Source organism: Adiantum capillus-veneris, chromosome 25 (genome assembly GCF_014529385.1).
Source record: "Adiantum capillus-veneris isolate H3 chromosome 25, ASM1452938v2, whole genome shotgun sequence".
NCBI classification, from domain to species: Eukaryota; Viridiplantae; Streptophyta; class Polypodiopsida; order Polypodiales; family Pteridaceae; genus Adiantum; species Adiantum capillus-veneris.
In genome coordinates this window covers 133,027,251-133,099,339 of record NC_140955.1, presented here as the reverse complement: position 1 = coordinate 133,099,339, position 72,089 = coordinate 133,027,251, and the positions used below count along the sequence as shown (strand labels likewise).

General features: G+C 43.2%; 1 protein-coding gene across 3 annotated transcripts; it reads left to right on the top strand.

Moving 5' to 3' along the window:
- The first annotated feature begins 29,706 nt into the window (after positions 1-29,706).
- GSNAP (gamma-soluble NSF attachment protein) lies at positions 29,707-68,280 on the top strand. 3 transcript variants are annotated; one of them, XM_086500464.1, is made up of 9 exons: positions 29,707-29,862; positions 63,174-63,241; positions 63,314-63,398; positions 66,125-66,283; positions 66,372-66,509; positions 66,791-66,869; positions 67,004-67,083; positions 67,174-67,306; positions 67,561-67,789. In XM_086500464.1, exons 1-9 carry the CDS (start codon positions 29,804-29,806, stop codon positions 67,636-67,638), a joined length of 879 nt encoding a protein of 292 aa, XP_086356590.1. In that variant the 5' UTR covers positions 29,707-29,803; the 3' UTR covers positions 67,639-67,789. The 3 variants fall into 3 exon arrangements, with proteins under 3 accessions (XP_086356590.1, XP_086356591.1, XP_086356589.1); XM_086500463.1 differs by lacking the exon at positions 67,561-67,789 and adding an exon at positions 67,816-68,280 and having other exon boundaries at positions 29,708-29,862; XM_086500465.1 differs by lacking the exons at positions 66,372-66,509; positions 67,561-67,789 and adding an exon at positions 67,816-68,280.
- The last annotated feature ends 3,809 nt before the right edge of the window (positions 68,281-72,089 follow it).

The following is a 72,089-nucleotide window of genomic DNA, read 5'->3' as shown; positions in this document are numbered from 1 at the left end:
GGAGAAGGTAGCAGAAGATACTCAAAAGCCAGAAGAGGAAAAGGCAAGTAAATGTGAAAAAGAGACAGATAAAGAAGCAGATGCAAAAAAAGCGCCTACCATGGCACATGAGATGGAACCCGAGCCAGAATAGGAAGGAAGGCTGGCACTTGAAGAGACAGCAAGGGTTGAGACAACACCCTCTACTTCTACTCAACCAGAAATTGTTGAGGCATCAAAGCCTTAGGATGGCCAAGAAGAAGACCGACCATCTACCTCCACACAGGAACCACTAGCAGTTACGACCCAGCAAGAAGCAACACATGAGGTTGCAGGCGCATCTCAGCTAGCACGACAGGAGGAGTGGCAGTCAAATGACGAGGTAATAGTCCAAGTCAATGAATATGCACATTAGATGCAAGAAATGATGGAGAGACTCCGTTCAGCAGCTTTAAACCGCAACACAAAGGCCAAGGAACTTGAAATGGTGATCGACGCTCTCCAAGGAGAGCTAGAAGACAGGATGACTGTCATCACTGATCTCCAAAGGCAGGTGCAAGAGCTAAAGGCAGAAGCGGAACAGCATCAGTTAGCCAGAGATAGGCAACAAAAAGAAATGGAGGAGTTAGGTGATCTACTCACCAAATTATCTAATGCCTACAAAGCAAAAGACGAGCAGCTGACAGAAGTTACGAATGAACTTCTTACCACCTCTCTAACAGCTCAAAAAGTTCAGGTTCAATTAGATGTTGCCAATGCTTCTCTGCAGTATTCTGAACAGAGGATCAATGATCAGGCCATTTTTTTACGGCAAATCAAAGAAAACCCAACCGTGGACTCAATTAAAGGAACTGATGAAATGTACAAGGCACTTGAAAAGAAAAAAAAAGACTTAGAATTGGAATAAAAGCTAGAACAATCACAGCGCAGGGACCTGGCATTGATGCGGGTTCAGAGAGAGGAGGAGCTTCTAAAGGAGATAGCAGAACTCAAGCGGATAAATCAACTCCTCAGAGATGGAAAAACAGACACACAAGAAGAGGCAAGCACTTCGAAGCCGCCACAGATAGACATACCCTCGGTCTCGTTTGCTGATTTTGAGACACAGTCAAGAGCAAAGCCAAGTGGTAATGAAGATTTTCATATTAACATCACGGATGAAGACACAGTGCCAATGGTCCAGCTGTCAAAAGCTGAGGAAGACGCACGGAAGGAGAAGATCACCCTAGAGGTGGATGAGCAATGGAAAGCCACTATGGATCGGGAGTTGAGAGTTTTACACTCTGTCAATGTCACTCAACTCACTCCCAATCAGATTAATGCTCAATGACACCAACAATCCCTGATGTACCCTCTCATCAAAGTAGAACTATTATAGGTGAAAGAAAAGCTATTCAAGGATATGCAAGAAGATGGCGTAGATAAAGACCACCCAAAGTGGACGTTAAGGTGGCTAAACAAATACCTAATTCTGTTCACAAGAGCACCTGCAGCCCTTCAAAGAGATCCAACATTCTGTTCTGTACCCAGAGTAAGGACATGGCAAGCGCATGAAGCACTACAAAATAAGAGGCCAACTTGGCTCAACTTCCCCAGGCTACCAGCTCCAGAGAGAGGCCGAGCGACGGAGGAATACATGGTGAAAACCCTAACGGACACCATGTCTTTCTTCAAGAGTTACCAGATCTCTCTTGTGCCATGTTGTATAAAATCTGAAGAATGTTGCTAACATGTATACAAGTTTTTAATGAGCCTGAGCAAACAGGAGCCCCATGGCTATCATTCTTGGAAGGAAACAAAGGCTTATGCTACGATCTAAGTGGGCAATCTTCAGAAGAGGTCCTTTACAGATTCTATGCCAGATGCATGTTCCTGCCATCAAATAATATAATAGCCTTTGAAGAAGCATTCTACACTGGATTCTTCACCTGGCAAATGAAGATATTTGCACCGGTGATCAGCAACCTAACATCCAGGTTTGTAGGATACTCAGCGGTGGAGCTAAAGAATCAAGTAACAATGCAATTTCTGCAAGTGCCCGACAAAGAACGAAGAATCAGATACCAGAAGGCACTGGACGCACTTAAAGACCGCTTCGCCGGCCGTCAACCCGAAGACTATTTCAGTCCATAAATCTGTGTCAAGGGATGACACAGGCGAGGAGGGGAGGAATGTTAGCAGCAAGCTAACACGGATACCTTTTTTGGAGTTCTCTTTGTAAAACATTTATTATTTTGATAAATCGGGAATATTGTAACTCCTATTTTCTCGGATAAACTTGTAATAATGAGCCGGGGCTACAAGCTTCCAGATTGTATTAGCCAATCATCACCCAGCTTTGGTAGAACTCCAAATTATTAGTTTTGACCACCCAAAAACCTTGGCTAAGGTATAAAAGCCAATTTTTGTAAGTTTTTTATAATTTTTGGATAAGAAATACACAGCGTGAGCTAACGGCGCTCACTTCTCTCCTTCTCGTGCTTCCTGCTCCCTCTCCGGTTGTCACATTGCGATTGCATTTGTTGCATTGCAACCGCGGGTAAGAGCTCTACGCATTAACGTAAGCCATTCACAGTATTTCGTAGCTTTTGGTGTCTTCGACCCGCGGCCTAATTTCATTATAACTAGGAATTTACACTTTTAAATCAAAAACTAAGCATAGGCGGGGTATTGGGGCATCATTGCTAAGCATTTAGATGCATTCTGGGTCAAAAACGACAAGGTCAAAAATCCACTGCTGTTAATAATCGCGATTTTGGAACTTGACCTAAAGTCGGGTTTGAGACCATAGGCATGTGTGTGCTTAGGTCTTATAAACTTGTCCTAGAAGTTTCGTTACATCTGGATGTCATTTGATGCTGTAACGGATGTGATTTGCTTGCCGATGAGCGATTGGCTTTTGGTGATTTCAGTCATTTGAGTGTAGCTTGAGTTAATGCGAGTTGTTAGTTGTTTTCCGAGAGATTGACAACCTCTTGTAGCCTCTATGCACTAGTCGAGTCTGCTTCGTCCCATGGTTTGGAAAATTAATCGTGGTTCTTGCTAATACTACAATTAGATAGGATGGTGAGGTTAGACATGCATCCCACAGGTAGCAGGGGAATTTTAGATTTTCTCTCAATTACCTCAAAAGGTGACTTTCTCGTGGAGGTATGTACAGTATTATTGTAGGCATACTCCACTAGGTAAGTACTTCTCCCATTGGGACCTTTGATCTACTTCTGTTACGTAGGATTTTAGTAGATCAAGAATTGTTAGGTTAGCTATTTCACTTTGGCCATCCGCTTACCGGTTAGGCCTAAGAGAAGTTTAGCCTTGTCCCTAAATTCTCAAAGAGACCCTTCCAAAAATTACTGGTCATTCTAGGATCTCTAACCGGCACTATGGACATTGGAAAGCCATGGTAATTGAAGATTTGTTATATGAAGAGAATTGCCATTTGATGGGCTTTGATAGTCTTTTTGACAGGTATAAAATGAGCTTGTTTGCTAAACCTGTCTACTATCGTCCATATTCCCATGGATAGACTTAGGCAATCCAAAGATAAAATCCATGGATATGCTCTCCCATGGTGAATTAGGGATTGGCAAAGTTTGAAGCAATCCAGATTGCTTCCCTCTATCACACTTTGTTGTTTGGCATACCACACATTTGGAAACATACTCTTGTATGTTTGCTTTCATGGTAGCCAATAGAAATATGTTTCTATCCCTTTTAGGGTAGACTGAATCCCTTCCATTACTTAGGCTTTTAGTAGATCAAGAATTGTTAGGTTAGCTATTTCACTTTGGCCATCCGTTTGCTGATGATAGGCCGAAGAGAAGTTTAGCCTTGTCCCTAAATTCTCAAAGAGACACTTCCAAAAATTATTGGTCATTCTAGGATCTCTATCTGGCACTATGGACATTGTCAAGCCATGGTAATTGAAGATTTTTGATATGAAGAGGGATGGGCTTTGATAGTCTTTTTGACAGGTATAAAATGAACTTGTTTGCTAAACCTGTCTACTATCGTCCATATTCCCATATTCCCATGAATAGACTTAGGCAATCCAAAGATAAAATCCATGGATATGCTCTCCCATGGGGAATTAGGGATTGGCAAAGGTTGAAGAAATCCAGGTTGCTTCCCTCTATCAAACTTCGTCTTTTGGCATACCACACATTTAGAAACATACTCTAGAAATATGTTTCTATCCCTTTTAGGATAGACTAAATCCCTCTATGCCCCGCATAAGGAGGAGCATGAGATTCATACATTACTTTCTCACGCAGTGAGTTAGTAACGCATAGTCTATTGCCATAAAGAAGATAACCATCTTGTAAAGTAAATGGTTCCTCTTTCTTCCCTAGTGCAAGGGCTGAAATCAAATCTCTAAAATCGGAATCAATAGCGTACTCATCTATCATAGAAGATAGATCATTGTGAGTTGCTATGGAAACCGCATTCACTGTCGGCCATCTTGAGAGTGCATCGGCTACTTGATTATGCTTGCTAGCAATGTGAGCAATATGAAAATGAAATTAAGCATTTCTTTGTTAGGTCATGTGTTGGTCCCGCAATTTGTGAGAACTTTTTTATGAAGCGTCTATAGTATGCACACATACCTATAAAGCTTCTTAATTCATGTAGATGCCTTGGATTAGGCCATTCTTTTTTTACCTCTAGTTTTGATGGATCCATTTGGATGCCATCTTGAGAGATAATATGACCTAAATACTGAATCTATTGTAAGAAAAACTCACTTTTCTTTCGATTAATATAGAGTTTAATCTCTCATAAGACTTGAAATATTACCTGGAGATGTTGCTTTTGTTCGTTTAGTGAATTAGAGTAGATGATTATATCATCAAAGAACACTCCAGTTAAGGTTCGGTGAGGTCTGAATAGCTTCTCTATCAAGCGATTAAATGTGGCTGGTGCATTCGTCAAGCCAAAAGGCATGACAATGTATTGCATAGACCAAACGTAGTGCAAAATGCGGTCTTTACTAATGTCTTGATAAAATATCCTTATTTAATGGTAGTCACTTTTTAGGTCAATCCTACAAAGTAGGTCAACCCTTGCATCTTATCAATAGGTCTTCTATCCGTGGAACGGGAAACTTATTCTTAATAGTGATCCTATTTATTGCTCTATAGTTGACACACATACGGTATGTGCCATCTTTCTTTTGCACTAATAGCACGGGTGAACAAAATGGAGATGAGCTAGGCCTAACCATGCCCTTCTCAACTAACTCATGCAGTTGATCTCCTCTTGTTGAGCTTGATAAACTCTATAAAGATGTTTATTCGGCGGTGAACTTCTTGGAAGAAGCTCAATTGCATGGTCGTCATTGCCTCGTTTAGAAGGTAGTTCACAAGGGATGACGTCAATAAAAACATTCTGAAATTCCTTGAGAAAATTGGATAACTCTAATTCCTTGTGATTGTTTATATTTTCTTTTGCTAAAGCATTAGGTTCGTTTTGAGAATATTTAACAAAAATCATGTACACAGAAATAGAGCTCTTTATTGACTTATTGAAAGCTTGTGTATGTACAATGGGTATGGTGTTACCCAACTCCTTAGCATCTATGTACATATCTTTTCCCTTGAACCTAAAGTAGCTGTGCCTTTCGAGGAGTTTAACATTGGCAGCCATACAATCAAACCATGGTGGCCCTAGGATTACATCCTCATGCTTGAGAGGAGAGATAAAGAAGTCCTCTTTGTTCACATAGCTTTGGACATGGAGCCTCAATTTCCCAATTAAGGGAGTGACTGAAGCTTCTTGCCCCTTGAAAGCACCATCGATGGGTAGGACATCTCCCATCACATAGGCTTGGATGCCTAGCTTGGTGACCAACTCTGTGGATATGAAATTGTGAGTAGAACCAAGGTCAAAGAGAATAAAAGTAGCATGTTCTCTTACCTTTCCCCAAGCATGGCATAGAGGAGATCCTTTGTGGTGAGCATCCTCTTCTTGGATTTCGACTGAGGTAGATCTAGGAGGCTCATTTTTTGTATTCTTGTGGCGGCAAGCATAATAGGCATGCCCTTGATCCTGAAACAGTGGTTATCTTTACAATAACTCTCAAGCTCTTCAGGAGAGAGAGTTTATTTTTGCCTTTATAAACTCCCTTCTACTTAGCTTTGTTGTTGTTGGCATTGCCTTTAGGAGATTTTTGGATAGCGTCCTTCCCCTTAGGCTCATTGTTACGGTCCTTGTTCTCCGTGGTCTTAAGATTTCTCTTAGCCCCTTGTTGGAAATTGATTCATGAAGCCACCATGGTATGGTGTATGACCGCAGATATGGTGAGTGGCCTTTGGGAGTTGACATGCTCCGTCATATTTTCAGATAGACCCGCACAAAATTCTTGTTTTTCCTCTCCAAAATCCATCTTTTTGAAGACAATAGCTTTGAGATGTAAGTCCCAAAACTTGTCTACATAGTTGTGAATAGATTTGTAGGGAGAGAGATTCAAGCTTTGCCATTTGGTGAGTACTTTGTCTTTGGCATCGGTAGCCAAAAATTTCTTCATGATGGAAGATCTTATAGCTTTCCATGTTCGTGGAGCTTCACCGTTTGCTCGTAGGCTAGACCACCATTGCCTGGCAGACTTTTGAAAATGCATAGCCACATGGTGTAGCTTAGAGGACTCCGTGAAGCCCTCATCTCCAAACACCGCATTGAATTGTTGAATGAAGGCCAAGACTTTGTCTGTAGCACCAAAGGTGCCATTGTAGGTAAGGAAAGATGTCATGGCAAGGGTAGCACTAGGCGGCCACAGCCTTCGCAACATGCCGGACACACATGCAGTAAAGGGGTCTATATATGGAAGAGGGCTAAGGGCCTATATATAGGATGGTGGGGAGGTTATTCGCATGTCTGTCTACCCTGCAGTCTCACATTGGTATAAGAGCCAAGAGAGGGGAGAGCTATGGAGGAGGGAGGAAGGCAAGGTGTTGCATGTTCCTCATGCATAATCTTTGACTCCAGCTCTTTACATAGCAATGCAATTTTTGCCTCATTGCAGCTTGCATAAAGACCAGCCAGAATATCCCAAGCCTGTTTTGCAGATTTTGTTAAATGAATGTGAGGAGTAATGGTGCGCTTCACAAACAAAGCAATCAACACATGAGCCTGCACATCCTTTACATCCCAACGAGCTTGTTCTATTGTAGGCAAAACAACTCTAATAGCAGCAATCCTTGCAGCAAGACCTGCAACATCCTCAATATCGCCTACATCCTCAGAACCAGGATGTACATCAATGCCCTGCACAATATTCCAGACGCCCTTTGACATAAGAACATGTTGCATCATGTAAGCCCACATAGGGTAATTGTCCCCATCCAATCTGTCCTCAGCAGCAAACATCTTGAACACATATGTGTTGTTATGAGCCATGGTAAATGTTGCACCTGATGTGAAAACTGCTCGAAAAGAGAAGAAACAAAGCAAGAACAACACGTGCTATATAGCACAAACTGTAAAAGACTGTAAAGGACCTGTTATGCAAAAAACGGCACTGACGAAAATTCTGAACAAAATGACGAGAATGTGAGCAGACGTGTGTTTGAGCTACTGGTAACAAAGCCCGGGAGGACGCGACCTACTTTGATACCAATTGTTGGAATTAGGGTTGTAGGAAAACACACACAGATTGGAGAAGACAAAGGAAGCTCAAGGTACACAACAATTACTTAGTGTGCAATGAAAAGATAGATAGCCCTAGAGTAATGGGCGTATATACAATGCAAGGAAAAAAACCATCCTAAAGAGAAAAAAAATGCCCCGACGGTCCTAGTGTATTCACACACATCACTACCACATGTATACGGTAACAATGTCAAAAACAATCTTTAATGCACTCAAAACAACAGATTTAGCATATTAGCATGTAGTCATAAATTAGAGTAGAAGGAGAATAGATAAAGATGTACTGGAAGGAGAGGCACATATATTTGCTCTTTGAATTCTATAAATAAAATATACCTCCAGTGACATATATAGATACAAAGTTTGGCATATACATCAAATGCAAACATTGTTTTCACAACTCTATAATTCCCATCTAAGAGCAAAATGAAAGTTATCCTTTGATCTCACAAGACCTTTACCTTTTTCATATAAATCGGCTTGAATTCAACTCAAGTATATCCGTACTCACCCGTTGCCATGAAAAACTACATGTGGAGTACTTATTTTTTGTTCTCTCTTATGGTGTTAAAGGTATTTGAGGCTTAGAATTAAAGAGAATCCCAACAAGGTATCTTAAAATAAACTAGTAGTAAGAATACGAACAACAAAGTTTTACTACACAACAAAATTAGCCATAGTGTGTTTTCAAAGAACCATACAAAAATTTAAGTGTAAGATAGGGATAATCTAATTGTTTAAATTACAACTCTTATAAGCATAAAAAGGGGGGTCATAATTACCATATACTACTTATAAGGTGGATCCTCCAAAAGTGTATCTCACTTTATTGTTCCATATCAGCTCATAACAGATGCTTTTCCTTCAATACATGCTTTCCCTTCAATACATTTGAAGGTGAAAAACAAGTTTTGAGAGGAGTCATGTCCTCATGTAGTATAAGTAAAGCTCACACTTGAACCATCATAGCATTCATTAAAAAATGGCTTCAAATATCTATGTCCAATGTTACATGTACTCTCCCCTTGTGGAGTAAATACTTGTCTTCAGTGGAGAAAGCCTTCCATCGATTTGATTCATCTCAATAAAGAAGAACCATGTGTGGAGGTACAAGAAGCACTACCAATATTGGTTCGTGGGTGCATTGTTTGTAAAAGCCTTTATGGAGGAAGAAGAAGTATCTTTTAGGACCTGCACTTGAGCTACAAAGGGGCTTCCAGTTTCTTGAATACTTGCTTTTATGTAGTTATTGTAGTTTATCCTTGTTCTTTATTGGCTTCAAGATTCTACTCATTGAGTACATTATGGTGCTCCTTTGTGGGATCCAACGATGTTTGTGGCTTTGTAGGTGGCATAATGGTTTTTGGTGCTTGTTGTTCACAAAACAGTGTGCAAAGTAAAACCTAGTGTTCATGGCAGTGAGATATCAAGCAATTGTTTATATATGCTTTTCATTAAGCTTGGTCAATGCTCAAATACCAACACTACTAGATACAAACACAACCATATAAATTGTTTTGAATGGCTATGGTGTCGCAACCCAACATACATCCTACATACTAAAAATTGACTCTTAAAGAAACAAAATACATCCTTGACTTATCCATTCAAAACTCAGGATTCAAAATAACAAAACAATCTTAAGAAGTCATAAAAGATTGATAGCACAATTATAAACACTAGTGTGTGACCCACGCATTGCTGTGGCCAAGAAAGCATGGCCATTGGGTCACACACATACACATATTAGTAGGTGCATGTGTGCACAAGTAAAAAGGGTGTACTTTAGTCCCTCTAATCACTCCAAAAAGATGGCAATTCCCTCTCTTTTTCTTATTAGAACTCGAGATCAAGACTCGTCAATAGTTGATATATGTTTGGATTGTTCTTTTGACAATAAAAATTATCTTCTTCTTCCTCCCTCCCTCCCTTCCACCCTCTCTCTCTCACCCTCTCACCCTCTCTCTCTCTCTCTCTCTCTCTCTCTCCCTCCAAACCTTAAATGATAAAGACTCGTAGAGTAGATCTTTTATATCAGGTCGGATTCTTCTTATGACAATAAAAATTCTTTCTTTTTCCTCCTTCCCCCCCCTCTCTCTCTCTCTCTCTCTCTCTCTCTCTCTCACACACACACACACACACACACACACACACACACACGCATGTTCACACATATACATACATACACACAAAGTTTTGAATTTTAGACTTGTTGGCTAGATGTTTGGGATCTCTCTCAGTGAATAAGAAGAGGAAACTTTAATAATCTTTGCCATGTGGTAGATTGGTTATCATAGTTCCCTCTTAAATATCAGGTTTTAAGTTCAAGACTTGTCAGATAGAGATTTGAGGTCTCTTGATGTGTTCCTTTGACATTAAAACTTCTCTCTCTCTCTCTCTCTCTCTCTCTCTCTCTCTCTCTCTCTTTTCAAGTAATGGCCAAGTGAATCTTTGAAGTCTATTGAAATACTTGTTTTGGTGGGTTGGAACTCTCTCTCTCTCTCTCTCTCTCTCTCTTCGCTAAATTTGCAAATTTTTTGCTAGATTCCAAGCTTGCCTTAAAGAAAATCGACAAAATTTTGCAAGTTTTAGTGTAAGTACCATCAATTTTTTAAATCTTGACCTAAAATTCAAAAGAGTTTTATTATGTCCTTATTTATTTATTTTTGCAAAACTCATAATATGTGACTGTGTTAAATAAACAGCAGAAAATCACATATATACATCAAGCTCAAGTTGAGCCTTGAGTGTGTCCTTATTTGTTTTAAAATTTCTTAGATTTGAAGATGTATTTTTGGCAAGCCCTATTCTCTCTCTTTCTCTCTCTCTCTCTCTCTCTCTCTCTCACACACACACACACACACAGCACGCTCATGTTGTCCCACATTAGGTGTAGGTAGTGCCAATTTGACTTCAAGACCATCCGACTCTAGCCCTTTGCGCAAAGCTACAATGTGCAATGTGCACATTCTCGAGGCTAGAAGGACAATGGTACATGGAGGTGCAAAGTGTGAGATTTTAGCTCAACATTATATGGTGCATGAAAGCTTCAAAAATTTTGCATGTTTTGAAGCTCGTGTATAAATTTTAAGGCTAGGTGTGCATTTGTGTAGAAAGAAAAACTTTCAAAATACAAAGTAGAGCCACCCTTCAATAGCTCATGTATAAATGTATAATAGGGCCCTTCAAACCTCATGTATAAATGACATGGTGAGGAGTAAAGGGACCAATGGCTGACACTCAATCTTCAAGAGGGGACGAATCTAGGACGTCGGATCATCGCAGCAAGGGACAGACTTTCATACACACAGGCTCACATTCTTCTTAGCGACATTTGTTAGCTCAAATGGTTGGGGTAGAGCACATTTAGGTGGATGTCTAGGGATTAAAGAACAATTGCGACATAGGAAAAACGCTAATTTTTTGCAAGATGAGATTTGATCAACGGCAAATTAAACCTCCATCGTTGATTCCTTCACTTCGCCCATGTCATATAGCGACGAGACCCTCCAAATGGATTTAAAAAACAAAAGTAGTCACCCTTCAAATTTGAGGGTTGGAGTGAAACTTCATGGCTTTGCCAAAGACTAGTTCTCAGTTTTTGGCATGTGGAAGGCCATAGGGTTAAGTGTGCAAAGTTGTTGCAAAATTGAGGCCATTGGATTCTTTGGTTAGATGAGCGCCACATGGCAAGGTTCTTTATAAAATATCTTTGTTGTCCCTTTTGTTTCCTTGCATCACCTTCTTTGAGAGACAAGTGTCCCTAAGGGATTCAAAAGTCTTGTGAATAGAAAGCTTAAACTAAGGCAACATTTACTTTGTTTGCATGCTTGAAAATGACTTCTATACTTCTATACTATATATGAAGCAGCTTAAATTACTTTGTTTGCATGCTTGAAAATGACTTCTATACTTATATACTATATATGAAGCAGCTTAATTTTTTTAAGGAAGGAGAGACCCTCCATGTGTCACTCACTGCTTCATTCAAGAGAAAACCTTATAAAACCTCTATTTTAAAATGCAAAACTCAAAGGTAGGAAGATTTAAAATGCAAAAGTGAATAGTAACATTGCAAAAAATGAAAAGACTTTTGGGAATTGAAAATCAAAGGCTTTCTACTTTACACAAAGTAACTGAACCATTAAGTACACATAGCAAAAAGACTTTGGAAAATGTAAAGTCAAAAGCCTTTCTACTTTACATAAAGTAAATAGTCCAGCTTAAGTGCACATAACAAAAAAAATTGACAATTGTTGTGGATATTTTATTGTTTTATGAGAACTTAATTTTTAAAGATAAAATTGCCTTTGTTTTTTCAAAGGGTTTTTTTTAAGAGCAATATTGATATCTTTTAACAATTTGTGAAAGTGTATTTTCAAATATAAAAATTTGGCCAAAATCACAATAGTGAGTGAATGTATTTAATCTCAAAAAAATTACAAAAAGACCTCAAGCTTAGCCGAGCCTTGAGGTGCTGAAGATTACACATTTGTTCTCTCCCAGAGGCTACCAAGAACAAATTAGGTGTACTATACTAACAAACTTTTACTTATCGTAGCTTGCCACAACGGCATCCATGTATTTGGAACAAACAAGTGTATTTTTAAAATTTTAAAAATAACTATAAAGAGACACTTCTATACTCTTTCTGAAAGTGCTTGAAAAATTGTTGGCATTGGGCACCTGTGTTGGTGTCCCTTCTCTCTCAATTTATCGGTTACTATAGTGAGTGCATGTATGTATGTACATGCACATGACAGAGACATTAACAAAAACTCAAACATTGAGTATATTTTATAAAGAGAGGAGGGCTTGCCTTCTTATGACAAAGCTCGTACATCCATGAGGTAGATCTCAATACAACTCAAGTATGTAACCGGAGAGAGAGAGAGAGAGAGAGAGAGAGAGAGTTGACAAAGAGAGGAATTTTGTGGACAACCCACTATTAGATTTAGCAGGATTACATCTTCTTGTGTAAATCAGCTTTTGGGATGGTAGATAGGTCAATTTCAACACGTGCATACGTGCTTGTTTATTTGTGTATACGTGTGTGTGTGTGAGTAAGTGTGGAGAGAGAGAGAGAGAGAGAGAGAGAGAGAGAGAGAGAGAGAGATTAAAAGGGCACTTATCAACGAGAAGAAGAGAGTAGAGAGAGGTTCCATGTATATGTGTGTGCGCATGTGAGTTTGTGTGTGGGGAGAGAGAGAGAGAGAGAGAGAGAGAGAAGAAGAAGAAGAAGAAGAGAATTTTAACGTCGTAGGAAACTATCCCAAGAGACCTTAGAGATCTAGCCGACGAGGAGAGTTGAACTCAAGACCTATTATTCAAGAGGAAAATGGTATAACCTTTCTATCACCCAAGTGTAGTAGATTGGTTATGCCATTTTCCTCTTGAATAAATCTTTCCTCCCCCCTTACCTTCAACAGGCCATCGTGAGTCCTCACCTTGTTTAACTCAGAACTCTTAGTCTTTTCATTTTTAACAATTATAGTACTTACTACTTAACCTTCACTTTTGCATTTCAAATTAAGTGTTTCTTTTCTTTAAAATGAACAAGAGTGTGACACGTGGATGCTTTCTCTCTCCTTGAAAATTTTAAGCTTCATTATTTATATATAGATTTAGATTTAGATTCAAAAACTCACTACTCAACTAGTGATTTACTTAGGCCTCTCACTTATTTTACATATGAAAGTATCTGACTTTGTCTTTGTGAGCACTATAGTCCTCAAAATGAATGTTCTATGCTCCAACCACGGAAACATATTCTAAGAAAACTTGATTTGAATGCCATACATTCTTGTTATCCAATCACCTATAAACATGCACGAAGAAGAAGACCTTCACCACCAAAATCAAATCGCCTTGCAAAATTTGGGACTGCATTGAAAACACAAGAGATCAATTAAAAAAACCTAAAATTATGAATTTTGTAACATGTGAACTATACTTCCCATAAAAGATTCAACAATTACTAAAAATACTGGTTATTATTCCAAGCAAATAATGGAAATCAACACTTGAATAATGGAAGCATGTGGCACAATGAATACCTAAAATAAACTTAATAGCAAAAGTTAAAAACATCTCAATAAGAGGATGGCCCTTCCAAAATAAAAAGCTGTGTGTGCTATTATCTTTCACGGGCTTTACTATATAAGAACCTAGTTCATGATGTGCTATTATCTTTCACTATTGAAGTCTTTCTATTTTGAAAGCCCTTAAATGATAACCCATTTATAATAAAAAAATATGAAAAGTTTCAAAATTTAAAATGTCTTTCAATTGCAAACAAGTGATACACACAAATATTCTTGGGCGACAAATTTGATTTTTGTTCTCCAAATATGGTTGTTGAATAAAAGGCCTCAATCAGAGAAGAATTCAATAAGCCTAGGGTTAACTTTGTAGCTTCCATTCAATTTGATGTTGTAAGAATTAATAAAGTCAATATAATTCACAAAAAAGGAGCATTTATTTAATGCACCCTTAGTTCTAAACCAATTCATGCTAGGCAAAGGGCCAATGTGGCTGAGCTCGAGATGGCCAGTTTCTTGACTTTGATTAAACATTAAATAGCACTACTTGTTTTATCACTTCAGAAGAAGGGAGCACTAATACAACTTAAATTGTTCTCTCTCTACAGCACAATGCATGTGTGTGAAGATCAAGTAGCATGCCGATCGATCAATCTCATCGTTTCTCTCAATGGCACCACTGCATGTGTGTTGCCTACCTATATTCGTTCTTGTTTATTAATAGGCTTGCTTTTTCAACTTTCTTCACTCAACTTGGGGGCAGCTTGCTTGCTTCAAGATTCCCCTCTTCTACATCCACAAATTGGGTCACATGGTGAGAGCTATCCTTCTCTAATAGATCCTATCCTTCTCCAATAGATCCTAATTAACATTCCCATTGTCAAGTCTCTCACCCATATGAAAGTCTTTCATAAGGCCATATCTCCTCAAGGTGAAAGCATAGGTGAAAACATTTGGAGAAACGCCTTTCCTTTGCATCTAGTTGAAACAACCTAAAGCTTCCTTGCCATAGCCATGCTGAGCATATCCTATAATCAATGAGACATCCTTGAGAAAATGACCATCAAGAACTGTTCATCATTTTGGTAGGGCACCACATTTGGCATACATATTGGCCAAATCATTGCCGAGCCAACATCTTTGAAAATCCACAAGCCTTCAAGGTGCAAGCCCTTGTTTCACATCTGGTGAAAATAGCACAAGGTATCCTTGCCATAGCCATGCTTACCACAGCCATGTTGGGTATACCCTACAATCAATGCATTCCAACTGGTGACATTCCATGCAAGAAGTGGCTTTTAGGAGGATACTACATTTGATACACACTCAACAATGTACTCCCAAAATATGCATCTTTCTGAAGTAATCAGCTATTGTGGAGCTTGCTGGTCATCCGCGTGTGCGCAGATGATTAGGTTACTTTTGAACACGTCTTTTGCCGGTCATCTACATGCACTCCCTTTGCATTTGAAGAAAGGCCTTCCCTTCACATCTAGCTGAAACACCCCAAAGCTTCCTTGCCAGGACCATATTCGGCATATCCTACGATCAATGAGATGACATCTTGGCGAGGATGACCATCAAGAATTTTTTGTGATTCAAGTAAGGCACCACATCTGACATACACATTGAGAAAAGCATCGTCGAGCCAACATCTTGCATAGGGCCACAAGCCTTCAAGGTGGAGCCCTCCATTCACATATGGTGAAAACAACATAGGGCTTCCTTGCCACAGCCATGTTGGGTATACCCTGCAATCAACTCATTCCAAGTGATGACATTTCAGGCACGAAGCGGCTTTCATGAGGGTCAAAAATATACTCCCTAAATATGCATCTTTCTGTTGCGGAGCTCGTTGGTTATCCGCGTGCACGTGGATGATTAGGCTGCTTTTGAACACATGCAAGTTTTGATCTGTTGGTCATCTACGCACACTCCCTTTGCATTTGAAGAAAGGCATTCCCTTTGCATCTAGCTAAAACAGTCTAGAGCTTCCTTGCCAGACATATCTACGAGACGACATCTTGGAGATGACAAGAACTGTCCATGATTTCGGTAGGGCACCACATTTGGCATACATATTGTTCAAAGCATTTCTGAGTCAACATCTTGCATAAAGTCACAAGCCTTCCAGGTGCAAATCCGAGAAAAATTGAACAGAGCTTCCTTGCCATAGCCATGCTTGGTGTATATCCTGCAACGCTTTCATGACGGTGCGACATTTGACAGTCGCGTCTTTTTGTGTGCAGCTTGCTGGTCGCCCACCCCCCCGTTCTAGCGATATCCACCACCATTATATTATTACCATAATTTAAGAACTGCAAGCACTCTATCTTTGCAATTGGTAGTAATTAACTGCCAATTTATCTGCAAAAAACTATTATGTAACTCACATCTATCATCAAAACATCTTCTCCTTGGAATATGTTGAGGCAGGAAAGCTGTGTGTGTGTGTGTGTGTGTGTGTGTGAGAGAGAGAGAGAGAGAGAGAGAGAGAGAGAGAAGAAGAAGAGGTTTGCTAGGTTTGTTTTAGACTATGGCATGTATGTTGTTTGATATTCTTTAGAATATGATGTTCAATAAAAAATAATTAGAAATGTAGATCTTTTTTAAGTTACATTTCAAGCTAATAAGAGATATGCATGAGCATACATTTCCACAAACAAATACATGCATGCATGTTACATTTGATTGTTTAATGATTGAAGGATTCCACACTATAATGTAGAATTTTCTCATGCCACACTAATATTTCAAAATATCTTCATGTAATAAGAGCATTAAAAAGTTCAAAAATAATGTTTCAATCCCAAAAGCTTGCAAATATAAAATCCCCAAAAAAGGAATCCATTGATAATTCAAGGGGTTCAATCTTGGCACATATAAAGTGTTTGAACTTATAAGTGTTGCTCTAGAAGCATATCATGTAGGGTTTCTAGTTGAGTAGAACTTGGAAAATAAATGAACACTCAAACCCTAAGCTAGAAAAAGCTAAGCTTGAGGCATAACTAGAAGTTGGTACTGATTACACAAGAAATATTTTTGGACATGTGAAAGAAAGGACCATTACCACTATTACAAACAAAACCAGCAAAATCAAGCACTAGTGAGAAAGTGGATGATGTAAAAGGAAAGAGTATGTATATGTGTGAGTGTGTGTACATGCACGCGAGAACAAAAAGAAGGGAGGTGGAGATCTTGGTGTTGGGTGGGCATGTCCTAGGTTGTTGGTGTGCAACATCTCCTAGTTGTAGAAGCATGCGTGGAAGATAAGTGCACGCCATCTAGAATGGTGTCCTAAATATTAAATGCATCGCCATCCTTTATGTAAGGTTTTTAGTATGGCTATGTGCAAGCCAAGTAGGAGAGATGCCAACCAAATATATGCCGCAACTCTATATAAATAAAGCCTATGATGTACATACCCCATGCTAGTGTATTTTGTAAATTGAGCCTACTTTACTGAAAGTTGTGTATCTCTCTCTCTCTCTCTCTCTCCAATTGTACAATGTATGGCTTTTATCACCTTTAAGCCTCCTTGAACAAATTCCTAACAATTGGTATTAGAGCCAATTGGCAGCACCACTAGCTTAGCAATCCTTTAAGCATCACAAAGAAGGCTTGGGATATTCTAACAGGTCTTTATGCAAGCCGCAATGAGGCTAAAACTGCTTTGCTGCGTAAAGAGCTGGAATCCAAGATTATGCATGAGGAAGATGAAATGGAAACTTTCCTTGCTGGTGTCAAGGATGTTAATGAGCAAATAATTTTTGCAGGAGAAGTCATTTTTGACAGTTCACTTGTGCAGACTGTTCTTGATGCTTTGCCAGATTCTTACAAGACTTTTGCTAGTACTTGGAGACTTATGACCCAAGAAAATCTTGAAGTTGTCAATTTTGATGCATTATGCACATTGTTGTAGCAAGAGTCACTTTCCAAAAAAAAACAGGACTAGGCAGCGTGCAGTTGAACAGGCTTTTATTGCAGCTCGGTGGAAACAACAATGTAACCCTTTCTTATGGTTTTGCTACGAGTGGCAAAACTTATGTTCCTAATGCTTCTGTTGGCAGCACTTCGTTTGGCAATTTTGGTGATAAAGGCAAAAAGAAGATGCATTGCCATTATTGTAAAGCTAATGATCACTTGATCAAGCAATGTCCAAAATTAAAGGCAAAAGAGGCTAAGAAGAAAGAGGGTGGATCCACTACAGGGTCCAATACAAGTGCAGCCACTATAGAGTCTTCTGTCAAAGGAGATTGTGATGTTGATGTGGATGCAAAATGGGCATTTAGTGCAGAGTACACTTATGATCCTATTGTCCACGATGCATGTATGTCAGTTGCTACAGATTCACATGTGTGGTGTTTTGACAGTGGTGCTACAAAGCACATTACCTCACATCGTGATTTGTTTACCTCTATTGATTCTGGCCCTCATGGGAATACGATGAGCCTCTTATCCTGTTCAAGGAGCTGGAAAGATTGTGCTTACTACTGAAAATGGCAGTTCTTTCACACTTGTTGATGCATTGTATGCACCTGGGATAAAAAAGAATCCTTTGTCTGTATTTGCACTTGCTGGACTTGGTCTCGTAGTCAAATTTGTGGATGATAAATGTATAGTTTAGGATCTCAATTTTGGTGATGAAATTGTTGCATCTGGCCTTTTGTGTCGTGGGATGTATAAGCTCAATTTGTATGACAAGTATGGACAAAATTTTGCATATCAAGTTGCAGATTCGAGGGCTGTTTCAGATGCAAAAGTGTGGCATACACGTTTTGGGCTTCTAAATTTTGCCAGTTTGCTACGTTTGTAGAAATCTGATATGGTTATTTCTTTGCCGCCTCTTCAAGCACCTGTCAAACATGTTTGTGAAGGCTGTATTTTGGGTAAAATGTAGTGTGCTAAGTTTCCAAAGGATGGGTCGGTTCGTGCTACATGAAGATTTCAGCTTGTGCATAGTGATATTTGTGGGCCTATTCAAACTCCATCCTTGGGAAATTACTCGTACTTCGTGACTTTCATTGATGACTACTCCAGGCATGCATGGGTATATCCGTTGAAATTTATGTGCTTCAAGCAATTTCTAGCTATGGCTGAAAATGTCTTGAAATGTACTATGGGCACCCTCCGTTTTGATTGAGGGGGGGAGTATATGTCTGATGAATTAAGTACATTTTTGGCTAGTCGTGGGATAAAACACCAATGTACAGTGTCATATACGCCTCAACAAAATGGTGTTGCTATGAGAAAAATAGGTCTCTTACGGAAATGGTACGATGTATGGTCAAGAGTCAAGCTTTACCACATTTGTTTTGGCTCAAGTTTGTCATGTGTGCCACTTATGTACACAACAGGTCTCCTACAAAAGTGTTCCAGTCTATTACTCCATATCAAGCATGGCATGATAGAAAGCCATCTATTGAGCACATGAGTGTTTTTGGTTGTTTGGCATATGGTTTAGTGCCACAAGTACATCACAAAAAATTGGATGATAAGGTTATCAAATGTATTTTTGTTGGTTATAGTGCTAAAAGCAAAGGTTACAGGTTGTACCATCCGCAAATAAAACGTATTTTGGTCCCACGCATGTTGTGTTTGTGGAAGATTTTGTTCAACATTTGCTGTCATGTACTAGAGATAGTAATGTAAGCTCGCAAGACATTTATGACAGTTTATTGCCTCTTTTCAATGGCAGAAGTTTGAATGTAAATTCAAATGAGGAAAATGTACAGCCTATGGGGGTTTTTGAAAATGTTACAGATCAGCCTATTACTGATGCAGATGTACATGATGTACTTGATGAGGAAAGGGATAAAAGTGAGCAGGCTAGAGGTATGCCAAAAAGGATGGTGTACACTTTGCGTGACAGTAAATTGGATGCACCTTTGTCTAGTCATACTCGTTCAGGTTCTCGCCATGCCTCTTATGCATCAGATTGTTATGCTTTGGTTGAGTCTAGCTTATGTGATAAAGAGGAACCTCTATCTTTTGATGAAGCACAAAATTTTAAAAAATTGGATGGCTGCCATGCAATCAGAATATGATGAACTTATAGAAAATGACACATGGACTTTAAGTGATTTGCCTCCTAGCAAAAAGGCCATTGGTACAAAGTGGGTTTACAAGTTGAAACGCAAGCCGGATGGTGAGATTGATCGCCATAAGGCTCGACTTGTTGCAAAAGGTTATGCACATAAAAAAGGCAAAGATTATGAAGAGACTTTTGCTCCCACTTGTTGTATGACTACTGTTTGTTTTCTATGTGCATTGGCAACTCATTTTGGTTGGGATGTACATCAATCAGACATTGTACTGCTTTCTTGAATGGTGACATACTTGAGAAAGTTTATGTAATGCAGCCTCACGGTTTTGTCAAAAAAGTACAAGAGGATAAAGTGTGCAGATGTAAGAAAGATTTGTATGGGTTGAAGCAATCTCCTCGTGCTTGGTATGAGAAGGCTGACACTCATTTGGTCAAACGAGGCTTTCGTAACAGTCCAACAAAAATCACATTGTATGTCAAGCGTGAGGGCGATGTACTTCTCATTGTTGTTCTTTATGTGGATGATTTGTTGCTCACTGGTCCAATGAGGCACATATGGCTGAATTTAAGGCTGATTTGAATGCTAATTTCACGATGAAAGATTTGGGGCTGTTGCATCATTACTTGGGCATACAGTTTAAGCAGTGTGATGGTGGTATTGCCTTGTGTCAAAAAAGTCTCATATAGACATTGCTATGTAAGTTTGGACTTGAGGATTGCAAACCTATTGCCACTCCCATAAAAACAAGTTTGAAGTTGAGTATACATGATGCTGGTGATCCTATTGATGTCACTCTTTACCAAACTATTGTTGGCTGCCTCATTTATGTATGCAACACGAGGCCGGATATTCAGTTTGCAGTCTCACAGGTGAGCAGATTTATGCATAGCCTAGGGTCTAAGCATTGGCAGGCAATCAAGAGGATTTTTCGCTACTTGAGTACCACTTTGCATCTTGTCTTATTTAACCCCAAGGGGGGATCATTGCCTTTAGACTTACATGCTTTTTCTTACTCAAATTGGGCTAGTTGTTATGACACGCGAGTGTCCACAAGTGGTTTTTGTTTATGCTTGGTAGTTCATGTATTTCATGGTTGAGCAAGAAGCAACCTACTGTGGCACTTCCAGTTGTGAGGCTGAGTACATGGCAGTCTTCACATCTACGATTGAGTGTGTATGGCTCAGACGCCTTATGACTGATTTGGGTGTTGGACTACAAGACATTTCCAACATCATCTACACTGATAGTCAGAGTGCATTGGTAGTTGCGAGGAACCCAATTTTTCATGCTTGCGCAAAGCACATTGAGGTGCATTACCACTATGTAAGGGAGAGGATCTCAACAGGAGAGATCAGCTTGGCTTATGTGCCAACACAGGACCACTTGCTAAACCCTTGGGTGGCCATAGCTCTTGTGCTTTTGGGCAGCCACTTCTTCAATGGACACCACATTTGGCATGCACATCAACCCAGGGCTTGCCTAGCATATCATGTCTCTTCGATAGCCTCGAGCCAGCAATGTACAAGCACAAGTGATAACTTTTGGAGAGTCCTCAATTTGCATATTAACCCCCCTTTGGGGCGGCCACATCTCTTGCTCATTTGGGCAGCCACCATAAGAGCAATTACCTTCAAGGTGCAAGCATAAGTGATAGCTTTTGGTGGAAAACCTTCACTTTGCATTCAATCAAAAGCACCATAGCTTCTTTGCCACTACTAGGTCGGACATATCTTGCAATCAATGTTTTTCAAAGTGTGTCACCCTTGGCATAAATATCTGTTAAAACGTTGTCTCGCCGAGCTCCATTATTTCCAACCAAGCACTGCTAATCGCCACATTAGGCATACATATCAAATACCCTAGTGTTGCTGGCAGTATACCCCACTTTCAATGCACCGTATGAGATGACATTCCACACAAGATTCTCCTTTGACCGCTTATTGCCCTATTAACTGCACTACATTCCAGAACTTGGTCAATACTCAAAAACTCTAAGTTGGCACACTCACTGAGGCGACCAAATTGGTACGGTCCTTGCTCAGCATCTTTACCTTCAAGAAGAAGCTCCAAATTTTCTTGAAACTCTTTACTGGCTGCATCTTGTAAGAAAAGATCTGTCTTCTCTGCATCTAGTGTGGCCCTTTCTATCCTGGTGAGTTGTGGGTAGCGTCGCTCAAATACCCTAAGTAGCTCTGTTATTGATAGTCCTTACTTTGGCTTGACTACCCATTTTAAGAATGTCCTTTTGGTCACTCTCTCAGAGTCCTCCATGAAATATTCCTCCTTTAAAGCTACTTTGAGTCCTTTCCAGTTTCTCCCATGTCCATCTTTAATTCCCCTAACATGTTCCCTAATTTTCGGAGCAACAACTAGCTCAAAGCTTTGAATCATCTCACCTTCTGACACGTGATGCAACTCCATCTCCTTCACATACTCGCGCAAGTACTTGGTTACATCTTTTCCATTGCACTGATCCATTCTGTTGACAACCGCTTGTATGGCTTTGGTTGCTGAAATCTCCCTTCTTTCAGTGGCATGTTGTTGTTGCATGAACATTGCAAATGCTTGAAACATTTGCATTGTTGCTGGGTCAAAATGCATACCCTGTTGCTCAACATGATCACCCATGGTTACCCAAAAATTCTCACCCTGGCAAATTCGCGTTGGGTTACAATCTTGCTAGGAAAGCACCAAGCTTTTGGCTGTGAGACTTTGTGAGAGAACTCCAAAAAATATATGACGGAGTTATACCGTAGATGCCATGAAGTCTAAGGTTTGGAAGGAAGTGCAATCAAAGAAGCCCCACTCTTTCTCTCTTGCACTCACACACACAAAGAAAGAACACAAAAGAGAATATCAAAACGACACAAAGATGAAAACATCAAGGCTATGGTCATATCGTATCATAGGTAATATGAAAGGGTTAATAGATGAGTTAATGGCGTTCAATCTTTGTCAATCAAACAGGCTACAAATTGTTCTTTGGAATTGTAATTTTGTGCTTACCATAATATATATGTTTTGTCTAGTTATTGGAATTAAATGTATGTACAAATCCTCTTGGTTCATAGCAAGATAACTACACTTATGTCAAAAGAAAAGTTGTAGTCTATAAGGGGTAGTATGATGGGATCTGATGAAATAATTATTTCATTGAGCCTTTCTGGGCCAAAGAGAAACACTATACGTTGTTGAAAGTGTATTTTACGGCTAATCCATATGTTAATTGTAATAGCGCACAGAGTGGAAGCGATAGAAATTTACATCATGTGGATTATTCATCTAGGATAACTCTAGTATGTGCAAAATGTAGATATGAGAGAAGAGAAGAGAAGAGAATTTTCCCTCCCAAGCCCTATTCTTGCCCGTAGGCAATAAGGATACTGCAGGGAGAGATATACCTGTAGCAAGGAGAACCTAGAATTTATAGAGAAAATTACTTTCTAACAGTGAAAGAAATAAATTTGGTTAGATGAAATTAGATATACTTTTTACAATTCAGATTGAGATCTTGTGTGAAAATTTCACCAAAATAGGGTATCTCTCTGGCAGCAAAAGTCTTCTTGTGGTCCCCTTAGCTTAAACTTCCACTTAGTTCCAATGGAAACCTCATGCAATATGAAAGCACAACATTTCTCCTTGACAAAGGTTTGTAGGCATCCTCTTAATAATGCATTAACATAAGTGCATCTTTGAAAATTATGCAAGATAGTGCCCCACTAGGATTTGATTCCTTCCTAGTAGCTATTAAAAAGAAATATATAAAAAATACATAGAATATATATATATTGAAAGTTACCCTAGATATATGATCTAGCTAGGGTGTGAGATGCTAATGAGATGGTAGAAATAAAGAACCAATGCTTTTTGCACCAAGTTAAAGAGGCGGAGCTATTGACGCTTTTCCCATAGTACTTTCTGACGTTAAAGTAAGAACATGTTACCCTTGAGATAAATAATAGGATGGGATAGAAAGATGATTATTATTCTTAGATATGCATATGTATATTATGGGAAATATACTTATGTATCTAAAAAGTTTCAAGATAGATCTTGTACCATTCGTTCCTACTATGTACATGTCACAGCAAGATAACGTGCAAGATGTGAATAAAAATAGTCACCTCACTTTTGATACTTTTTGATGCATGGGAATAAAAGCTCACATGTCATGGCCTTGGATGTAGTGACATTGCATATTTTCCCTACTTGATAACATGCCTAAGTTGGTTTTAATGCGTACATACTCCAAACATTTCATGGTGGCACATTTATATCGCATAAAAAGATTGATGTGGAAAAACATTTCCAAAATTAGCAGCCTAAAATTGCATGGAAAGTGACCCAAAATGAAAAAGTAATGAAAAATGATACATATCTATGCTTTTTATGTTTATGCCATTGATTTCCACAACTTTTTACTCTTTTGATCATAACTTCTTCATTCAAACTCTGATTTGGGTGATCTATAGCCTCAATCAAAGAACACGATACCTTCTACGCATTGATGTAAAAATAGTACATTTTAGAGTTATGAAACGCTTTTCAGCAACAACATTTTTGAAGTTTACAAGCTTGGAGAAGTTGACTCTCATCTCTTATTCTACATACAATGTCTTTTGGCACTTGCAAAGGGTTCTTCTTCTTCAACAAGATCCACAACCATTGTAGAAAATTATCTAAAATCTCCTAAGTGTGGATATAGCAACACAACCACTCAACCAATGATATCGGAAACCATGATCATGGCATACTAGGTATTGTTTCAAGAGATCGCGACAAGTAAGGTAAAGACTTACGGGCATTTGCAATAGAGAATGGAATGTTAATGGTTCTTGTGGTCGAGAATGAGAATCTCAAGAGGGCACTTGAGATGCAAACAACAAGTTTGATGCAACTTGAAGATGAAGTCAAGGAATGTAAACTCTCTCTTGTGAAACGCTAAGGGTGAGAGGCGGCATTGCAAAATAGATCAGGCGGCCTCTACACCAAGACTATGCACGATGGCCTCATCATGGGGGGTACACAATAGGGGCACCACCTAGCAAGATATGCGGCTAGGACGCACACATATACACAATCAAACATGCAATGGAAAACAATTTCAAGATCCACGCCCAAGTGTGGGATGGGGTGGTCGGAAAACAAGATGAGAGGAATGGTGAGTGAGTGAGAATGGGCCTGCTACTTGTGCATGTAGTAAGGAAGATAATGAGGTAAGGGAAACATGAAAGTATGCTCACTTCTCATACTAGAGGAGGCAAATCCGCAACCTTAAGATGCAAGTAGCAAGATGATATGAATATGAGAAGGAGAGAGAGTGTGTGTGTGGTGGCAAATCCGCACACCTCAACATAAGCAAAATGGAAAGAACGTATAGACCATTCTCACAATGAAGTGTATCCCAAACGACACAAGGTATGGCACCAAGATGGAGTGTGTTGATTGCTTGCAAAAGATGAATATAGTAGGTAGCATAGGGCAAGAAGATGAGAAGGGTACAATACCGTAGGATGCATAATGAAGGGATGGGAGTTGATGGCGAAGAATATCATGAGTGTAGCCTCATCATTCTTCTTCTTGAAATCGTGCCTTCAATCCTTCATTACAAGTGTGTGGAGATATGGTGCTCATTTTGTGCATGGTGATGGTGTTGTGATTATGTGATTAGGGTTCATGCTACTAGCATGTAGCACAAGGGTGTGTATGGTAGATAATTGCAAGGGACAATTGATTTGGGAAAAATAATCGCTCTACATCACCTTCCATAAGTCTCTCCATCATCCCTCAATCTCTCTCCTCCATCCTGTCCTCTCTCTCTCTCTCTCTCTCACCCTTGCCACCCTTCATCCACTCTTGTCTCTCCCTCCCTTGCCACGTGTGTGTGTGTGTGTGTGTGAGTGAGTGAGAGAGAGAGAGAGAGAGAGAGAGAGAGAGAGGGTGGATCATAGAGAGAGAACAAGGGGGGACAAGATGTTATTGAAATTGATAGACTAAAGGCCAATGAAAATATATAGATTGACAATTTTGAATTGTCTATAAATAGACCTTTTTGGATAACAAAATTTGCATACACCCCAACTCTTTCTGAGCCATGGCTTCCTCTTCACCATGCAAGGTCAGTTTGTTCCTAGATACAATATTTTGTTTCACCAATGTTTCTTGATTGTCCTGCTAGATTTGCAATGGTAAATACTAGAGATTTTGGGGGTCCAATACCCGGGGGATTCACCATGGAAAACTTACCGCACCATGTAAGTGCGAGAGAGGGGGGGGGGGGGGGGGGGGGGGGGGGGGGGGGGGGGGGGGGGGGGGGGGGGGGGGGTTACAAGTTACATAAGCGTATAAGTTAGGGGCAGACCCCCAATAGTTTATCTCCCAAGCTTAAAAATAATGGAGGGGATATCCAAAGTGAGAAAAAGGGAAAATGAGAGGAAGTTTTTGTGTTTCAAAATCATGGCTTCCCAAAAGAGTCTGCCCTTGAACATGTGAGTCAATAGCTACAAAGATACATGCAAGAACTAACACTGCTTTATATCAATTGCTTGTCTTGTGATTATAGCTCATTGGTTGAGGGATGAAAGCTATAAAGAGTTTGTATAGATGAAAATTTACATGGAGAACACGACATGTTGAGTCCAACCACCCTCGAGAGCCCCCTTGCTCTGTTGCCAAGGCAAGTACTTGCTTTAATAAAGCTAGAATCCTCTATGCCGCGCACATATTTTCTCTCTCTGTTGGATGTGTAAAAGAAAAAAGAGAAAGGGGCAGTTAGATGCAGGGCATCTTGATTTTTTGGGGTTCCTCTGCTACTTGGGGTCTCAAGAGCTATAAAAGCACCTCTTCCCTCTTCACTTACACACAGAGAGTTCACTTTACAGATTGAAGCGTAAATGATTGAGCACCAGTTCTTGGATTTCAACCCTCCGATCCTTGTACTAGAAGAGTTCAAGAAATAACGAAATACCCGAACGAGGGGGTTGACAATGGTGGTTCAGGGCTACCAAATGTGTATAGGGGCACCCCGCTCCAACATCTCTCTCTCTCTCTCTCTCTCTCTCTCTCTCTCTCTCTCTCTCTCTCTCTCTCTCTCTCTCTCTCTCGGACGTGGCAATTGCTAACTTGAGTTGTTGGTTTCTTTCCGATGATTTTGTTTAATTTTTGGGACCCTCTTTTTGAAGTTGCAAATAGCCGGACATTGTATGGCCAATGTGAAACGGGCTATGGTGAGTGTTTCACCCGCGGTCGGGAAGGGCAGGTCACCACATGTTGGTCGAGCCAATCGGCACTGGAATCCGAGTAGTAAAAGGGTGTCTAGGCTTAGTGCAAAGTCATTTAGGCCCCTCGCTACACTTATGTACTAGGGAATTAACTCAAAAGAGGCAAGCTAGACACTTGGCAGCTGTAGAGCAACCTGCAGGACACCTCAGTTGGAGGGGACGCCCAAGAGAGAGAGAGAGAGAGGGGGCTAATTTTTGTACTTACAGTGAGTGCTACACTGTGTGTGAGTAGTGGGTGCCCATGATCACAGCTATAATGAAAAGCTTGCCTTCTCCCTTGCTCTATGTAGCGCGGCGATTTTCTCTCGCGCATCTCTCTCTCCCCTTTGCACATATGGTACTGCCCCACTAGTTTGGCTTCTCAGATGACCATGTACAATTCTGGGGGTTTATGCACGTTTGCTAAGGCAAGAGCCTTTTGTACAGGAACCGGATTAGCTAATTGCTAATCCCCTTCAAGTACACACATTTCCATCGCGAAGGAATGCAAAAAACGGAGAGTTTTCTCGTGTGAAAACTCGTCCGATTTGAAAGGGAACTGTCCCATTGCGTGCGAGAGCACCTGAGACACGCATAGGCGTGCTCGCTCCGCTCGAAACGGTCAGTATGTAGAAAATGGAAACGACCTGAGTTTCTGACACAAAATATTCCACATAATGGAGGAGATGTCCAAACAGCTGGCAGGGTGGTCAGCCAGGAAGACATGAACAAGAGGGTGGACTTGTGGTGGAGAAGATCAACGTCCACAAGACAATGTGGACGTTTTCCACAAGATCTTCTCCACAAGACAATGTGGACAATTTTCCATATATCAAAGGGCATTAGAGTTCAATGCTAGGGGTGGTTAGGATCTAGAGCCAAAAATGAAAAAAAATAATAAAAAACACTGGTACATGCATTGTTGCACCATCCTTTTGAGGTATCAAAACTTGGAAAAGTGGTACAGATATTGCCCATGGTAAGAGTTCAAAGGCTCAAGTCATGTGGTTTTGCAATGATAGTGTGGATCACAAATGACAGATTTGTAACACAATTACTCAGTGCTGGGCTAGAGTGTCTAATATATGGCTTGTGGACCAGGGAACAAAGTTGACTGCAGCTAAGGTTCATAATTTGAAGTCTGGAGGGTTCACAATAAAGAAGGTTTTAGTTAAGAAACCAAACAATGTGTGTTATTGGTCAGGTGTTTCAATTCAAACCTCCAAGAGAATTGACTCAGCATTTACCATGGAAGCTCAAATTGTGTACCATACTGTTGTGAAGAAAAATTTGCATGAAAAATTCGCGGTTGAAATAACCACTTCACAAGTTTGAGGCGAAATGTACGAAGTACATATCGCAAGTAGCCCAATGTGTACATGTGGAGACTTTGCATAACAAGTGGCACAAAGCAAATTGTACATGGCTTGCAAGAATATATACTTTGGCTTGGATGTGAATCATAACATGTTTATCCATCAAAGCAAGCTAGCAAATGAAAATCTGCTTCGGGTGGTCAATTGTCATCATACCATTGAACCAAAGAGTGAAGTCTATTTGTTGTACCCCAAGAATGTCTTGGCCCTCTGTGTAATTCCTTTACATTGTATTTTGTTTTTGAGAAATTCAAGAAATTAATTGATGTACGTGTACTAGGCTTGTATTTTGCTTCTTTCGTTCACAATGGTGTCGAATAAAAGAATACAACGGTTGTAACAATTTTTGCATGTGGAGAAATTCACATTAAGCATGTAAAGATTGTGTTTTGAAAGAGATGGTATGTTGACTTTGTGGATATTTGGTTGAGAGAATTGTTCAATGTAAAGGGAGGGGGGGGGGGGGGGGGGGGGGGGGGGGGGGGGGCAGAGAGAGAGAGATTGATTTTGCAACCAAAAGCAATTATAGTGTCGTTCTAAGCTCACTTAAAGAAAAAAAGGCAAAATAAGCTCTCTCCTGAAAGCTTCTTGCTCCACCCTATAAAGGAAGCATTTTCACATAAATCAACATTTTGAGAAAAACGCTAAAAAAGCTCTCTCTAAAGCTCGCTTGGAAACCAACCCCTAGAGATTGGTCAATTGAAGTTTTCCCAAAACTCATTACTAAAAATAGGCAATCTATTTTCACACACCTTCCTAAAGGAATACCACTTTTCGTTGCACAATTAACCACTAATTAACCACACACTTAGACTACCCTCAATGATGCCTTACTCCCCCATTCCAAACATACCTAATGCATTCACAAACAACGGGCTGCCAAACCACATTAGTGTTACTTCATGCAACTACAACTCAAAGTTGAAATTGATCATTGCTATTGCTCTACAATTCCATAACTTTTTGTGTCGCCCCCCCCCCCGGGGACTAAGTGACACGGGCATTGAGGGGGTGGGATCTAAGGTGGGATGAAGGAGAGCCGTAGATCGTGGCAAAGTAATTTTGGGGTACCCGAGATTACTTCGTACCCAAGCCTTGAACCCTTGACCTCACCTTTCCGACTCTCATGTCCTATCCACGAGCACCCGCACGTTTTTTGTGATGGTATGGGCTCGAGATTACTCTTGTACCAAATGTGACCAAAAGTAATCTCGAGTACCCGAAACTACTTTTATACCCGAGATTACTTTTTGCGGTGCCGACAAGATCTACCGCGCTCGATGCTCTCATCGTAGATCCCATGCCCGTGTCATATAGTCCGAAAGCCCCCCCCCCCCCCCCCCCAAAAAAAAAAAAGCTAGACTGATAACTAGGCATACATGTTGTGATCGACCCCTACTCCAGCCCCTACCTGCTATTGATCGCTTACGTTGCAGGTGAGCGTACGTTACGACATGGCAGCAGACGCGAAGCTTAAGGACGCTGAAGAGCTAATCAAGAAAGCCAACAAGCTGTAAGTGGCCACCTCTTCTGTCTTGTCTATCTTTTTGATCTCTTCTTTTTTGTGAATTCGGGAAGGCACCGTTTCTGACTTGTCAACTCTCGAACCCTCTATCATGTCGATTTTGCAAATGTGAGCGACAAGAAATGGATCCCCCCTCCCCGAACCGCACTGCCGGAGCAAAGATGAAGAGAGAAGAAGAAGTTTCAGCTTGAACTTCTGAGATGGCAGCATGCCGCAAGAGAAAAGCTCTCTCTCTCTCTCTCTCTCTCTCTCTCTCTCTCTCTCTCTCTCTCTCTCGCAGACAACGAGCACAACACATTGGGCAGTGGATGAGACAGAGGTTCTCATAAAAGAAATTTCTATTAGTGGCCTGAGATAACCTCCGCTCCGGAGTGCCATCGATAGACAACACACACAACCGTTTCCCTAGAGTGGGAAATGGCATAATCAATCTACCGCACTTGGATGATAGAAAGGTTATACCATTTTGCTCTTTTTATTAGCGTGCATACACCCGAGAAGAAGATTGTTTTAACGTCGCAGGAAACTAAAAAAGAGGCCTTAATGATCTATCCGACGAGGAGAGTTGAACTCAAGACCAGTTATTCAAGAGGGAAAAGGCATAATGAATCTACCACACTTGGGTGATAGAAAGGTTATACTATTCTCCTCTTTAATTAGCCCACACACACACACACACACACGAGAGAAGAAGATTGTTCTAACGTCGTAGGAAACTATCCCAAGAGATCATAAAGATCTATACGACGAGGAGTGTTGAACTCAAGACCAGTTATTCAAGAGCAAAATGGCATAACCAATCTACCATACTTGAGAGAGAGAGAGAGAGAGAGAGAGAGAGAGAGAGAGAGAGAGAGAGAGATCATTATCGTCCTCAAAGGTCAAATATGACCCATGGGACCAAAACAAACGTACATAGGTTCCTCTTGCAAAGAGCCTTAACAAGCCCTTCCTGGCGTCAACGCTCTTGCATCCACTCCTCTACCTTGGAGGGAACTTCGGTGGTGATTTCTTTGACCTTGGCAGTTATGGCAACTGTGTTTGTGGTGATGGTCTGCTCAACCTCCTTTGCCTTGGCGATGAGGTGCACGTCATCGATGCGGTTTTGCTCTTTCATATCGGCGAGCCGATTCTCAAGTGCGGTGAGAGCGCTTTGAGTTCAACGCTTTCTTCTTGGAGAAGTTGGAGTTGGACTTGTGTCTGTTCCACTGGATCCACCCTCGGGGTGGAGGTGAAGAGGCGAGCACATCCGATTGGGAGGGAATTGCCCCCTTGCATGAGGGGAAATTTTTGTAAACTTGAAGACAATTTAGTTTGAAGGTCTTGAAGGTTTCTGTGTCGCTAAACATGCAGTGTCGATGGCGAGGAGTCTTTTGAGTGTGATGGCGAAGTGATAGGCATCTGATGAGGTTGATGGCGACTCAAAGGTTGGGCAGGGCTGAGAAACACCTTGTTAGGTGGGGTAGAGAAACGCCTTCAAGGTGAGCTGTTGTTGTTCGTTGCTTGAGAGAGAGAGAGAGAGAGAGAGAGAGAGAGAGAGAGAGAGAGAGAGAGAGAGAGAGATGAAGTGTTATATCAATGTCTTCTAAAGGCCATATTGATTTATGAGATTAGAGAATTACATTATGGTGAATGTGATACAAGGTTTAGATAAAAAGAAAGAAAGAAACTAACTAAACACAAACACTACTAGAGGTAGGTAGCAAGAGCTTGAAAGGTACATATAAAAAAAGTGAGTGTGAATCTTAGAGAACAAATACAAAATGGTGGATGTGTATCAAAATCTGGAGATGGCTCGCATCAGTCACTGCGTGATCATGTCGATGTCCTCCATGGTGAGAGTCTGCAAAGGGCATTTTTGGATTGCCCTTGTGGCCTTTGTGGCTTATATTTATAGTTTCCAGACTATCGGCGTCGAGTCGTATTTGTGGGTTAGTGTGGTGGATAATTATAATGGATTTGTAGTTGGCTGTAATCACTTCCAGTGAGGTATCGAACGGAAACACAAAGATAATTGCAATCTACACACTTAGCAACACTTTTAGTACTTAGCAACCAGAGAGAGAGAGAGAGAGAGAGAGAGAGAGAGGGAGTGGTGGAGTTCCATCCCTAGACGACATTGGCCCCACTGCGCTCCTTTTGGTATTTCTTTATTATTGATTCACAAAGGTACAACTTGAGGGACTCTCCTTTGCTTCTTCACTCGGTAGAATGCAAGAGAGAGACCCCTATTTACATGTTTATAGGCCCTTGGCCAAAATCACAAGCTATACATGAAAAGCATCAAGTCTAAAAGCGTTTGATCCCAAAAGCAAGCGCCCAAAGGGCTATCCGTATAGTGCTGCCACATCATCATCTGCCAATGCAAAACGTGAAAATTTTCGTACAGCCTGCCACATTGGGTAGTGTGTGCGCGCTTTATTAATAAGTTGGGCCCCTTGGCCGGTTCTCGTAAGTTGGGTTGGGGGTTAGGATTATAACAATTTGGGCCACTCGGCAAGACTTTATAAATTGGAATTTCTTTTGTTTCTTCTTCTCTACTAGGCTTTAGGCACCTTGTCTGGGATCTATTCGATCCTATTCCACTTGGCAGGACTTTATAAATTTCTTTTGTTTTTTCTTCTCTACTAGGCTTTAGGCCCCTCGTCTGGGATCTATTCCATTCATAGCAGCTATAATACGGGTATTTTATTAGAATACGGGACGTCACGTATTGAAATGTACCGTACATACAATACGTTTTCTATTCTAGCGTCTTTTTGCTCAAAACGTATTCTATTCTAATGTCTTTTGTTAGTTGATCAAGTGTGTTTTAGAGCTTCATGGTGCTTGTTTATGTATGCTATGATTAAACATTGAAGAGCCATAAAAAATGTGCATTACCCGCTTCATTTGTTCTTATTAAAGTATCATATCTAAAAAAGTTGACGTATTTTATTTTTATTCTCATAAATATGCCTAGTACGCTCATTGTACATTGCGTATTAAACGTCTCGTCTATATCGTGGCTGTTATGATCCCATTGGTCCGACTCGTCACTTACCTCTCTCCTAAAGAAAAGTATCCCCCTCTGCCTATCAAAACCAACTCCAACACATGCATTGGAACATGCACCGGATCTGTTGCATACCGGATGACCTAGAGTCAACTGAAGCCGGAACTGGGAAAATCAAAGAGCATTCTTTGCTTCAAGAAGGAGAAAGATTCCCCTTTGTCATCCATAGTCCTCAATCTGGTACAAAAGTGCAACCGAATCATCAACTTGCTACCCATTGGATAGGTAGCTCCGTCGACAATTTGACGTGCATTTGTAAAAGGCATAACAAATTTGTCAATCCATCTCCTCGAAGAAAAACATAGCCATAGAAACCTACTCCATAAGTGTTGAAGGAGATCCTACTGCTGTGTAAACACTTCTATCTGAAGAAGAAGGCTGGAAATAAATAGCTTCCCCTCAAGATCCAATAACTGCATGCTTTTGCTCCCTTGCGAGAAGGCACGACAACATGACTCCATTTGGGAAAACCAAAGCAATCCAACAGTGCTACACATCCTGAAACCTCCGTTGGGTTTCCCTCGGTGAAGAGAGGTCGGAGTAATTAAGGGTAAAGACAGGGAAGTCGTAGACGAGGATCCAAGGCCTCCACATACCCAAATCTGTCCCAAACTCGAGAAAAAAACAGCAAGCTTCTTCTCTCTTAGTCAAGTCCCAAATGGCACCGGATCAGCCAAATCTAGGTGGTCGTGTCACCTAGATCTTTGATACCATGTCTGTCACGTGACACATCCCAACCCTATGTGTCCGTGGACATGCTACACCATAGCAGGGTTTCCGTCAAGTCCAGTCAAGTTAGATTAGAAGTAATCTAGCACTTTTGTGAGTCTATTCGTAGACCGTGCATGCCCAGTCACTCAGTGTAGATGCATATCCTTTGGTTGCACACTGCATAAGCATAAGCATTTCCATCAGAGTCAGTTTGGGGATTTTTCAGATGACTTTATTCCATTTTTCCCTATTTTTAACATTTTTCACTTATTTATTAAGTGACTTTTGTTGGGTACTCAGTAGGGCAAATTGGGTAAGTTAATATATAAGCAAACCCAAGTTAGCACAAATTGGCAGATGAGCAAAGGCACAGCAGGCTTCCCCAAGCAACAGGTGTCCCTCCCTCTCTCAGCAAGACCCTCCCCAATTCCTTGGCGAGGCTACTCCATCCATTGGCGTTTTCCTCATCGCTGGCATCTCCCTCCATCAGCGTTTTCAGAATCTGCTATCGCCATTCCAAGTTCCCTCTTGCCCCTGGTGTTTTTACCTTCACTGGCAGCAGCCCCAAAGTTCTACTAACGCTAGGCAACAGTTGCAAGATCCTCATCGTTTTCAGCCATCAGAAATGCAGCAATATTCAGCATTCAGCCTGCAGGAAAATCAGCGTTTTGTCCTCAGTGATTCAGCCATTGAAACGCAGCAGATACTTAGTGTTTTCAGCCGGCATCAGTTCCTCCAAAAACGCAGCATAAAGAGCATGAAGACCAGCGTTTTTCATCATCACTTCAGCCCCGACAAAAGCAGTCATTTTCAGCCATGAAACCATCAAGAAACAGTCGTTTTCAGCCACCAAGAAGATCACAGATTTCAGCCTAAGTCGCCGTCGTCATCACCATCGTCGTCATCGGCACAGTCCCATTGCATCAGTCCATTGCATACGCATTGTACACCTTGTGCAATCAAAGTAGACCACTCTCGCCGACGAGAGTGGGGCCTTCGGAGGAGGGTTTTACAACCTCTCGGTGTCGTATCTCTTCTCTCTCCTTCTCTCAGTCTCGTTCACTTGCACGCACAATATCCACTCACTTTGTTCGTGATCACAGCACTCTACAAGACGGAAGGCTCTCTCCTTCCCTAAGAACTAAAAGGAACCTTGAGCAAATAAAGATCACTAATCTTGAGAAAATACAACATTCATTCCGCTGCACCTTACATTGGTATCAGAGCTTTGGAAGTGTTCTTTATTACTCAAGGAAAGAACCACAAGGATTTTTTTGCTTGTTGCGATCGCACGAACCCAAGTTTACTTGGGCGTGGCGATTCCTATTCGTGTTTTGTTGAAGAGTGATAGGAATCCCAAGAAAGAAGGGCTTGTCCAGCCTCCCCTTGTGTCTCTTTTCACTCATTGAGAGCGGACCGTGCACGTAGCGGCCGGCCAATGGACGTGAGGTGGGAAAAAGCAACCTTGGTGTGAGCGCAAGGCCGCCAAGGGGTGCGCCCGCAGAAAAGGGTAGAACTCGGGTGAAGAGAAGATCCTTCTCCAACGCGATTTGCAAGCGAAAGAAACCCTCAAGAACCTCAAGATCCTCAAGAACCCAAGAACTCAAGAAACTCAAGAACCTCAAGAACCAAGTTCCTCGAGAAGTGCATGGTCGTCACCCGAAGCGGCATGGATACTTCGCATTCAGGTGATGAACATGAGAGAGGCGACGAAGGATTCTCCCCACCAGGAGATTTTTCCAACCCTCCCCCTTCGCCATCTACGCCATGAGTTGTCCTCACTCCTATGGAGTTGATGGTAAAGTCGATGTTGGACATGATGGCACAACAACAAGAAACGAATTGAGTTGCATTGGCACAACTCGCAAGCAAAGCCGAAGAACAAGCAACAAAGGACCGTGCACAAGAAGCCAAGGAACGCGAGCGCTATGAAAGAAACGCCACACTTGTTGCAAAACAAGAAGAAAATCGACTTGCTCAGGAGCATGAGCGCATTGCTCTTGCCGCAAAACAAGAAGAACAGCGACTTGCTCTCGAACGTGAGCGCGCTGAACGGGAAGAACGCAAAGTAGAAAGGGAGGCCGAGTGAGAAGCTCAAAGGGAGATTATAACCGGCCCGTACAACGTAGAGGGCGGTACTATTTCAATTACCTGTTAACTTTACACAGAGCACTGAGAAGGGAAGAGAACACAGTTGCGTCCAGCGACAAGAATGTCACTGCGCACACGAGACCGACACCCTGTAGGCCCCAAAGACTGGCGCCCCTTTCGGTATATCTTTATTCAAATTAAGGTAGACGATCCGACCACTTGGCACAAGCTTTCACAAAGCTGTCCAAACCTGGCGAGGGCTGAAAACGCAGGTTTTCGACCGGATTTCGATAGCATAACGGCGCAAAAACCGCTGTAGGTCAAAAACACTTGTCTAGGACGGATTCCCTCGATATCTGGAAGCTTTCTGGTGAGCTGTCACAGAAATTCAGCGGGCTGTAATTCTCTGTTTTTCACTGCCGGGAGCCCAAAAACCTGTACACGCATCCCAAGGCTCTCACGAGGCTCCCCCGATGTTCCCTTGCAATTTAGGTGCGAAACCCTAAACCTGCAGAAAAACACAGCAGGCTGTAATTCCCTGTTTTGGATCGTTTTTAGCGGAGCGAACACGCCTACGCGTGTCCCAAGGGCTCCCGCACGCAATGGGACAGTTCCCCTGTGAATTGGACGAGTTTTCACGCGAGAAAACTCTCCAAACTCGCAATCTTTCGTGATGGAACTGTGCGTACCTGTGGGGGATTAGCAATTAGCTAATCCGGTTCCTGTTCAGAAGGCTCTTGCCTTGGCAAACGCGCTTAAACCCCCAAAACTGTACATAGGTCAAATGAGAAGCCCACTAGTGGGGCATAACATACTGTACGTAGGGGAGAAAGAGAGCAGTATATAGCGTGCGGGGCATCACTCCTGTCACCATATTGTGCATAGAGGGCAAGGTAAGCATTCCATAGCTTCTGTACCTGCTACAATGCACCTGAGGCTGAAAATGGCGCCCCCTTTGTTGATATGCAACTCGTTTTTGCCTCCCAGAGTGGCAGAATCGCTCACAGGCTGACACGTCGCCCAGTTTCCGAGTTTGGGCTTTCCCTGCTAAAAATATCTCAACTGGTGCGTCAGTTGACTTGGCAGCAGAGCAATAAAATGTTCCCCTTGTCATTCCAGAGCTAATGACGTGAACACATTTTCCGGTCAAAAATAGCAGTTCCCTAAATTTTAGGAGATGCTTCCATGGCGTCCCTATCGGTCTCCTGACCATCATTGAAGACTACCATTTGACCAACATCTACAATGTGGGTTAATTTACTAGCCCCTTTCAACTTATAAAGTTGCAGTGACTGGACGAGTGGCCCAAATTCCAGTTTGGCGCACACGAGCTTCCATACTCATCAGAATTCAGTGCTAACTGGCCCGGGCAGTCCCTGTCTGACCGACCTAGATCCCCGATGTGAGAAACCCATTTGGTTGCAGCCTTTTCACACTGGCCATGCAATGTCCACTTGCACCTTTTCAAGGGTTTTAGGACAAACAAGTAAAAATAAAATAAATATATCTAATACTTATTTACGGAAGGCAACAGGAAAAATACACCTCCTGGTGACACACCCCACCCTTGAAATACTGCAAGCGACCTCGCTTGCATGCCAATAATACATGCAGATATCTCCTGATATCACATATATTCTATGATGGGAATCCAAGATATACATGCTTCCGGAAATGTAGCGTTGGACGATTAAACAATCCCACCAACCTGGCTACGACACATATATCAAGCATAGAAGTCTTCTAGTGTACTCTTGAGCACAAACTTCTCTAGCTAAATTCTGTATGGAAAGAGTAGATACAATTGCTTAACTACTCTCTTGAGCATCATGAACCATGCTCTTGCCTTGCTCCAAAAAGGCTGCATCAAGTCACTGTGGGTTCCATTTGAAAGGCTTGAAGATACAATTGCAATAGCTGAGGTGAATCAAGCAATTCAGACTCTTCCATCCATTTGGCATCTAATGATGGATAGTTCTTGAACTTCACCAAATAGCGTCTTGCAACCTTTCCTCTAACCTTTCTTTATTTATGTGCCAATATCTGTTCAGGAACAAGGATTTCATCCAATTCTTCCACTTCGGGTTGTTCCTCATCAAGCACATTCTCTGGCACATCACCAACAAAGGGCCATAGAAGGTTGACATGAAAAGCATTATGTATTTTCCAGCCTTCTGGTAGCTTTAACCTGTAAGCTACATCGCTGATCTTTTCTGAAATCTGAAAAGGACCATAATATCGCATACTAAGCTTAGGAAACAAGCGTTCCTTGCCTTTCCTTTTCCTTAACCTGGCCTTTTCAAAGCGCAAAAGCACCCAATCACCAAGTGAAAATACAAGTTCACGACGGTGACGATCAACAGCTTTCTTTTGCTTAGCCTGAGTCTTCTCAAGAGCAATCTTTATCTTCCTGTATGTTTCATCCATATCTTGCACATACTTGTCTGCCTCAAAAATCTTGTCCTTAGTCTGCAAAATGGGCGGGACTTTCTTCCCTCCTTCCACTATCTCAAATGGTGCCTTACCTGTTGACGTATGCACAGTGTTATCGTAAGCATATTCAACCAATGGAAGATGGTGTTCCCAAGTTGCCTTGTGCTCTGACACATAACATTTGAGCAGGTCCAGGACAGTAGAATTTGCCTCTTCTGACTGTCCATCAGTTTGCGGATGAAACGAAGAAGAGAACTTGAGCGTAGTGCCCATGTTCTCAAACAATGCCTTCCAGAAAAGACTCGTCATACGTGGATCCCTGTCACTGACAATTGACCGAGGCATCCCATGATATTTAAAGATATTGCTCATGAATATCTTGACCATGTGTTCTGGCTTTATCTTCTTCCTAACAGGAATGAAATGGGCCTGCTTACTGAACCTACAAATGATAGTCCAAATCCCATCATTTCTTGTTTGCGTCCTTGGAAGATCAAAGATAAAGTCCATTGCTATACTTTCCCATGGCCTATCAAGGATCGGCAATGGTTGCAACAATCCCGGTTGCTTTTGTGTGTCAAATTTGACTTTTTGGCATACTAAGCATGATCTTACAAATGTGTCAACATCTTGACGCAAAGCTGGCCAATAGAAGAATGCCTCAACCCCTTTCACTGTCGCATCAATTCCACGATGCCCAGCATAAGGTGGAGCATGACTTTCCATCAAAATCTTTGGCCGTAACTGTTTAGTAACGCATAACTTTCCATGCATCATGAGAAAGTCATTCTTAAGCATATAGTGCTCATGATGTTGCCCATCAACAAGCTGGTCATAGATCCTTGCAAAATCTGAATCTTCAGCATATTGTGTCTTCATTTCGTCTAGTTCACAATGGTACGGAATTGACACTGCTGAAATTTGGGGCTTTCGTGACAACGCATCGGCCACCACGTTCTTTTTCCCTTGCACATGCACAATCTGAAAATGGAACATTGACAAGATGTTTGCCCATCGCATGTGCTTTTCAGACAACTTCGTCTGTGTAAGAAAATATCGCAAGGTTTGATGATCCGTTTGGACAACAAAATCAGCCCCTAGCAAATAGTGTTTCCAACTAGTGAGAGCATGAATTACTGCCAGCAATTCTTTCTCATAGGCTTGCAAGTTCCTTTAAGTCTTCAAAAGAATTCTGCTCTCATATGCGACTACTTGGCCATTCTGCATTAAAACTGCACCAAGACTATGGCCACACGCATCACATTGAACCACAAAAGGTTTAGAAAGATCTGGCAAAATAATTACCGGATCTGAAGTCAGCTTCTCTTTCAAGTGTTTGAACGCTAAAATTTCCTTGGCTGTCCACTTGAAAGTAACTCCTTTTCCTTGCAGTGCATGGAGTGGAGAAGCAATCTCAGCAAAATTTTGGATGAACCTCCTGTAATAGGAACATAAGCCTAGAAAGCTTCGAATGTCATGTATGGACTTCAAGTCTGGCCATGACCTAATTGCTTCCACTTTAGCGGGATCCATGCGTACCCCATCCTTTGAAACAATGTGCCCAAGGAAGTGAATCTCTTGCAAAAAGAACTCACTTTTCTTCGCATTAATGAGTAGCCTATTCTTGCGTAGCTCATTGAAAACTGCGGTCAAGTGATCCCTATGCTCCTCTTCAGACTTTGAGTAGACAATCATGTCATCAAAGAAGGTACCCACGAAGTTTCTATGTGGTCTAAAAATTCTGTCCATCATTCTATTAAATGTGGCAGGAGCATTTGTGAGACCAAATGGCATGACAAGAAACTCATAGAGACCAAATGTGTCCTGAACGCAGTCTTATGGACATCTTCTGGTCTAATGCGTATCTGATGATACCCGCTCTTTAGGTCTATTCTTGTAAACAATGACGCTCCCTCAAGCCAATCAAGAATGTCATCTATCCTCGGTATGGGGAACCTGTTCTTGATGGTATTCTTATTCAAGGCACGATAATCAATGCACATGCGCCATGAACCATCCTTCTTCTGCACTAAGAGTACAGGCGAACAAAAAGGGGATGAATTGTGCTGAATCAGCCCCTTCTCTAAAAGCTCATTGACCTGACCCATAATCTCTTTCTGCTGGGCTGCACTAGCCCTGTATGGTGGTCTATTCGGTGGACTAGAACCTGGCACAAGATCTATAGTATGATCCTCAGGTCTCTCAGGAGGTAACTCCCTTGGCAAAGAGTCCGAAAAACAATCACTGAAACCTGTACAAGGGTAATCTTTTTGTTGTAAGTATCCACCATAGCATGCAACCTGTAACACCATGGGATACCCAATAACACATCACAGCCCTCAAGCGGTATAATATGAAATTCTTCCGCATCCACATAGCTCTGAATGTGCAGACGAAGCTTTCCCAGAATGGGAGTAACAGGCTCTGAATGTCCTGGGCATGCCAAACCTGCTTCGCCTGTCATACCCATCTCCTCTGCACGAATGCCCAACTTTGATGCCAATTCTGGTGATATGAAATTTGCACGGGCTCCTGGATCAAAGAAAACCAGCACTGTCTGGTCTCTAACTTTGCCCCAAGCTCTGCACAGCTCCGTGGCATCTGTGTTTGGCTGATCTCCAACCAAATCTGGAACAAGTTCTGCACTCGGCTTTGGCTTCTTCCCTTTATGGTCTGACTTGTCATCCTTATCCTGTGACTTCTTCTGTGGGCACTCATTTGCAAAGTGTCCTTCCTGTTCACAAATGTAGCATTTCTTGGCCTCCCTAAGAGCTTTCCTTTCTTGAAAAGTTTTGCCAGAAAATGCCTTTTTTGTCCTTGTCCTCGTTCCGAAGAAGATTTAGACTGCTTCTTGGACGTATCAGCTTCTTCAGTGGAGGGCTTCTTTGCAGGAGACTCAGAAGGCTTTGCTGCAACATTGCCCTTGGCTGAAAACTGTTTGCCCTGGGCCCCTTTCTTGTGGCTATTAAATCCATCGGAATCTCCCTTCGACAGATTGTTGGCCACTCTTGCATTCTCTATCAATTGAAACATATTCATGACAGTAGTCTTTGTGCAGTAGTCCCTGATTTTCTTGGGCAATCCGCAACGGTACTTCTCAATTTGTTCTGACAAAGGCACAAACCTGTAAGAGGTGACTGGCAACAGTGCGGCCCAAAACCGTTTATTGTACTCTTCCAGATTCGCACATTGTTTAGCATTCAACTCGTGCCATTCTGTCATCACATCCACTTCAAAAGTGTTTGTCAACCATGCAGGCGCAAAAAGCTGTTTGAATTGGACCCACGTTGTTGGGGCTTGACCATGGTTCAACAATGCGGTCCACCATTGGAGCGTATTCCCTTTCAAGAAAGTGGCAGCCTTGCGTATCTTTGAAGATTCCGTGAAGTTTCCTCGAGCATAAGCTGCATCGAACTGCTGTATGAAGGTCAAAGCCTTCAATTGGTCCTCAGTTCCTCTGAAAATTTCAAACTTCACTCCCTGCCCACCTTCCTTGTAATCCTTAAGCTGACTCAAAGGAGCCACATTATCATAAATAGGTGCTTGTAACAGTGGTGCTCCATGAGTGTTCATTCCAGCACTCGCATCAACTGTTTTCCCTGTCATATCTGCATTTTGTACGTATGGCTGCGAAAAACCAGCCATACCAAATTGTGTTCCAGGCACTCGAAACTGGCCATAGGCACCCTGAAAACCTGGTTGGACACCCATGTTCGCGTACATAGGGTTACCCATGCCTGTTTGCATTGTCCCGAACACATTCCCTGGCATATAACCTGTGGAAGGTCCAGCCATAGCTTGAAACACTGAACCACCTCCAAAATAACCAGGATAAGTATTAGGTAATGGAAGGGTCTGACGCATAGCCTGTTCATTGCTCCCTTGACCATTCACAAACGGTTCCTGTCCAGCTAAAGCAAGTTGCTTTGGATCATTGGACACCGCTAGTTGCTCAACCACATGGGCTTTCCCTCGAGCATCATGAGTCCTCTGCGCATTGGAAATCTCCTTTTCCTGCAACGGCTCAATCATGCCCTGTGTAGGAGGCTGAAAACCCTGTGTCGGAGCCTGTAAGAATTCCTGCATCCTTGGGTTGTTAGCCAACTGTTGAAACATGTCCATGCAACAACGCAGTTGAGTTCTAAACAACCTGTCCTCTTCTTGAAGAGTTCAAGGAATTTTCTCTGTGCCATGTGAGGAAGATCCCTCTTCAGGTACTCGGTCTCTCTTCTCTGCCATATCGACAAGCTCTGTGTTGCTTTCACCCACAACAATCCACGCTCCACTTTTTGAAGAAAAAGTGACTATCCCGGCGATGGAACCATATAACCGGCCCGTACAACGTAGAGGGCGGTACTATTTCAATTACCTGTTAACTTTACACAGAGCACTGAGAAGGGAAGAGAACATAGTTGCGTCTAGCGACTAGAATGTCACTGCGCACACGAGACCGACACCCTATAGGCCCCAAAGACTGGCGCCCCTTTCGGTATTTCTTTATTCAAATTAAGGTAGACGATCCGACCACTTAGCACAAGCTTTCACAAAGCTGTCCAAACCTGGCGAGGGCTGAAAACGTAGGTTTTCGACCGGATTTCGACAGCATAACGGCGCAAAAACCCCTGTAGGTCAAAAACACCTGTCTAGGACATAGTTTCGTGAACTTGATGCTCACATTAAATTTGGTGCTAACATAATCACTTTACATTCCGATACTGATTCCCCCTCATCATTCGTGCTGAGGAGGGCTTGCATTCTTTGCCTCCCATCTCGCATGTACAGGTAAAGCGTGAATTACGAGGAGGAGCACAAGCGGCATTCATTTATGTTGCCCCAGTTTCCCAGAGCATTCAGGCTCCAGGTAAGTATTCGGTGTTGTTTACGAAATTTAAACATCTCTTTTTGCAGGATGATCTTCCATCTCGTCTCCCACTGGAGCGGCCGGAGGACCATCACATCGAGCTTATGGAGGGAGAACAGCCTGTCAGTAAGGCTCCCTACCGTTTGAACAAGTCACAGGAGGAAGAGTTAGAGCGACAACTCACGGAGTTGGTGGCTAGAGGATTCATACGTCCTAGTGTAAGTCCTTTTGCTGCCCCTATTTTGTTCGTTCACAAGAAGGATGGTTTGTCTCGTTTGTGTGTTGATTACAGGGCATTAAACAAGATGACCGTCAACAACAAGTTTCCGATGCCTCGCATTGAGTATATCCTCGATAGGCTCAATGGGACAAGGGTTTTCAGTAAGGTCAATCTCAAAAGTGGATACCATCAGGTACGGGTATTCAAAGGAGACATTTTCAAGACCGTCTTTCGCACCGAGCGAGGGCAATGGGAGTATATTGTTATGCCTTTTGGATTGACAGGAGCCGTGGATACGTTCAATCGTCTCATGGTAGGTCGTTTCGGCGATATGGTAGGTGTATGTGTATTCATCTTTTTAGATGATATTCTCTTTTTTTCTGCATCGTAGGAGCAACATGAATTAGATGTTGAAAGGGTAATGACTCGTTTAGATGAGTGTCAGTTGTACATTGCAGCTAAGAAGTCTGAATTTTTTCTTACTGAAGTCACTTATTTGGGTTATATCATTTCTGCAGAAGGCGTCAAGCTAGACCCCGCGAAGGTGGAACGGGTTCGTAATTGGGATTTGCCCAAAACTACATATGATGTGCGTTCTTTTCTTGGTTTATGTCAAGCATATAGTTCGCACATAGAGAATTTTGCACAGCATTGCTGCACCTATGACTGATGTTTTGAAAGGAGTAAAGACTTGCCGTCAGCGCGTAGACTTGCTTGAGGTACCCATTGAGGCTTTCGCAGCTCTCAAGGTTGCGGTGACGGAAGCTCCGTGTCTTATCCTTGCTTCTTGGGATGATCCCTTTAAGATATGGACGGATGCGAGCAATGTCGCCATAGGCGCTGTGCTCCAGCAACATGGTCGTCCTGTAGCTTTCCTTAGCCGGAAGCTCAATAGTGCGGAAGAGAATTATTCAGTTTATGATAAAGAATTTTTGTCTGTCATTCACTCTCTTAAGCATTGGAAGCATTTCTTGTATGGTAGAGAGTTTACAGTGCGCACAAATCATCAAGCCCTCAAGTGGCTCCAGTCTATGCCTAGTGCACATTGGAGTGATCGCCAAGCGCGGCGGTCACAATTTTTTGAGCAATTTGGAGGTTTGATTGAGTATGTGCCTGGAAAAGCTAACCCTGTTGCAGATGCGTTGAGTCGCTAAGGACAGATTTTGGCTCTTGAGTCAAGAACCACATTTTCTATACAGGGTGAGTCTTTTGACAGCATGAAGAATCAGTATGCCTAGTGCACATTGGAGTGATCGCCAAGCGTGGTGGTCACAATTTTTTGAGCAATTTGGAGGTTTGTTGAGTATGTGCCTGGAAAAGCTAACCCTGTTGCAGATGCGTTGAGTTGCAAAGGACAGATTTTGGCTCTTGAGTCAAGAACCACATTTTCTACACAGGGTGAGTCTTTTGACAGCATGAAGAATCAGTATGCAGATTCGGAGTTTGGTAAGTATTGGTTGCAGGCTCTTGCTTCCCAAAGGCCCAGCAACTATCTCATTCGTGATGGATTGTTATTTTTTCGTCAGCGTCTATGTGTATTGCCCTCTCTCAGGCTAGCTATATTGCATGATGCACATGACTCTCTCACGGGTGGGCACAAGGGTATGAACACCACATTGGAAAAAATTAAACAATTTTTCTATTGGCCTAAAATGTGAAAAGATGTGTTTAGTTATGTCACACATTGTTCTATATGTCAAAAAGTAAAAGCTCCTCGGGGTAAGCAGCAAGGCCTCTTGCTTCCGCTGCCTATTCTCGAGAGACCTTTTCAGGATATCTCTATGGATTTTGTGACTAACTTACCACCAAGTTAGCATTCAAGGAACACTCGATGTTTAACTATTGTTGATCGTTTCAGCAAATTTTGCATGTTGATTTCTTGTAAGGCCACAGTTATTGCACAAGATGTTGCACGATTGTTCATAAAGCATTGGTACCCCCTCTGTGGTTTGCCAAAGTCCATTGTTTCAGATAGGGATGTTAAGTTTACGTCCAACTTTTGGTGTGCACTCTTTGAAAATTTTGGCACAAAGTTGAATTTTTCATCCGCTTTTCATCCACAGTCAGATGGTCAAATGGAAATTTATAATCAGTTGGCTTTTGATGTGTTGAAAATTTATGTTCATGATCAACAGTTTCAATGGGAGCTCTATCTCCCATTGGTACATGCTACTCTCAATGATTCCTTCTCTTCTGCTATTGGTCGAACTCCGTATGAGGCAGCTTTTGGCCGCCGATTCCAGTCATTGTTGACTCGATCGGTCAGTCAAATGCCTGATGCCAATGCTGAAAGTCACTCATTGGATGAGATTTATGAGAGTGTGAAGCTTCAGCTAAGCAAGGCTCAGGAATCTTGTTCTAGATAGGCTAACAAGCATCGTCAGGAGGTCTTGATCAAGGAAGGAGATTGGGTGTATCTACGAATTATGAAACAGTGTCTTAAGCAAGTTGGAAAGAAATGTCCAAAGTTATCTTTTCGTATGTATGGTCCATTTCTAGTCATCAATAAGATTAATGAGGTTTCAATGAAATTATAGTTGTTTAACTCATGGTCAATGCACAACGTTTTCCATGTTTCTTGGTTGAAAGTGTTTCAGGGAACACCTCCAAAGGACGTTTTGGAAGAAAAAGAACCGGAGATTATCGATGAAGCTGAAGTCATGGAGCCGGAGCAAGTCTTGTTGCATCGGTTTCGCCATGGTTCGAAGAAACAAGTACGACAGTATTTTTTGAAGTTCAAAGATCGAGGAACCCATGAAGCGGTGTGGGTAGACAAAGAGTTCTTCAAGGATTATCCAGAGTTGTTGGCAGACTACAAGGAAGCCATGCAGCTTGGTACCAGTACCTCACTTTAAAAAGGAGGGGATGTCACGTGACACATCCCAACCCTATGTGTCCGTGGACAAGCTACACCATAGCAGGGTTTCCGTCAAGTCCAGTCAAGTTAGATTAGAAGTGATCTAGCACTTTTGTGAGTCTATTCGTAGATCGTGCATGCCCAGTCACTCAGTGTAGATGCATATCCTCTGGTTACACACTACATAAGCATAAGCATTTCCATCAGAGTTAGTTTGGGAATTTTTCAGATTACTTCATCCCATTTTTCCCTATTTTTAACATTTTTCACTTATTTATTAAGTGACTTTTGTTGGGTACTCAGTAGGGCAAATTGGGTAAGTTAATATATAAGCAAACCCAAGTTAGCACAAATTGGCAGATGAGCAAAGGCACAGCAGGCTTCCCCAAGCAACAGGTGTCCCTCCCTCTCTCAGCAAGACCCTCCCCAATTCCTTGGCGAGGCTACTCCATCCATTGGCGTTTTCCTCATCGCTGGCATCTCCCTCCATCAGCGTTTTTAGAATCTACTATCGCCATCCCAAGTTCCCTCTTGCCCCTGGCGTTTTTACCTTCACTGGCAGCAGCCCCAAAGTTCTACTAACGCTAGGCAACAGTTGCAAGATCCTCATCGTTTTCAGCCATCAGAAATGCAGCAATATTCAGCATTCAGCCTGCAGGAAAATCAGCGTTTTGTCCTCAGTGATTCAGCCATTGAAACGCAGCAGATACTTAGTGTTTTCAGCCGGCATCAGTTCCTCCAAAAACGCAGCATAAAGAGCATGAAGACCAGCGTTTTTCATCATCACTTCAGCCCCGACAAAAGCAGTCATTTTCAGCCATGAAACCATCAAGAAACAGTCATCTTCAGCCACCAAGAAGATCACAGATTTCAGCCTAAGTCGCCGTCGTCATCACCGTCGTCGTCATCGGCACAGTCCCATTGCATCAGTCCATTGCATACGCATTGTACACCTTGTGCAATCAAAGTAGACCACTCTCGCCGACGAGAGTGGGGCCTTCGGAGGAGGGTTTTACAACCTCTCGGTGTCGTATCTCTTCTCTCTCCTTCTCTCAGTCTCGTTCACTTGCACGCACAATATCCACTCACTTTGTTCGTGATCACAGCACTCTACAAGACGGAAGGCTCTCTCCTTCCCTAAGAACTAAAAGGAACCTTGAGCAAATAAAGATCACTAATCTTGAGAAAATACAACATTCATTCCGCTGCATCTTACAATGTCAAAGGTGGCAATGGAAAATGCAATGAAGACAAGAACTGGCTCGTGATCCGGTGGACACCTTGACTCCGATCTAGAACACCTTCAATGCCAAACACATGAACATGGCACCTGTGAGAAGAGAGATTATTGAGGTAGAAAGAGAGAATATATGAGAGAGAGAGAGAGAGAGAGAGAGAGAGATCTGGAAAAGGCTCTTCATGTTCATAACAAGTTGCTCATACAAGTGACCAAGGGTGGTTCGGCATAGAACTGACATGCTCAATGGATAGACCCGAGGTACACACAACTGTGACTGCTTTGACACTGCCACATGCTCCTGCACATGGGACCATTGACATGCTCCAGCCTCCTGAGAAAGGGAGGCTCTGGCGGTATCTCCTCCTAGCGAGAGAACTAATCTGGGGAGAGAGAGAGATGTCTCGTGTATAGAAAATGGAACACCTCCTCTTCGGAGCCTTCACCTCTACCTTGGTGCTCTGCATCTAGGTGATCACATAATCTCCACGTAGATGCTTTGAGGAGAAAAACGCAAGGGGGATGCCCCTATTGTCCATCTACTGCTTATGTGTTGCCCTAGTGTTGGGAGGGAAAAATGATGGGGTTGGAGAAAATGCTAGGGCTGATCTGTAGCAAAAACACTACCAAGCTACCCATCTCCGTGCCCCTAGGGCTACCCACTAGGGGCTCCTTTCACCCAAGAGCCTGTGCACTGCTATACTCCCCTAGTGCCTTGTCCTCTCATATGTAGCTCCATAAGTGTGGGTCCGTCAGCTGTTCACTAGCCAGGACCTCACAAAAAGGGGGGGGGGGGGGAGAAAAAGGCACTAGTGGTCCAGTGGGACTGTAGGAAAAATATGGCAAGGCTGGAAAAAAATATTCCCAGTCTGCAAGAGCCTAATGGCCATGGAACCAAGCTAAAAACCTTGAGCTAAACATGGCTACACATCTCGACATGAGAAAACAACCTCACTCTGGCCAAGCACAGCCACAAAACAGCCCTCACTCCATAACACTTGTCCCTAGGAGAAATTGGGACCAACTGTACGAATCCAAAGAGATGCCATAACTCTAATAATACAACCCCTTTTCTCACACGAGAGAGAGAGAGAGAGAGAGAGAGAGAGAGAGAGAGATGTTCTATCATCTATGTTCTATTAACAACGTCTTCAAAATGCCAAAATGACCTATCCGACCAAAAAGTTACAAGTTGGTGAATCTACAACAATGTCTGGGTACCAAGATAAATGTACCGAAAAAAGATACTATAAAATCCTAATTGTTGAAGGTGAGCTAAGTAGCTAGCTAGGACTATATAGGCTATGAGTAGGGGTGGATGTAGTGAAGACTGATACAAAAGCTGATACAAGGTCTGACATAAAAGCTGATACAAAAGTGGTATAAGAGCTGATACAAAAATAGGCAAGATGTATAATCCTCATCTGGATCAAAGGATATCCATCATTGGTCGTTGGCATATCTCATCAATCTCCTCCATGGTCAATAATCTGACCGGGCGTCGTGCATGCTGGGCTAGGGTGATCCGAATCCTCTGATGTAGCCTCCGTCGGTGATGTGTAGTTCTCCGCAGTTGAGGGCGTCTGGATCTCCCTAGCTCGGTCGCGCGATCAATTAGCGTGCCTCTAATGTGAGGAGCGTCGCGTGTGAGCTCTGCTGTGGTATCTGCTCCTCCGTCTGCCTGGTATTTGCTCTGAAGAAGTCTGTGATCCGCGTCTTTGAGATTGGCTAGCCTCTCCCCTCATCAGGCTCTCTGTGTGTTGGCGCAACTCAAGTAAAAACAATACCAGACATCTCTGGTCCTCATACCTCATGACTCTAGAAAGTGGTCCAAAGCCCTCTCTGAATAGACAATGAAAGCGACCTTGTATCTCATAGTATAATGGGTAGTGGCATATGTAGTGCAACTCTGTCTCAGGCTCCATATGGCATAGGGGACATGTCCTGGCCTCTGCTGGTACTCTATATCTTCCAGTCTCTACTCGAAGCTGGTGTGAAGATGTGCGTATCTAGCCAATAGCACATCGTATCCCATGAGATAAGTGGGTGTCTATGTATTTGGGCCTCGTCACAAAACCATCCTCAATGAGTTGAAGAAGATGCTCTCTATAAAAAGCCATCTTCGTGTGTCACAAACAGGAGCGCATAACAATATAAAATACATTCGGATAAATAGAATTTATCACATTACTGAAGCCAAAGGATATAGAGAGAAATGGATAGAGAGAGAGATAGAGAGTGAGAAGATCGACACAGTACTGGGGACCAGAAGATGGGCTGGTCCCCCCCGTAATAGTATCTTTATTACTGAGGAGAAGTCTATACAGGCACTTGAACCGAACGTATTACCACGTTTGTTCTAGAATAAGACTTGATGGTTCCTAGAAGCCTTAGCTTCCGATTCCTAGGGCAAAACCCTATTCCAAGGAACTTCGTTCCTTATTCCAAATCCTTGAGAACCAAGGTTCTCGCCTCTGGATCTCACCTTCCAGACTGAGGGCATGACATCCCTGCAACTCTTTTCTAACTCTGTTTCCAGAGTCCTCTTCCTGCAAATTAACTCCGCTTTCCTGGACACGAAGTCCTTCCCTTGGGAATTTCAACTTCCGGATCACATCTCGAGAGTCTACCTCTCTTCGATCCGTGGATCTGCTTCCCAAACTTGGGCACGAAACCCTTGGGCTGATCTGGCTCTAGTTCCTCAGAGCGCTTTTCTCCTGCAGAGGCTCATGCCTTCCTGTGCTCCTACTCCCTCACGAAGAGGAAGTGCACCTGCAATCAAATACTTAGAGATCATAACTTGAAAATCGTACCTTCAAAGTCTCGACGCTCGTAACGCAACTCGGTTCTCGAAAAAAAGCAATTCCCTAGAAGAGATCTCTACATAGAAAATCCTCTCTTCCAATCCTACACACAAAAGAGGTGTGTTCGAAGTGCCCCAATTCCAAGGACACCTAACTAGGATGTTATCTTCCATGTGCATATTGCTGCATCAAACTTTGCTATTGAGTGTGTTCTGACTCAACCAAGAGAACGGTTCCTTCTCGTAAATTAGCCCCGTCTACGACGTTTATGGGCTGAAAACAGAGAAAAACAGCAGCTTGTCGCGATGAAAACACGCTCCGTAGGCACTTCTTCGCGAGGGAACTCGCGCATTGGGTCTTGACGACATCTGGTACACTTGGGGCAGCCATGGGCATCACCGGCAATGTCTTCTTTACGGCTGAAATCTGCAGCAGCATCTCCTCCTTGCAAAGATTGGTCCTCCCTTTGAGTGAGGGCATGTGATGCTTTTATAGTTCCTAGCCACGGGCACGAATAGCTGCTCACGTAAAGATCGCGGCCGTTTTTTTATTTTATTTTATTTTTTTCAAAAAAAAAAATCGTTGTTCTGCCAGAAAAAGAGAGAGAGAAAACGCTGGCTGATCTGTGGCCTTATTTATTAGATGGCTGCCCACTTATTAAATGGGCGGCCGGTATATTTTAAAAATAGTCTGAATCTGTCCAAAAACTCAATAAAACCTTATAAGTTAAAAACAATGCTTGCACAACACTTCCCAGGCGTCCCTGGATGCAATCACACGCACAGTTGCAATGCAGACATCGACTTCCTCGTGGGAAAGCATCTGCTTTGCCGAAAAGCAATCCCGCTTTCTCAGAAAGCATCTGTTTTTCCTCAAAGTTTCATCTGAACCCATCTTCATTCAAGTGCTTGCTTTTCCTTGTGCACAATTCTAACACAGTTCGAAATTTCCTCTCGACTATGGATATCCCCTTTCCGATGCACCCGTCACCCACCTTGTGACGCATCAGGAATACCCATCACCTAGTCCTTTCCTACCGAACTTACGGTACAATCTCCTTCGCGATGCTCTATGTCACCCATCCTATGACGCATCAGAGATGTCCGTTCCCGAATGGTCGGATACTTCTTTCCGATGCTCCCTATCACCCATCCGATGTGATGCATCAGAAGCACCCGTTCCTGGTGGTCTTACAGATATTCCCTTTCACAGTGCTCCTGTCATTACTTTGAATGACGCACTAGGAATACTCCGTACTCGGATGTCTCCAGTGAGAAAAACCCTCACTTAAAATTCCAATAATTCATTTATAATTTTTTTTCCTTGATGTTCCAAGCGAGAAAACCCTCTCACTTATAAATCCAATAATTCATTTAGAATTATTTTTCTGTCAGATAAAGCCAATTTAGCAACATCGTGCCCCACTCCTGTGCCGGCTGTATCCAAGTACTCCTAGTATCAAGTTGAATAAGGTCATGGTGGATGAGCGTGCTGATCTCAGACTGTGCAAGGGTCAAAGTGGGTGCATCCAATGAGTACTGAAAAGGGGACAGTCTATCCATGTTGAATCCATGTAACCGAAACCATGATGTCATCTCCCCGTACCAGCATGCTGTATCTCCCTGCATAGCTAGCTGTCTAGAGGACTCAAGTGCTAGGCGGGCATATCTATCTCTGGGAAGGTCCCAAAGACGATGTATAAAGGAGATTGATTTGGTAAGTGGCCCCACCACTGCGCCTCCACCACTAGTGGGGGGGCAGCTAGCTCTGCTCGAATGATATGATGTGGTACTGAAGCCTTGGCTCTCATAAATCTCATAGAGACCAAAGGCCTCTCCATCCATCAGCTACGATACGACCTTCCATGATGATCCAATGAAGGCCCCCATATCTCAACTCCAACTAGAGTGTCAAAAAGCCAGAGCTTCGTCCGAGGCTCCTGGAACTGAATCTGTGAACACATGCTCTCCAATCTCCCTAATGCTGCATAAGCCCTGGTCAATCTAGTCTCTACTGCTCTCCTCAATGAAAACATTGGCCCACTAAAGAACACCCCAAGGTATATATAACCATCTATATACTCCACTGTCTCCTGGCCGTATGTAAATGTAGGTGCTGATCTCTTGATCCATTGTGGTGTGATGTTAAACACCATGACCTTGGTTTTGCAAAGGTTGACAGACAAATCACTGTCATGGGAAAATCTATGTAAAGCATCCAAGTGACACTGCATCTCCTTCGGGGAGTCAGAAATCAACACAATATCATCAGCATATGACAAGAGTGGGATCCATGTTCCGGACGGATTTCCGCGCTACGCGCTGGCGGTACGGATTTCCGCGATACGCGTTGGCTGTGCTAACATGGCAACAACGTACGACATTCCACGATTTGCGCTAACAGGTGATGACGTGGCAGCCTGTACGGATTTCTGCAAATAGGGCTGATGCTTTTTCTGCCAGCCTTTGGGACCAATAGCTTTTGGAGATTTTTACTTTAGATTTTGAAAGCTTTTGGGGCTCTGCTTTTAGCATTCCTTGTAATGTTTATAAGCGGCCTTAGGGGCTCATTTCTGAGAGCATCTAGACGCAGAGTCTGAGAGCGAGCACTCGCGGGCTCAATTGTACTTTGCTCAAAGATTAATATAAAAATAAATACCGAAAGGGATGCTAGTCTTTGGGGCCAATATCTCTTGGCACGGAACTACGTCAGGCCGTGTCGACTCTCTTGTGATCTGTGAATAAATCTTAAGTGAATCTCTGCTGTGTCGCGGTAGAATCTTGACTTGGGGTGTCCAAGTTTGTTACAATGGTATCAGAGCATGGCTGATTTCTCTTCTACCGGGAAATCCGACCCTTTTTCTGGCGACACTTATGGATTCCGACAAGAATCAGTCAACTTCTTCTGCATCTGCTGATGCGTGCAGACGATTTTAACGACTTAACAGAGGAAGAGTATGGGCCACCTCGGCCTACTTAGTATGAACTTCAAGAGATGCAATGTCGACAGCAGGTTGACGAGTGCACAAAGCAGATGATTAAATTTGCAAAAGACCCTCAGTTTGTAAATTTTTTGTCTCAGCAATCTATCGCTGAAGTGCGCACTCAGTGGCAAAAAGCCACCGAAACACCCATCAAACCGGCAATCAAGAAACCTCCTTCTCCGAGGATGTTTATAGAACAAGAACTTCAAGAGGTGGTTCAGACTCGGATGAGTCAGCTTTTGGACGCGAAAAATCAATGCAGAAAGCAATTGAAAAAGCGCAAGGGGATTGACTACCCTGGTTATTTGGGCCGTCAATCTTCTTTTGCATCTACAAGAAAGCAGAAGAAGCATGTATGCTTTCAGGGACTACCCAGTTCTTCTTTGTCCTCTTCTTCTGACAGTTCTTCTAGCTCTTCTGACTCGAGTGAGGAGGAGAGAAAAGGCAAAAGCGAAGCAAAAAGCAAAGCTTCGGAAAGGGCAAGAAAAAGGCAAAGAAACTCAGATTCTACCGAGTTTGATAGTGACTGGTTCTTCCAACAACAACAACAAGAAGCAGAAGGGTATGACGAAAAGCAACAACAATCCAAAGAAGAGCAATGTTGAAAAGGAAGCGTTGAACGCGGATCGGCATCGCAATCATTGTGGGAAAAAAGGCCATTATTGGCGGAAGTGTCCAAAGCGAGGTGGAGATGCTTGGACTTCTACGGCGGCGGTAGAGTTACCAGCCTTTGTTCATTTGGAGATTCTACCCTAAAAGGATTCTCTAGGGACATCGGATGTTGAGACGCCTCTTGCGGTTCGAGATGGTCGTGATTGGATTCTTGATAGCAGTGCTTCACGGCACATGACATCTTCGAAGGATCTTTTGTCCTGTGGCGGCACTATTTTCATTGGCGACAAACCTAAAATTTATGTCCATAGTGAGGGTTCCAACTTCCATGGAGTTGATTCCAGATGGCAGAGAGGGTATGCATAACTCCAAGGTTCTTTATGCTCCCAAGCTGGGTTTTCATCTTATGTCTATGCACAAGGTGTGCAAGCTAGGCACGGAGGTGATTTTCACAGAGGATGTGGTGTCCATTCGGGATTGAGACTCCGGGAAGGAGGTAAGAGGGGACAACATGGAGAATGGTCTCTATAGACTCCATGCTTTTTCTTCAGTGATTGGCAATCCATAGGTTATTTATGGCATTACACGTTTGACCATTTGAACATTGATGCTCTTCGTTGTGTTTTTCATGATCAGATGATTGAAGGCTTACCAAATGTTGGGAGTAAGCATGGGAAATGCATTACTTGCATTCGTGGGAAGCGACATAGAGAGGCTATCTAGAAGTGCGAGCTTGCGAATAACGAATCGTGCTCAGAGAATGGAGTTGTGTAGCGGAAGAATAGGACAATGGTTGAGATGGCGCGGACTATGCTTGAGCATCGAGATTTCCGGAAGTCTTTGTGAGCGAAGGCAGTTGTGACGGTAGTTTACACTAGAAATCGATCTCCGACCTCTTCAATTCTAGGGAAGGCTCCGTTTGAGGCTTACTTTGGTAGAAAGCCCTATGTCTATAATTTTCGGATATTTGGGAGCATTGCATACGTCCATGTATCAAAGGAACAGAGAGGGAAGTTTGACCCCAAGTCCAAAAGAATGTTTTTGTCGGCTACAAGAGTCTTTCTGAGGGATGTCGACTCCATGATCAACTAAAGAAGGACTTACTTCGTGATGTGGTCTTCAACGAACTTATTCCTTCAGAAGGGGCTTGCGCCAAGTCTTCCACGACAATCCCAAATTCGCCCATTCTTGAAGATCTCGACAGTGATGTTCCTCTTGAAGTCGATGAACCCTCTTCTCCTATTCCTGTCCCTCAGGCAACGGAGGAGATTGCACCCATTCCTAATGATGCAGATGATAGCGATTCTCACCACAGTGCAGAGATAGAGCGAGATGTACCAATAGCTCCCCCGGCGGGTAGCAAATTAGATAAGTTACCAAAGTGGCTATCGGAGACCTTGCCACTTCAGATTTTCCATTGGATTGGCGTGATGCTGGTATGATGCGACATCCTCAACAACTTTGGATTACTGAGACAGAAGGGAGTTTATTACAGGAGAGCTATGCTTTGAAGGATAAAGATCCTCTGACAGTTGAGGAGGTTGGTGAGGCAGAAAGAGCTTGATTCCATCAAGAAGAATAACACTTAGGAATTGGTTCCGCGACGTGCCAAGCGGAAGGTGATTGGTGTCAAATGGGTCTACAAGACCAAGTACAAATTTGATGGTTCTTTGGATAAGCACTAGGCATGACTCGTTGCTAAGGACTTCTTTCAGAGACGTGGTGTGGACTATGACGAGACTTAAGCAAGCCAATCAGGCGTGGTACCAAAAGATAGACTCTTTCTTTCTATGGCACTCGTTTCATTGTTCTCATGCAGACCCAGATTTGTATATTTACAGTGAGGGACGATTGGTGACTCTTATTTATCCTGGTTGTGGACGATCTTGTGATTATAGGTAGCCATGTTGAGCACATCCGCAGTACTTTGGAGACCTTGGCGAAGGAGTTTGAGATGATAGATCTCGGCCTTCTTCACTACTTTCTTGGCTTGGAGATATGGCTGACAGAGGGTGACGTGTGTGTGTGTGTGTGTGTGAGTAGCACTATGTGCAAGTATGCTAGCATTTGATATGATTGAGTGCAAACCTATCTCATCTCCTATGGATACCAATCAAAAGTTGTCATCACAAGTTGGTCCTCTTATTCAGGTATCGAACACCGAGTTCGATGTCAGTTTCCCAGTGGGACTTCTTAGCTCTTTCATGCAGCCAAGTCACATATGGAGCAGGCTCTTTGGACTTTGCGATATTTGAAGGCGATCAAGTCATTAGGCATTCACTATGCGGTTGGAGGTACGGACTCCAAGATCATTCTTCGAGGATAGAGTGATCCAGATTCAATTGCCTTATCATCCATGGAGGCCAAGTATAGGGTTATTTGCAGTGCTACATGTGAGTAAGTGTGGCTATGGAGGCTACTTTCGGAGAGTGGCTTGCCGCAACAGACGACCATGATGTACTCCGGCAATCAAAGTTGTATAGCCATTGCGAGGAACCTGGTTTTTCATGCTCGGACCAAGCATATAGAGATACAATACCATTTTGTTTGTGAGAAGACCAAGGATGGCTCTATTTTACTAGAGTATGTTCCGACGTTTGACAACCCTGCTGATATCTTCACCAAACCTCTTTCACAGGCGACATTATCCTCTCATGCTAGCTCCCTTGGACTTGTTTCCCGTCCTCGAGTTGAGAGCGGGTGTTAGAGTTCAGGTTCATGTCGCTCCAATATCATCAGGGGAGCAGATTAGGCAACGAGGGTTGTTTTGTGGCTGTTCTTGGTTGTCACTAAGGTAGACGTACTTTTCGGGGGTGCATTCCACGGTGTTGCACACCCGATAGGTTGGCATGAGGTGGGACCCCGTTCCTAGGGTTTCCCGGGGTTAGAGTCTCCGGTGTTCTGCAGTTCCACTACTAAATGTGTGTAGTAGGTCATTTTTAATGAGTTTTCACATTTGTTAGCAGTAGAGGTCCATTTTATCCATGGGGTTTTAGCAGTAGGTACAAATCTGAGATTTCCCTATATATGCAACCTCCCCCCCTCGTCACTTGTACTCTTGGGCATATCATCAGCGAGAAGAGCTTCTAGCGTTTGGACCACATTCTCTCTAGCGTTTTCTTTCTCTAGAGGTGCATCTAGCGTTTCCTCTCTCCTCTTTCTAGTGTTTCTGTGCATCAACGTTCTCTCTCTCTCTCTCTCTCTCTCTCTCTCTCTCTCTCTCTCTAAAGACCTTCTTCTCTGTCTCTGGTGCCCTCGCGTTCCCCTCCCCTGCCCTACTACCCCTCGCGCTCCTCGCACCTCCCGCTCGCCTCCCCTCCTTGCTGCCCCTCTGCCGCATGCACGCTGCCGCACTGGTCCCTTTTCCTCTGCTGCGCCCTGCTCCCCCCCTCCTCTGCTGCGCCTCCCCTCGCGCTGCATTTGCAACCCCGCCCCCCTCCCCCTCGCTCCGCCTGCACAGCCCCGCCATTAGCTGCTCCCTTGCTCCCCCGCTGCCCGCGTAAAGTACCCCCCTCTCTCTCTACCCTCTACGCGTAGGATGTCCCCCACTTCCTCTATGCGTAGGATGCCCTCCCCCCCCCCCCGCCCCCCCTTTTTTAAGCGTAGCATGTCCGCCTCCTTCTCCTACGCGTAGGAAGTCGTTTTTTTTTTTTTTGGATGGAATACGATATCAGATTCCCATTGTTGTGTATGCTTGCTCTAATAGGTCAATTTGGGCTTTTGAAGGCGTTAACATATCATTTCATTCCAATCTATTTTTATTCTATTTATTTTTCCTTCCTTTCTTCTTGATACCCCCCTCCCTCTCTCTATCTCTCGTCTGCACTCTAATTTATCATTTCACTTTATTTTATCTTATTTCTTTTTGATACCCCCCTCCCCCCTCTCTCTATCTCCCGTCGGCACTCTCGCAGCTCCGCGCCACCCCACTCACACAGCTACCGCGCCCGCTGCTAGTGTGGGTGCACACGTACGTTTAGGGACCCCTTGGCGGACGGCGATCAAGCATGACGAAGACGAACGATATAGTCGACCCCCTAGAGAATGCCATTCAAAAATGCAAAGAGGAAATGACGGAGACCATGACCAAGATGAACCGCAATCTCTGGGGCACAATAAACATACTCAAAGGACGTGTGCTGATCCAAGAGAGCAAGATAAGCACGCTGGAAGACCGAGTGACGACCCAAGAGGAAGAGATCGCGTCACTCAAGAAAGAACTCACCGAAGCCCGATCAAGAAACACACTGGAAGAGGGCGAACTGCAACCCTCAGTAATCGAAGAAATCAACATGATCAAGGAACAAGTACGGGCCATCAAAGAGGGAGAAGAACAGCACAAAGAAATGACGATTTCTTGGGTGGATGTTCTTACCAAAACCCAACAGAAGGCGGACGAAGCCGAGAAATGGATCAAGGTGGCCAAGAAAGGAAAAGACAACGAGATAACGCCCACGTCCACACCCAACAACATCATTAACCAGACACTAGAGGAGGAGCAGAGAAGAAGGGTGCGCGCTTTACATGTAAGAATTTGTGGTCTTAAAGACAAAGGCAATGTGGACGAAGAAGTAAAAGAACTCACAGCCTTGATGGGGATTCATGAGCCGACACACACAAGGGCATGGAGAGTGGGCAACATAAAGAAAAATGGAGGCAGTGGAGAAACCTCAAAAGAAAGAGCACTCATCCTCCGTTTTCCCTCCATGGAAGCAAAGAAGTCATTCTTGAAGAAAAGACCAACTCTTAAAGAGACTGGCATCTTTCTCGGGGATGATCTCACCCTCTCGCAGATCGCTCATATGCAAGAAGTAATGCTGGAGATTAGAGCGGCAAGAGAAAAAGGCAAGATCACTTTTTACCGAGACGGAAAAGTGGTAATACTAGAGCGACACTCCACATGACGGTGCGAGACCTATGGGACCACACTCAAGGTAGCTGCCTGGAACTGCAATGGATCTATGCGTCTTGATGTGGGTGCCTTTGAGGATAGCTTTACTGGAAGAGACATCATCTTTTACTCTGAGACACACCAGGCCCCTGGGCAATCCATGCCTCACATCAGTGGATACAGGTGGGAGACAGCCTACAGACAGGAGACACGGTCAGAGCACAGAGGGCGGGGCTCGGGGGGAGTGGCAGTGTTATTTAGAGAGGATCTGCAGCCACTAATACATATAGCCCGCAGGGACGAGTAGGCTAGGTACATGTGGGTGAGACTAAAAGCAGAGACAGGCAGATACCTCTATCTAGCTATTTGCTACTTTCCCCTGAGTACATCAGTTTATGCATCACCCAGAGGACAGTCCCCTTTCTCTATTTTGGATGACGACATGTGGGAGTTCTCTAGGGACGGTGACATTATCATCCTAGGGGACTTCAATGCTAGGACTGCCCATCACCAGGCAGTGTTTTATGATACTTCAGAGGAGATGCTAAGAGAGCTAGATGTTGTAGAGACGGGCCTTTCCAGACTATCACACGATGTGGAATATACTGAGTATAGGCGACACCTGATAGACATGGGCATTGCACATGGATTGGCCATCTTGAACGGCCTACAGAGATTTCGTGCTGCGGGAGGTTTTACATGCTTCCCACATAGACATGGAGCCAGCACAGTGGACTATGTCATGGCACAGCCGAATCTCATCTCTAGTATCCAGGACCTCACAGTTGAGCCCAGATCGGTCGGGGTGGCAGTGGATCATGCTCTGGTGTCGATGACCATCTCCTTCCAGTGCAGTGTAGCACACAGGCCACGAGTAGCAACCCCTACTCGCTACACATTCACACGGGAGACGGATTCTGTATACATGGACGGAATCTACAGACGCCTATGTACTGAGGACCCGGGGCGACCTCTGGAGGAGCTAACTACTATACTGACACAGACATTACATGAGGCAGCAGCAGAAGCATACCCACACACCTAGTCTGAGCAGAGCCGCCGATCAGGGAGCATGCCTCAGAATAGCTGGTACGATGAGGAGTGCCGCCAGACTAGAGCCAGACTTCAGAGAGGTGTGCTGTTGGGGGACGTCACTCACAGACAGTCACAGATTGACTTCCGACGCCTAGTGCGGCGGAAGAAGAGGGCTTTTCTGGCTCGACTCGAGCAGGATCTATATCAGCTATTCTTGAGTCAGGACTCGCGTGAGGCATGGCGGCTCTTTCATGAGCAGTCCCCCCCCCCCTGCTATTTTCTCCACAGAGACCTGGGGGCAGTACGCATCATCTTTGTACACAATACCTGGACAGCCGGCCCTCCCCAACCCCCCCGATCCATGCCCACACACATGTGTCTTTTTCATCGTTGAGATGGTGAAGAAAGCTATCGACAAGATGAAGACTGGGAGAGCATATGATCATGATGGCCTAGTCGCTGAGCATTTCATGCATGCCAAAGACCTACTAGCAGAGCTTCTAGCAGTTATGTTTAACTGGGCCATGTGTGAAGGCCTACCAGACACTTGGAGCCTATCTACAATCGTACCTATCTTCAAATCAGGAGACCCCATGGAGCCTGGGAATTATCGCACTATTATGATTGGGCACACACTGGCACGGTTGTATGCATCCATTCTGGAGCAACAGCTGAGTAGATGGGCAGAGAGGGAAGGAATACGTGCAACTGGGCAGGCAGGATTCAGGAGAGGCTTTTCTACTCTTGACCATATCCTAACACTCAGGGCCATCATCGAAGAAGGCAGATCTCATGGGAGACGGATCTATTGTAGCTTTGTAGCTTTGTGGACTACAGGAAATGGGAGTACCCACAGAACTCATTTGGGGGATCATGGCACTGTACAAATCAGTAGTAGGGCATGTACGCACCCCGGAGGGACTTTCTACACCGGTTCACTCCACTATTGGGGTGAAGCAGGGCTGCCCGCTCTCTCCTACTCTTTTCGGTATGTATGTGGATGAGGTTTCTGACTACATTGACAGCGATGGGGATAAAGGTGCTCAGTTGGCAGGGACATGGATTCCACTTCTGCTATATGCTGATGACATAGTGTTGATCTCCGAATCCCCAGAGGGAATGCAACGTCAATTGGATGTTTTGCATACGTTTGCCCACGAAAGTGGTTTGTTTGTCAACCCGGGTAAAACCAAGGTTATGGTGTTTAATACCACCCCACAATGGATCAGGAGGTCAGCACCTACATTCACATACGGCCAGGAAAGTGTGGAGTACACAGACGCTTACACTTACCTTGGAGTGGTTTTTAGTGGACCTGCATTCTCACTCAGAAGAGCAGCGGAGACCAGACTTACTAGAGCCCACGCAGCTTTGGGGAGACTAGAAAGGATGTGTTCGCAGGTTCAGTTTCAGGAGCCCCGGATGAAGCTCTGGCTCTTTGACACCTTGGTGGTTTCAACATTGCTCTATGGAACCGAGATATGGGGACCTTCACTGGATCACCACGGGAGGCCGGGTCGCTCAGACGGATGGGGGAACATGGAGAACCCTCTCGTCTCTATGATCTCGAGGCTCATTAGAGCCAAGGCATCAGTACCACGGGCCATTATCCGAGCAGAGCTAGCGCCCCCCCCACTTGTGGTGGAGGCGCTCACCAGATCGGTCTCCTTCATAAACCGCACATGGGCACTTCCTAGAGACAGATATGCTCGCATAGCACTTGAATCCTCTCGACAGTTAGCCATACAAGGAGATGCAACATGCTGGTATGGGGAGATGACATCATGGTTTCAGGCACATGGGTTCAGCATAGACAGGTTGCCACCATTCCATTACTCATTGAATGCACCATCTCTCACTCTTACACAGTCAGAAATCACCAAGCTCATCCGCCAAGACCTGACCCAGCTAGACACCAGGAGGACATGGATACAACCAGCACAGGAATTGGGCACGAAGATGGCTTTCTACAGAGACCACCTCCTCCAGCTTACGGAAGATGGTTTTGTGGCGAGACCCAACTACATGGATACCCACTTATCTCATGGGATACGATGTGCTATTGGCCAGTTACGCACATCTTCTCACCAGTTGCGGATTGAGACTAGGAGACACAGCGGAGTACCAGCAGAGGACAGGACATGCCCCTTGTGTAACATGGAACCTGAGACAGAGCTACACTATACATGCCGCTTCCCTGTTTACTACGAGATACGAGGCCGCTTCCATTGCTTGTTCAGAGAGGGTTTTGGACCACTCTCAAGTGTCATGGGATACGAAGATCAGAGATGCCTGGGTTTGTTCTTGCTCGAGCTGCGCAGACACAGAGATAGCCTGATGAATGGCGAGGCTAGCCAGTCTCAAAGACGGATCACAGACCTCTTCAAAGCAGACACGGGACAGTCGCAAGAGCCACCCCCACAGCAAAGCTCCCCCTCATCTCACACCAGAGGCACACTGATTGACCGAGCGATTGAACTAGGGAAATCCAGGCGCCCGCGACTGCGAAGAACTACACAGCATCGCGGAGGCTACGACAGAAAATTCGGAGCACGCTGGCCAGGCATGCACGACGCCCGATCAGACTACTAACCATGGAGGAAATTGATGAGATTCGCCAACGACCGATGCTAGATCTCTTGTGATTCAGCTATCCCAACAAGCCACCCATTTTTTTGCTTAGTTTTTGCTTGACTCACATCAACCAGCTTAGGACCCCATAGTATATATCTTTGTTTTGTACTGTTGTTAGGTTATTTTGTTTTTGTTACTCTGACTTTGTATCAGATCCACCACTATGTAACTTTCGGGTCTCATAGGTCATTATGGCCTTTTGAAGACGTTAATATAACATTTCATTTCTCTCTCTCTCTCTCTCTCTCTCTCTCTCTCTCTCTCTCTCTCTCTCTCTCCCCCCCTAGTTTTGCCATCAATCTCTCCTCTCTCCTAGTGCTTCCTTTTCTCTCTCTATCTGAGAGCCTACACAACAAGTTTGCTTGCAGTTTGTGCACCCGTGCCCATCTGATGGGCGGTACGCAGCAGGAGGTCGATTCCGAGTAGATCTGTTGTGATAGATCCAAGATCCATTGGCTGCCTGGGCTCGACAGGAGGTTCGCTCGTGGTTGCAGACGAGATCACCACCTGATTCACCCTTTTTTGCTGCACCTTTGACATGTCGGTCCTGAGAGGAGTTTTGCCGTCTGCTCTGATTTACCTTTTCCGGTGCACCTTTGATAGACAAGGCTTTGATGTCAGTTTATTTGATACAAAAGAGGGCCTCTTTTTGTGATCCAAATGGCTATGAATTTGGTTGCAACTGGACATGCAGGAATTGAGCCTTGAGATTGTTTGAAATCCAATCCTCAGCCATAATGATCCAGTGACCAAGTGCTTTTGGTCATGGGTTAGTGCTAGCATTCTGGTCCATGGTTGCTGTCATACAGTAAAATACTAATGCTTGCCTGCACACACACAATATTGCACAGTTATTAATTGAGGTTTTTCTGCAGGACCAAATTATCTTTTTTCAAGTGGTCTACTGATTGGTCCAGTGCAACTGCTCTCTATGAGCAAGCAGGTATGTTCAGGTTTGGTAGCTGGTTTTGTGATTATGTTGCTGTCTGCTGGTGCTGACTTTAACTACATGCAGCTATCGCTTTCAAACTTGCAAAGCAACCAGACAAGGCTAAAGATTCTTATGAAAGAGCTGCAGAGGGTCAGGAAAGGCTCTCATCGTATCCTTATGAATGTTGATCCAATTTGAACTTCTAGAATAAAGCATGTTGTTGCAAGGCCTGTCAAGCACTGCTAGCTGCTGAGCATTTGGAGCAGTATGAGCTAGTTAAAAAAGGTAAAAAAGATGAAATGCTAGGAGTTATAGCATAAATGCTCAGGGATACGTTTTTAACTGCTGCTAGAAGGCTGCATAAAATGGCCAATCTTGCAAGGGAGCACAATGTTACCCCCATATGACATAGAGGAGGTTCCATATTGTACTAATTTATGATGCATTTAGAATGGTATGGTTGCCATGTTCTCGTCTCCAAACAGAAAATTCCCTTTTATATTCAATGTATTTGACCCCTAGTAGTGACTGTTAATGCCCAACAAGCACCGTTGTCATGTACTTAATTAGTGACCCAATGTGCCTTGTAGGATGTAATATTCAATCTCTCTAGAGCTGATTCTCTTTCTAGAACTGGGATTCTCTCTCTCTTGCCTTTGCTTTAGTACACTTTCTATGCAGTGACTCCCATTGGTAGTCTTGTATTTTGGGTAGACCCCACTCTGGACTCTCATATGTCCCTGTGAGTAGAATGACGTCGCGGTCATGCATCACCTCCACCTCCTCCAATCTCCCTAGGTGTGTCTATAGGGCTTCATTGCAGTTCTAGACCGCAACATGTATCTCCTCATATAGTGTCTCATAGGCTGCGAGTCCCTATGCTACAACCTTGCCATCGATGATGAGACGGCCATCGCTGCAGGTCGTCATTTTCCCCTCCTTGCGTGCTTGCTGTACTTTAGGCATACGTATGCACCTATGTTCAATTTTCATCTTGGTGAGGTCGTCATCAATGTAGACGGGGGTCTCTGTGAGCCCTCATAGAATCACCGACCATGTCGCCGCGTCCTTCAACCGGTGAGGAGAGACTCCTAGTGTGTGTGTGTGTGTGTGTGTGTGTCCCTGTCCCTTTCCTTTGTTCAAGTTAGCAATCCTTACATTTTGCCCTTGATGTTGGGGACATATCCCCGGATATTCTACAGCTCTCCTATGTATGCTTTTAGAGCCTTCACATTATGGAACAATTCTGCCTTCTTCCTTTTGTGTTAGATATCTGATCTTTCTGATGGGTTTTCCTCACTTTGAAGTTTCCCTCTTGTAAATTAATCAAAAACGATTTACAAAAAGAAGTGTGTGTGTGTGTTTTCAATGCAATGTGAAATGTGATGTGAATGTGGGCGTCAAAGTGTGCATGTGCATGGCGATGTGTGTGTTGGGTAATGTGCGTGGCTGTGTGCGCGTCTGTATGTGTGTGAGCTGACCCCTGCATCAAGCAGGGCCTCTCCTTCCCCTGGTTCTAATTAATGGAACCTCATCATTTTTAGTCGTACGGCTGTTGACTGCTGACGTGCGCTTCCGCTTACGGGTGGGCAATCACTAGAGAAGGCTGCAGTGGGTAATCTATGGCTGCTGACTGGCAACTCAATAACTCAAGAGGTAGAATGATACAAGATGTGCAAAAAGTTGACAGGGTTTGCACTAATATAGTGAGCCAACTCTGGGTCGGGGCAAAACCTCTAAAAATTACCCACTACAAAAAATCCACAAAACTTGAGAAAACATAAAATGGGCAAAATGTGCAAACCCTATATGTGCCTAGAGTCCCTACCAAGAGGGTGAAAGGGTTGCCAACCCACAGCCAAGGGCCTAAGTACATGTGAGAGAAGCCATAAGCAGGAGTGAAAGCATCTAAAAGGTGAAGATAAAACTCCCAACCACCCCCTCCTCTACTTTACCCTGCTTGCCCCCCTAGCCATACTCTGGTTCCGTTCCTTTAGTACACTACACGTCATGATTTAGCCATCACATATTGATGTGGCCAATTGAGAAGCCTACCAGTGACCGCAATGCATTGACGACACCAGGGCCATCGCTGAGGACTTCCTATCTAATGTCCGGTCATGACTCTGTTCTAGTCACTATTGGCTCCAGTGGAGACTCAGCGGCATTGCTCAGCTCAGGATTCTGTGTAATGGCCTCTATCCTCCCAGACATGCTCTTCACATGAGGGCCAGCCGGCGGCAGCATGGTCAGCCAGCTCAGGGCCAGCACCTGGCTAGGGCGCCATCAGCAGTGCCCTATGCTGGACTTTTTGACAGCAGCAACATGGAGTTAGGAGAGAAACCTTAGATGGTAGCTGATCAGCAGGCTGGGCCTCTGGTTAATCTGGAGGGCTTGGTGTTTTTGTGCCTTCGGGCCACCTATATATTGATTGTTCAAGCTTTTTGGCTTGAGCTGATCCACATGCTCAGAGGACAGTATTCCAGCATCTAGGGCAGTTTAGACAGGGCTGAGAGACGGCACCGGGCATTCATTAGTCTGCGGCGGCGAGTACCTTCTTCACGGTGGTCATGGTCATCACTAGCACGCTTCCCATTCTTAATGTGGCCATTTTGCAATTTTTGTCACTCACTTTGGGAGTCTCCCCCTTCGCACAGTTTTTCCTCAGGATGGGGGTGATGGAGCCCATTTGGCAGTTTTTAAAACCGATAGAAGAACCTTATTTGTGCTTTATTAAAATAAAAACTGTTACGCAATTAGATCTTGTCTTTCCTTGGTAACCATATAAAGGTGGAAGTCGGAAAATTGTCCTTCGCTTTGTTGAAGGATTTACTGTGTGACTAGCATATCTCTGGTGAGACATGTGGTGTAAGGTTGGAATCCTATGCATTAAAGACCTTGGCAGGCAGCGAAGAACCTGGAGGCTGCAGGAGGACTTGCAAAGGAGTTGGGGAAGTTTGATGAAGTTTTGGATATTTACAGGAGAGCTTCGAGCTTGTATGGTGAATGTGGAATGCCACAGCCAAGTGCAGATGCTCTTGCGAAGGGTGCAAGGTAATGTGACTGCAAGCTTTATCGTGATTTAACTTCTTACTTGATGTGCAAAAAGTCTCAAACAGATGTGAGTGCTGCTTGCTGACAGAGCATTAGAGGAAGCCAACCCTGATGAGGCTCTGAAGCTTTACTTGGACTCCTGTGAAATACTTGAAGATGAAGGGAAAGAACAGATGGCGTTTGAAACATACAGAGCTGCAATGAGTCTTTATCTGAAACAAGAGAGGCAAAAACCTAATTCATGCTTGATTAACACATGTAATTTCTAAAATAGAGTTGTTTATTTTTCCAGCTTCATCTTTTCCTTTACTTTTCGATTGTACACAAAAAAAATTTGCATGTTTCACAGAACTTACACAAAACAAGAAGATTTGCATGTTTTATACAAAAATCCGTCAGGATAGTGAGAAGCTGACATCAGCCTCTGGCATTGACGAGAAAAGTTTGACTAACTTTTTCTATGCTTGCATGGCTAATTCATAGGTAAGGTTTTTTTCTGGATTGTAGGTTCTTGGATGCTGCAAATATGCTACTAAGATGGGGGCTTGCTGCTGATAAGTCAAAAGCTGTTCATAGCCAAAGCAAGGTCATGAACAATTCAATCTCAAGGACTATTTAATTAGAAATCTCTGGTTTTGTAGAGAAGCATGGCATAATTAATGTTATTTGATATGTTTTTTAGAGAATTCTAGAGGGGCTTATTTTGTTATCTTACTGCAGGCATACTTGAGTGCTATTATTGTTTACCTGTATGCTCATGATTTGAAGCAAGCAGAGCAGTGCTACAACGATTGCTCTCAGTAAGTGGCTTACTTATTTTTAAGAGTTTATGAAGTGCGGTTAAACTCAGATCTGTCAGAATTTCATACTTTACCTATGGTGTGGTACAGGGTGGATGCATTTGCAAACAACGAACACTGCTCCTGTGCATTTGAGCTGTTAAGAGCCTACAGAGAAGGGGATGCCGAGGGAATCAAACACGCAGTCAAGTCTAGCAGCCTCATTTCTCATCTTGACCATATGGTATGATTGAGTGTTTGGACAATGATGCTTTTATTGTGAAGTTTCCATCCGAGTTATGACCAGTTGATATTGTGTTGATTCTTTTATGGTGCATATGCCCTATCAACTACCTTATTTTTGTGCTTATTTTTCCTGTTTAATGCTTCTTATAGTGCTAGGCTTCATTATGCATGAGTCCGCTCCTGCATCTCTAGCGTTATGACAGAAATTCAGGACGCAGATCTTTGTATTGATGTATGCTTGTGTGTGTGCAGTGTGTGGGTGATGACGTTAGTGGGGATGTCGCCAATACTATGCATGATGAACTAATGGCTATATTGGCTTGTGGATGACTACCATCAGTCTATACCTTACACAATCCTTCAAAGGTGAATCTGGGCATGTCCTGGATTCATCTAGATATATATTAAATTATGGCTGCACTGAAGCTTGCCCTTCACACCATATTGATTGCCAATTTGATTCGTTTCAAGATGAACAGAAGTGGACTTGTTGTGGTTCTTTTTCAGATTGTTAGGCTTGCAAAGCAGCTGCCATCTGGTGATGTGGAAGCCCTAGCATCCAATGTTGATAACTTGAATTTGGCAGATGACGATTTTACATAGATCAGAATTCCAGGCAATTGGACATGCCATCTCAAGAGGCGTTCAGTGGTGGGAAATCCAGTGAAGGAGAGACTGACAAGTCAAGCCACATTGGAATCACAAGTCCATTTGCAATGTATATTGTACTGAAAATGCTGCAAGGCTTCTTTTTGAAGTATTTCATATATAGGTGAAATATTTTCTAAATAAAATTATAAGCCTACACTCTTTTACTTTATATTTATGTACCTGAAACATTGGAGAACCCAGATGTGGCCATCAGCTCGAAGTTCCGAACGTTGGTATGTTAGGACATAGAGAAGCTACTTTTCAACTGTGAATTTTCCACAAATGGTTTGGAATTACTATCATTAACACATTTTTTAGGGACTCCTCAAGCATCTATGTTTAGTGAACTGGGGAGTTCTTGTCAGGCTCCAGCAAAATGTACTTTTTTGACAATTGCTGCGCTTTCCTCATTCACATGCGACCCCGGCTGTTGAAAGCAGTGAAGGTCCTTGGGGCATACGAAATGTGTACAGCCATTTAAAGATCTCAGCCAAATGGCACGGAGGGGCATGTAGCAAGGATGTCCCTGTGCGGATGTGAAATAAGAAACCCTTGATTCCTACTAAGTTCTAATGTTGCAAGGAGCACTCACTAGCAAGAGAGAGAGAGAATGACGTAAATGAAAAGGAGCTCTAGTTATACAACTTTACAAGCAATGAAATATTCGACCAAACTGACTACATACTCAGCGTATCCAGGTTACCTTATTCTAGGGTTGTCGTCGTACAGTCATTTGGTATCAGTATGGTACGGTTTTGTACAAGAAAAATAGTGTATTCTATTGTCCGTATTTGTACGATGTGGGCATTCATACACCATACAAAAACCTTCCATGCTTTATTCTTCTTTGCAATTAGTTTGGCCAACACCATAAAGTTTATTCCACTCAACCCATTTGCAGTTTCTACCACCTGTGTATCAATTTTGATGCATTTTTCTAAAATCCACTCTCATCCATTTGTAAAATCCCTCAAGTTGTGCACAGTGTGTGGCAACAAGCGAGTGTGAAAACATGTTAGATTTTTCAAATGGTAGTGGCTTTTATTGGCCTGCTAACAGAGGCAATGTGCAACAGGAGTACATTTGCTTGTGGACGACACATGTGGACATGATGTGGGCTGAGGATGTGAACGCATATTTCATGGATTTCATTCAGGGTATTGAGTTTACCAAGGTGTGGGTAATGGAGCGACGCACAGCAGGTCCAGGCGCTTGTAAATGCCACGTGTTGCAGTGACAGCGCTCCGTGTGAGCTTGCATGCCATGCTCCATGTGAGAATGGAGCAATGCGCCACGCAGCAGGTGAATGAAGGTACCAAGCTCTAATCAAGAGCATTTAGCTTTTCCAAATTTCTCCCTGATAACCCTAGTTAACTTAACAGACCTCGATCAGAGCTCGTCTCCCTCCCCTGCTTCACCTCTCATAAAGCTTCCATGTTGACTCCCGTCTCTCCAGCTCCATTTCGTAGGTTTTCTGAAATGCCCTTTTTTTTCTAATATACATACATATATATTTTCATTGTTTAGAGCTTTATCGTTCTGTCTGCAGCTCTCTGGCAGCCAACTATTCTCCTCAGTGTGCTTCCTTTAGTGTGTGTGTCACACTCAGCTTCTTTTGTAGATGACCACCTGCACTGGTGATTGTGTCGCAAGACCGCTTAATGCTTGGAGTATAGAAACACCCAATTCATGTACCAGTCATTTCAGTGATGTATGCTGTGCTCATGCAAGCTCTTCAGCATTTGAGGATGATTCTCTGGATGGGCGATTTTGTGTGTTTGCAAGATAGCTTAATGTTTGGGTTACAAAAAATCCACTTGTGTATCAAGCATTTGAATGATTTGCCCAATCAAACCCTTCACAATTTTGTAGATGATTGCCAGTGCAGGTGATTGTGTGTTCGCAAGTCGGCTTAATTCCCCGAGTATTGCAAGACGGTCATAATGCTAGAGTACAGAAACAAGCAATCATGTAGCTGGCATTTGAATGGTGTATGATGTGGTCATTCAAGCTCTTCAGCCCTTTTTCTCGATACTATTAGTAGATTTCATGGATTGAAATTCAAGCCCTGTGCATGTACACACATTTGATATACATGTCAAGTGAATGTAGCTCATGTTTAAAGAGGAACCTGAGAACAACCTCCTTCAGTCCCTAGCTACTTCTCACCAGAAAGAACCTTGGGTGCAGATGAGTATGTAGCTTTAAGTCTAAGTCAAGCGTAAGAGTAGTACTCAAACTTAACAATGGAAGGCTCGAGAGATGGTCTCAAGGGTGGTGCGGCCCAGGCTTGCAAGAGCATTGACCTTTGCTGGTTCATCTGGTGCCATGGATCCGGAATTTGTACCCTTGTTACTTATTACTTATGGTTATGGTTATTGTGAGGAGGAGAACTCTTGAATTGCATACTTGTGTATGTAAAATGCTTTGCTCTATTCTGATTACAGGAACAATAATTGCATTTCATGCTGATACTTAATGTATACACAATGAAATGCACTCGTATATTTGAATGAAACTTACACTAAACAATGGTCCTTTTAAGGGTGTGATAAGGTATGTCAAGCAAATTTCAATGTTACGTACCAATGTGCTTGTGTTGGTGAATTTGCATATTCTTAATGCCTAACAAAGAATCACGCTATCGTGAAACTTAGCACATGGACCTTTGTCTGAACTTATTATGTTCATGTTTGTACAAGGCACACTTATGCCTTTTTGTGCATTTGCATTACTTGTAGCAAGTTGGTCTACTGCTGATCCTGATCTAGTGTCGTCCAATGTACCGCTATTCCTTGTTTAGCACTCATTCAGGTAGTACTAGTCCTACCTATACTTGTTTGGTGTGGAGGTTGCATCCCTACCATGGTTTACAGACCCTTGCCAGAAGCTCATCTGGCTGAAGCAACTACCTCACCCCTTGCTTGGGAGCCACCATAGTCCTCATAGAGCGGATTCCAAAGCCTCCCCTTCCAAAAGTACCTCTTAGTGAGGCTCTTTTAGTAGAACAATTGGACCTTGGGGAACCTATCAAGGATCATCGGCGTAGGAAAATTTCCCCTCTCCACTTTTCTTTGAGGCTATTGTAAACTCATACATAGATTCTTGGATTGTTATAAAAAAAAAATCCCATGATCATAGAGATCATGCTACCTTCTTTATCAAAGGATAATTGCAAGATAGGGGAAGAGTGGCCCTATGGATTGTCATGGGCTAACGTTGAGGACTTCATCTTCATTTCCAAACAAAACAAGATCACATGTACTACTAGGAGGGCTAACATCAAGCACCTTAGCTCTCATTCCTAGAAAAAAAAGAAGAAGCAAATGCTGATTGCAAAATCTTTTTAACCACATCCAGCTAGACATGGTAATAGTGAGTATTTTTCTTAGTACCTTGCCTTGCTCCTAATTTTATAGCACTATCTTAGCAAGCCATTGTGATCATTCACCTTGTTTTTCTCTAGCTATGAGAATGCCCAAGCCTAAGAGCATAGAGAGAGGTTATCTAGGCATGTCAAAAGTGTTAACCCGTAGGCACCAGCCAAAAGACTATGCATGTGGGTGTGACAGCCAATTCCACATGCATGAATTTACCCTCAACCTTGTCACCACTCAAAGCAAGCACTAGCCAAAAGAATATGCAATTGGGTGTGGACACCCAATTGCACATGCATGACTTTACCCTCAACCTTGTCACCACTCAAAGCAAGCCCCACCATGAGTATAGAATCCATACAATGGAAAGTGTTGCTAAATTAATCAAACGGAGGAAGGTGAAGATTTTCGGAATCGATATAAAATTATTCTTTACCTTCAACCTCAAGTATCTGTCATGACATCTCTTCCACCTATTCCCCCAATTTCCACATGGGATAAAATGTGGCGGTGGGTTGTGATTGTCGTGGAACTTCAACCATTTACGCAAGCTGAAGGCTTTTGCAACTTGTTGCACATGCTTTTAGGTGCTCTTATAGATACTTTTTTGAAGTTAGTAGCATATGGAAGATGCCAGATGGGCAAAAGGAACAAAGTTAACTGTTGATTAGCACTTTCACTAATGATAGCCAATTCTTTTGACACAGCATATCAACTAATAATCACAATTTTTGTAGGCAACATGCCTTGGTG

Coding starts and splice junctions, on each gene's coding strand:
- GSNAP (XM_086500463.1), top strand. CDS start 29,804: ATGGCAGCAGACGCGAAGCTTAAGGACGCTGAAGAGCTAATCAAGAAA. Junction 63,242..63,313: donor TGCTCTCTATGAGCAAGCAG/GTATGTTCAGGT, acceptor AACTACATGCAG/CTATCGCTTTCAAACTTGCA. Junction 66,510..66,790: donor CTTTATCTGAAACAAGAGAG/GCAAAAACCTAA, acceptor TCTGGATTGTAG/GTTCTTGGATGCTGCAAATA.